A 72,089-nucleotide genomic window follows, 5' to 3' on the forward strand; every position below is an offset into this window, starting at 1 on the left:
CAAACACCAGGAAGCCCCCCAAACAGGCCCCCAAAAACATGATAGTGACCAAAAAGGCAAAAACTTTTTCAAGTCTGATTTTGTCCAAACCACTTTTATCCGGTATTAGACCTTCCCAGCAATGCCCCAAGACCCGCAAACCCACTTGCAAAAAAGCACAACACCCCCAAAGAGCCAAAAAGCAAAAATGGAAAATCTCATACTTACAATATTTTTCGGCCTTCTGTCCAAACGCGCTGTGCAGCTAGGTCATGACTCCACTTTTCCTCCATGGATGTCCTGGAAAACAAATGCAATCAAAATTAGACTGTGCCAGCAGTGCTCCCAGACCCCAAAACCCACCCACAAATACCCGGAACCCCCCCAAAGAGTACCTCAAAGACAAGCAAGTCAGCAAAAACACACAAAAAATTCACCTCCGATTTTGTCCAAACCACTTTTATCCGGTATAAGACCTTCCCAGCAATAGCCCCAGAGCCATCAACTGAGGCGAAAACAAGTAGAAGACCCCCAAACAGCCAAAAAGCAAAAGTACAAAAATGGGGACATTCATTTTCAGGCCAATTTCCAAAATCACTCCGCGCGCGCTCTGCAGCTAGGCCCTAACTCCCCTTTGTCACCATGGATTTTCTTCAAACCTCTTGCAATCAAAAGTATCCATACCCAGCAGTGCTCCCAGACCCCGAAACCCACCCACAAACACCAGGAAGCCCCCCAAACAGGCCCCCAAAAACATGATAGTGACCAAAAAGGCAAAAACGTTTTCAAGTCTGATTTTGTCCAAACCACTTTTATCCGGTATTAGACCTTCCCAGCAATGCCCCAAGACCCGCAAACCCACTCGCAAAAAAGCACAACACCCCCAAACAGCCAAAAAGCAAAAATGGAAAATCTCATACTTACAATATTTTTCGGCCTTCTGTCCAAACGCGCTGTGCATCTAGGTCATGACTCCACTTTTCCTCCATGGATGTCCTGGAAAACAAATGCAATCAACATTAGACTGTGCCAGCAGTGCTCCCAGACCCCGAAACCCACCCACAAATATCAGGAAGCCCCCCAAACAGGCCCCCAAAAACATGATAGTGAGCAAAAAGGCAAAAACTTTTTCAAGTCTGATATTTGCCAAACCACTTTTATCCGGTATTAGACCTTCCCAGCAATGGCCCCAGAGCCGCCAACTCACCCGCAAAGAAGTAGAACACCCCCACAAGTGCAGAGTCTTTCTTCATTGGGCTTAATACAGCCCTCTGCTTTGAGGGAAATAGGAGTCTGGAGGAGGAGGATAGAGGAGCATGTTCTTGTGAATGCAGACTGTGGCACCTTCAAATCAATAAGCAAATAAGTGAAGACAGTTCTGCTGATGGGCTTGTTTTTGTGATTAGGTAATTAAAGTTTTTATTTATATTGACTTCGCAAAACAAAGAAAGACATACACACAGGAATAAAAGTTAATAAGGACGAAAAAGAAAGTTATTGATTCATTGGCTCATTTTCAGGGCTCGGTGTCAGGGAAGAAGAGTTCGTCCTCATACTCTGCGAATCCAGGCGGGAGTAGGTCACCGAACAGAGAAGAAATTCCCTCATCTAAGTTGGTGTCTTCCTCGTCTTCTTCCAGCGTGTATTCTCGTACTTTGTAATCTGGTGGTATGAGGTGCTGATTCAGCTAGATCATTGTTAACCTCTCCACATTTTTGGGCGAGAGGTGGGTCCTTTTTACAAGTTACAATGCCACCAACAGCACTGAAAACTCATTCAGAAGACACGCTTGCGAGTGGGCAAGACAAGTAGTTTATAGCTAGGTTGGAGATCTCTGGCCACAATTCTTTTTTCCCATGCCAATACGCCAATGGGTCATCATGAACATAGACCTCTGTTGAGTCATTCAAATAGTCCTGCACCATCGACTCAAGGTTCTCCACGGTTCCTCCACTTTGCTTACTTTTTGCTGGGACCTTTTGAGAAGCAAACCCAAGTTCAGTTAGCCAAAGCTCTTCTTCACACAATGTCACTGTTGTGTCTGGTGCAGATGATCCGGTTGCTGGTGTCTTTAATGGCTGAGTGGTCACTTCTGCCACAGCCACAGGTGCAGAAGTGGATTCTTTTGACTCGGGATGGCCTGCTGATGCTGATGTACTGCCTTTTCCTTCAATTTCCTGCCGTTCTCTTTCAAACCGAGTGGCTGACACAGCTAGCCAATGTTTGTACTTTGTAACTTCTGCGTCATCAAAAGGAAAGAATATTCTGCCTGCCAGTGCCTTTTTGTACCATGGATCCAGAATAGTAGCACAAATGTAATGCTGTTCTAAGTGGATCATTTGAAGACGTTCATCGCCAAGTAGGCGCTGTAATATATTCTCCGCCAAATGAAAAGCTTCTTGCTTTTCTTCATGTTTTTGAAACATAGAAGACACCACCTTCAGTTAGTGCTCTAGCATGCGCAACAATGGGATAGCTTTTCCCAAATTACAGTCCTCCCTGCTGACTGCACGCGTGAAGACCTCAAAAGGACGAAGCATGTCTGTCAGGCTTTTAACTAGCTCCCATTGCTCCGCATCTAGCCTCAGGTCCTTCATAGCTGTACCCAGTGTTAAGAAATACTGATCGACTACCGTAAACTGCTCATACAGACGCTCAAGCATGTAGAAAGTTGAGTTCCAACGTGTTGCCACCTCCTGGATGAGTGCTTTCACTGGCATTCGACGTTCATGTAGCAGGCCCCTCGGATGCTTCCGGGCCTTAAAAGAATGGCTGAAATGTGTGCACATTCTTCGGCAGGTGGTCAGTAACTCGCACACTGGACTTTCTTCACTCAAGAATTTTTTAACAACCAGGTTTATACAGTGTGCCAAACACGGCACTCTGAAATATTTACCCAGTTCCATGGCCTTGACTACATTGGCGCCATTATCCGTGGACACATAACCAATCTTGCGTTTTTTTTGGGACAGCCATTGAAAGACCTTTGTGTTAAACTCCTTCAAAATGTTTTCTCCTGTATGACTTGTCTCCATGCCAAACATGGCTAGTGTTGCATGTTTCCGAGCAGCTTTAAAAACGTTGTCCGGGTCAACACCTACCCTTAGCTTTGCTGTAACTCCTGAAAAAGAGACCCAGTGTGCAGTAATGCACATGTAATCAGTGCCTGCGCCACTGGTTCACATGTCTGTTGTCAGATGTATAGTGTGAACAGCACTCTTCTGCAAAGCTGCCCCAATCACCTCCAGCACATCTGCATGTAGTGCTGGAACTGCAACTCTGGCAAAATAGAACCGGCTAGGAACCTTCCATTTAGGGCTGAGCGTTGCCACTAATTCAAGAAAACCTACCCCTTACACAAAAGAAAAAGGGAGAAGGTCCAGAGCTAGCATTTTAGCCAGCTTAGTGTTATACAGACGCGTCAGTGGGTGGTTGCGTTCAAATGGCGCTTCTGAAAACAACATGCTTCTAATGGTGGGCTGGACCATGATTTTACGGGATGATGATGATGACTTCTTCGACCCAGTTACGCTCTGTGATGATGAACTTTTTTGCATTGGTGTCTCACTCTCTCCCACACTCTTAGTGTGGCTCACAGGGGGTGTGCTGCTGACAGGGGTACTGGGTGTAAGTGAAGAAATGTTTGACGCTTCTTCCTCCTCGTCATCATCATATGAAACATCAACGTATACAGTTTGTTGACTTCCAATTCGGGCTTGCTTGATCTCCTTTAGGTGCGTATGCCATTGGACAGTGTGCTGTCTCTCAAGATGACCTCTCTGGCCTCCGGTACCATAGTTGGTACCAAGCTTACCACGACTAACTGCAAGCTTACAAATGCTACAAATGGCTATGTTTTCCCTTGTTGTGCAAACACTAAAGAAGTCCCAAACTGCGGACTTCAAATGTCTGTGGGGGGCGGAGGAGGCGATACTGGTGGTCATGCTGCTAATGCCAGATGAAGTGGAGGATGTGTGTGATGTAAATAATTAATTTACTCTCTTAATTTCTATGCAGGTAAGTACTTAATCAATAATAACTCAATCGGAATGAAGGAAAACAGAGTCCGTGGTGTAAGAGTTTCTAAGGGTTTTATTCCTCATAAAGGAATCAGGATATCATGTTCTGACCACCACACAGGGTGTCAGAAGGGATAGATGAGCGCGCCAACGTTTATTGACAATACATAGCTTATATACTTGATTTACATCATAACGTTCAATGTAAGAGGCGTAACAGCTGAGAGAAGACAAGATAACAGTATACACGTGGTGCTAGTACATCATCAAGAGGCGTAGACTAGGCGTAACTAGGCGTGTGTGCTAGAAACGTCACTGATAGGTGACGCAAGTGGGTGGCACCAAGGGGTGGTGCTAACAGAATGTTGCAATGTCAGCAGAAATCGGAAGCTTGGATGCGCGCGCAGCTGCATGACGTGTGATAGACGGGGTGCAGGGGACTTGACATTTACACTGACGGAAAGAGACAGAAGTCTGACATGTCAGATCAACTTGTACTTCTATCATATCTGATATCTGGTGTTTAGGAACTAAGCTATCTGGGCAGAAAGGTCTCTAGAGCAAAAGCTATTCTATACTTGCTAGGAGTGCGTGTATAAGCGCCTGAGTGTCTGTATGAGAAGCGTGGGGGCATGGGGCCTTCCATGGAAGCATGGCAACAGAGGCTATGAATTACTTGCATAAAGACAGGTCGGCCCTTTAGCCCTGTAGCTGAGGAAGGATGTTTACTGAAGCTAGCAGGCTGGAATGTATCTTCGGGAAGGAAAACAGATAACTCGAAGGTTATAGTCAATCTTGGCAGGCAGCAGGCTGAGCTGAGCACGGAGGGCCGCGCTAGAAGTAAGTCAGAGTTCACGGGTACGGGGGCTGCTTGAGCAGGGGCCCTCGCAGTCAGAAGCCAGAAAAGAGGCTCGGTGGCAGAGATTCAGGGCCTACTTTCAGCCAGGCTGAGAAACGTAGGAGTATACTTAAAAAAGACGTTGGCATAGCATACTTAGGAACGGACCATCAAACCCATTCATGGTGGGTCTGAAAGAGGACAAGTTAACGTTGGACGCAAATGTATTTGCGTCTTCATAGCTGGTACAGGAGGGAAGTTACATGCACTTTTAACTCGTACATGGAGTCGGTGGGGTACTCGCTAGGGAACACAACATGACCATAAAATTTATATTACCTCATTCCCTCCTTGTTCCCTACGGACCCTTCATGATATATCGATCCTCATAAATCGATCGGTTTGTTCTTGTAACATTATATGTTCATCTTTCTTTCTCTGACTGTTTGAAAGGCAACTGGAATGCTCAATGCAGGATGTGGCACACAGTCCACATATCGCTGGCCCACACTGCAGGCATAGGCAACAACTGAATACTATAACAAGACCAATGCCTAGGAAGGATAAGATCTTCCATCCCCAAGCCGTTAACGTAGTCCAGAACCAACCGGACCAAGTCCAGGTGCCTGGATTCTGATGTATCTGATTTGCAATTTTATGTAAACGGGTGATAGCTTGATAGACAGATGGTGCATTTTGTGGAATGAAAACACAGCAACTTGACCCGATGACCTTACAGGCTCCACCTCTATCTGCCAAGATGACGTCAATCACAAGACGATTTTGAAGGACAACAGTCCGTATAGCAGACTGCTCCTCTGTTAAGTTACCTAGAGCGGAGGCAGTTTCGTTCACTACTGCTTCAAGTGTTCTCGTTAATCTGCGTATTAATTTACTGTTTTGGACAGGTCCTAGGAAGAAAAAGAATCCTTTATTGAAATCAGTGTACTGTTCCCATGCCGTTTCTGTGTAGTCGACAAGGGGAATATCTCTTTTGGGTCTATTCGGTGCTAGATTGGTATTTCTATGGTAATCAGGGGGAGCTAGGAAAACAGGTGGCAGAAGGAATGCAATGTAACAGGTACCATCCCAGTCTGGAGGCAAACGTATGTATGCGGTATGACCACAAACGAAGTAGGAATGACTGGTAGCTTTAAAGGACGATTTACCATGGTCACTGAACTCGACCACAGTAGTGCATTTACTATGACCTACGTGTACTGAACCTTTCTTGCTAACACATAATTCACCTGTGACTGGTAATACTAACATATGGGGCAAAACTGGAGCAGTTTCAGATTCAACAGTGAGGATCATAAGGCTAATTGTGTAATTACCTAATCCATATACTTCATTTTCTAGATCAGTTCCTATTCGAGTGGGAAGTCCCTCTTTATCAGGATAACAGACGTTGAGCAGGACTAAGTTCAAGTTTCCCCAAACCCAGCCCCCTTCGGAAACAGCGATATCAGGATCTAAGGAATTAATTATTTTAATCCATGCTCCACAGGAGCCATTGTGAGTGAATGGGTACGGAAAGAGGGGCAGAGCTCCCTTATAATTCTGGTAGGGAGGGAGTCGACCACATATCCAGCAGTCTGTAGCATTACTTGTCTGATGGGAATGGTGTAACATACTAATGAATGTATTGTTGCGCAGCGCAAGTCTGTAAGAGAGTTCATGTGCAGGAAGTTCACTAAAAGTGTGTTCAGCAGAGACATTGTAAGCAGATTGTTCACGCCTGAAAATAGGCCAGTATATAGGTAACAGAATGCTGGCAATAATGAGTAGTATACTGAGAATAAACATGATTATTAGTGTCACTATGCAGTGACTACGAAGCGATTTGCAATATGTTCTTTTCTTTTCCTCTCTCTCTCTAACTCGATCTAGGGGATACATGTCAGAAACTATTTAACCGATTCACCTAGGGGAGGACTTAAACAATTAAACTGTCTGACTTGCTAGATCGAAGCTTCATACGGTAAAGTTCTTGAGGAGTCTTTTCTCTTTTAGGCACAGTAACGTCTTGTGCTTCAACACAGTCTTTGGTGGGGGTGGACGAGTCAGAGTCCTGTTTCAGTCCGTTTTTTAGTTCATTGCATAGTTTGATGTGACTCGTGTGGACCCACCCCTTTCTCCCCTCGATTTTCACGGCGGTCCTGGTGGTAAGCAGAACGGTCTTTGGAGACTTCCAGCGGGGCTCCAGCGGACTTTTCCGGTCGAAATTCCGGACGAGTACCAGGTCCCCTGGACGGACCTCATGCGCCTTCACATCGGTGTTGTCAGGGAAGGCTGCGGCAACCTGTGAACGACATGATTGGAGTGCAGACATCAAGGAGGCAAGGTAATCTGTCAACATGTTACAATCAACATCAGTGATCTTTTTCGGAACGGGCGTCCCCCACATATTCGGTGGTCTGCCAAAGACCACTTCGTACGGGGATAGCCCTGATCTTGAGTGGGCGACCATTCTCATGTAGAATAGTGCCACGGGCAGGGCGACTATCCAGTCGACCCCTTTTTCCTGACAGATCTTGGCAAGACGGATTTTTAGTGTCTGATTATGCCTTTCTACAAGGCCAGCTGCTTCGGGATGTCGGACACAGTGGAACCTCCACTGATATCCTAGCAAGAGGGAAACTTGTTTCATCAACTCGGACGAGAACGGCTGTCCGTTATCTGAGTACACGACACGGGGCAAACCGTACCGTGGGAAGAATTCACGAACCAACTGTCTGGCAGTGGTCGGAGCAGTGTAGTCTGGGACTGGGTATGCTTCGGTCCAGCGGGACAGAGCACAAACAATTACAAGGACATACTTAAATCCTCTACAGCTATTCATCTGGATATAATCCATCTGGAGGACTTCAAAAGGGTGATCGGGAGGATGGAATCCACCTTGCTCAACAGGGACGCTTTTACCTGGATTGAACTGACAACAGATCATGCAAGTACGCACTTTCTGTTTTGCTGCTGCTCGTAAGTGTTTGTTGTACCAGAGATTCTGTAAGCTGTCTAACATGGCTTTCTCTCCAAGATGGGCAGGACTATGTGCTGTATTTATCATGACTTGAACCATTGAGTCGGGGAGAAACCATATAGATTTTCCCTTCGTCACCCAACCTTGATCTGTCTGAATCCCTCCTAGTTCAGTCCATTTCTTTATCTCCTCTGGAGTAGCATGTGTCTGGATGTCAATTACGTCTAGGGCGGGATCTCTAACTGTCATACACTGTGTCTGTACTATTGTCTTTGTCACATTAGTAGTCTGGGTGTGAGTCAGTGCTGTATGTTTTGCTGTCTGGTCTGCCAGGTCGTTACCCTGGGAAACGGAATCTGTGACTTTAGTATGTGCCTTACATTTCATGACTGATATGCCCGAGGGCAAATGTATTGCTTCTAACAGTGCTTGAATGAGGGGGCCATGTTGTATCTTGGCCCCATGGGAAGTCAGAAAACCTCGTTCTTGCCAGAGGACTCCGAAGTCGTGTACAACTCCGAAGGCATAGCGGGAATCTGTGTATATGTTAACATTTCTGTTCTTGGCTAGAATACAGGCTCGGGTCAGAGCGATGAGTTCTGCTGCTTGAGCAGACAGTGTGTCAATACGATGTGTTTCTTTAATTTCAGTTTCAGTGGTCACGGCGTACGCGGCCACTAATTCTCCTGTACTTGTTCTCATGCATGAACCATCCACATAAAGTGTCAGGTCTGGATTTGTCAATGGGACATCTGTTAAGTCTCGTCTAGGCTTAATTATTTCTATACAATCATGCGGAGCTGGATCTGTCATAACTGTAGGTAACAGTGTTGCTGGGTTCAGGATGCTGCAACGTCTGATTTCTATGTGTGGCTGGAATAGTGTTAATTCATAACCTGTCAGTCGTGCTATAGTTAAGTGTTGAGTCTGGGTTCTGTTTAACAAAACCTCTACAGAATGTGGTACTTGAACTGTTAACTGATGACCTAAAACAATTGAGTCACTTTGTCTTATTGCTAACGCTGTTGCTGCTACTGACTTTAAACACGCAGGGAGTGCTTGAGCTACTGAATCCAATGTACTAGAAAAATAAGCACAAGGCTTATGTGAACCTGCTTGGTCTTGAGTGAGGACAGACAACGCTGTGCCATCACGTTCTGTAACAAAAAGCGTAAACGGTTTGCTGTAACATGGTGTCGCTAAAACTGGTGCTTGGCATAAAACTTTCTTTAATTCTTCAAAAGCTTGTGTGTGTTCCTGAGTCCAAGGGAGGACAGTCGAAGTTGCTGCCTCCTGTGTCGTTAACTGGATGAGTGGTTTAGCTAGAAATGCATACTGGGGAATCCATTGTCTGCAGTACGAGGTGAGGCCTATGAAGGCCCGCACTTCCTTTTGTGTCTTGGGTTGCGGCATGTTCACAATTAACTGAATGCGATCGGGAGTGAGCTGTCTCCCCACTTTGGACAGTAAGTGACCCAAGTACACAACTTGCTGAACACAGAATTGTAGCTTCGAAGGAGACACCTTGTGTCCCTTGTCAGCCAGGAAATGTAAAACTGTCAGTGATGCTTTTTCACATTCGGGCTCACTTCGTGCGGTGATCAGCAGATCATCGACGTATTGTAGTAAAGCGGTGTTAACTGGCATTTGAATACAATCTAGTTGTCTTTTCAGTGCTTGACTATAGATGCTGGGGCTTTCTGTGAATCCTTGAGGTGCGCGCGAAAATTTGAAACTGCGTCCATTTAAACAGAATCCGAAGAGATATTGGCTCTCTGGATCAATAGGCACGCTGAAGAAGGCGTTCTTGAGATCAATTACAGTAAAGAACGTTGCTTCTGAATCAATAGCAGTCAAGAGAGATGATATATCGGGGACCACAGGATACTGTGGGATAATGCATTTATTCAATTCTCGAAGATCAATCACCAACCGATATACTGGCGGTGCATTGGGATCAGTACGTTTAAGAATCGGAATGATGGGTGAATTACAGATATTGGAGTCGGTTTCGACGACCACTCCTTGGGCAATGAGCTCTTCAATGATTTTCAGTAAAGCCGCTACAGCATCGGGTGGTAACTTGTATTGTCTGATTCTGGGTAATACAACACCTGCCTTGAGGGTAACGCGGTATGGTGTAATGTGCATACATCCTACATCAGTTGGGCCTTTTGCCCACAAGTAATCAGGTACATTTTTCAATCTGACGTCAAACTCACGAAGAACGTAATGACCCTTGAAATCCCGCAGAAAGAGTCTAACTCCCTCCGGGGAGCAGCATATTATAGCTCCTAGAGCCTTCAATGTTTTAATTCCTAATAGATTTTCCGGACATGATTTTGTTAGTAACAGGTCTGTAACGCGTGATAATGGACCCACAGCCAGGGGAACTGGTTCCGATACTTCATTTACAATAGGCTGTCCTGAAAACCCAAGGGAAACATTTTGTGAGCCTGAGAGGGGTGCCCCTGGAACTTCGTCATGACTTATTGTAGTGCGACTTGCCCCTGTGTCAATTAAAAACTTTCTATCTTTCCCCAATACTTGACTGTGTACATAAGGACCTTCTTGATCTACAGGAATCTCGATAAGAGGCAAGCCACCTTCCCTCTCTAGGCTGTTTCATGTATATCGGGAATATTCGGGGTAAGCAGACTGGGCATACTGGTACATCTGTTGTGAGACTTGCTGAGTTGCAGCAATGGGCTGTGGCTGTGGTACTGCTACGGTCTGTGCTGTCTGTGCAGATGCATGCATGGGCTGTGTATTCTGTGTAGACTGATGCTGGTTATGGTCTTGTCTAGGCGGATGCGGTCTCTCTTTAGTTTTACCTGTCGCTATGTTATGTTTCAGAACTGCACATTCGTGTACGTAGTGACCTGGCTGCTTGCAATAATTGCATGTCCCTTTAACAGGAGCTGCAGCGTGACTTGTCTGGGTCGTACCTTTCCTGTGACTGTCGGATGGAACCGTCTGGGCTACTAACATTTTCATTTTCGTGTCTTTCATACGTTTCTGTTCCTGATCTTGTTCTTCCCTAATTCTATTCTGGTGATATTGTAACATTTGTAACATCTGGGATGGCGTATTTGCTTGCCATGTACTCTCGACCTTATACACTCTATTTTTAACTAACGGTAGGGAATTCTCGACTAACTTTGATACAAAAAGATGTGGGTACGACTCGCTACTTGGCTGGAGGCCACTATTGATAATAAAACATTTCTCGAATCTTGAATAAAAGTCGCTAGTATCTTCATCATGTTTCTGTTTACAGGACGAGATTGCATCCCAATCCTCCTTTCTAGTTGTCAATAATCTGGGCAGGACCTGTACTATTAAACCTGGTAATGCTTTCGTTTTGTCCCCAAGGCCTAACCCTGGAATCCGTTTTTTCTCTTCGTCTTCTATTTCTGCCCAGGCAATCTTTGTGTCTCCCACCTCCCATTCCTTTTCCTTTAATTTCTCGAATATCCCCGTAGGCAATAATACTTTCAACATTTTCATGATATCATCATATGTGTAGTCCCCCATCAGTAACATATCTTTGAGCTCTCTGTGAAAACCTGCGGGGTCTTTATCATGGCACGGGACTAATTTCTTCATTTCTAACAGTTCTAACTTAGTCAGAGGCGTGTGTACATACACGCGTTTCAAAACCTTGTCCTCACCCATAACAGGGTGTACTTCTCGTAAGGGGTTCTGACTTTCAATACCACCCCTGCACTGCATATGGTACATTTTCCTTTCTGGGGGTGGGGCGGGGACATATTCGGGGCTTACAAAGGTATCATATCTGCGTCGCTGTTCTAGAATTATTTGAACTAATTTTGTACTTAAGCCTCTCCATCTATCCATCAGTAGTGCTTCCAGTGTCTCGTGTAAGGGACCTGGATCGGAATAATGTTTTCTGTATTTAATGAGAAGGTGCTGAATCATGTATACACCTGCTAATTTCTGTTCGTCGGGGGAGAGGTTCAGAAATGTCTGTGCTACGGTGTCATCATTATATATGTCTGCATTTTCGGCCCATGATACCGCTGATCGGGCTAATTCTTGTTCATCCATAGAATTGAGTACATGGTACCCAACCCGATCTCGAAGCCGTTTGTCAGTTTCCTGGAACTGATGCTCAGCAGAATTCGGATTCGTTAAGGCAGAGAAGAAAACTCTCTTGCTTTCTGGACGGATACCCTTCCTAAGATAAGTTCCCTTACCTACATATGCTATAGTGCTTGTAGTCGGTTCTGGTTCTTCAGATTCTTCTTCCTCCTCGGAGGGAGCCTTTTCTTTCTCTTTCTCGTGTACTGCTATCACTGCTTTCTTAATCTTTTTATACATGGCCTCTATGCAATTTTGTCTGTCATGTTTTCCGTCGGCTATATTTTGACCCCACTTATTCAATGCATCTAATTCACTCTGATCTGTTCCGGGCCTGTCTCGTTCTCTTATTAGACAATTTATGAAAAATCGTAGTATCAGTGCTTGCATGTTAACTTTCTGTTTCTCCAGGGCATCCTTAATACTGTCGGGGTCCTTTCCCGTTTGAACGAACTCATATATTCTATCTAGGCGCTCCTTCATTCCTGCATAACATAACAAACTATCAGTAGCAGATCTTAACCGTAATGACGCTAATATCATTAAGTCGTCCTGTCCAGGTTCTGGATCATATCTACAAACTGACATATTTTCCTTTAATGCGTCAAGGCGGGATGAATTAGAAGAACGGGGGGATCTGTTCGTAAGAGGACTCTGCATACCTCTGAGATTTAATCTGTGAGTCGGTGGCGGGGTCTGGAGACCCGCGGTCGCACCTCCTGAAGCGGAAGCTTGGGCATTATCTCTGTGTGTAGTCAGTATCTGAATTTGTCTTTTAGTAGGATCTGATTGAAGTGGTTTCGGCAAATCAGTTTTAGGTGAGGGAAGTGGCGGGGCTGGCGGAACGGAACTAGCCTTTTTCGGTGTCGGCTGAGCGTGATCTTGGGGAGCAGTACCACCCCCGGCCCTGTCAGTAGGCAGGGCACGAACAGGCAGATTGGTGTAAGCTGGCGCTACATCTTCGAGGTATGAATTTAGGAATATGTCTTTAGTAGTCTTATGCATTACTTTAGTTGGAACTAATGGTGACGGCAAATTTTTCGGTATTTCTGAAAGGGCGTCAGGGGTACCATCGGCCAAGAGATACATGTTGTTCACTTTGCCACTTTGGATACGATCTATTTGTTCTACCTTTACTCGAATTCCCTCAGTAACTAATTCGTTTTCTTGGGCCTTTTCTGATTCTTTAAGCCTGTCTTCTCTACGGAGTGCTCTATCAGCACGCTTACGTGATTCCTTACGCCAAAATTCTATGGCGTCTTTCTGAGATTGTCTAGCTTTCTTTTTCCGTAATATTTCTTCTACCTTTATGATGCACTCGGCATCCCATGTTCCGTTAACTGGCCATCGGTATCTTTCCTCTAGGTGCTTGGTATAATCTGTCCATAACTCTAGATACAAGATGGCGTCTATGCCATGCTTATTATACATGAAATTACCTGGAGTGTCCCTAGGGGGGATTGGAATCTCTTCCTCTAACATCCCTTTCCTAGTTCCTATCTGCTTTAATTTGTTGAAAAACGGCATTGTGCCTACTTGATACTGAAATGCTTGATCCTTAATACTTAATTTCGCCTGTAACTATTTAAACAAGAAAACACAATAATGCACAAAAACAATCACATTCATACCACGACATTAATCACATGAAACATTTAAAGACATAGCTAACTTCCCCCTACTCTGAATGTACCGCTCAACGATACGGATACACTGCTGTAACAGTGCAGAAATTCGGAATACTTTATATACTGCTAAACAGTACAGATACACTGCCTAAAAACAGTGCAGACCGGACTTGCGTACCCAAACCCGTCTAGATACGACCCAGCAATGGTACTCACCGGGAAGCACGGAAAACAGAAGGCCTCGGAAACCTCGACTGGACTCGGCTCGGAACTTCGGAAAATTTCGGAGAACTTCGGAAAACTTCGGAAAACTTCGGAAACCTGGTGGGCCTCTTCACACCTCGGACCTTGCTTCTTTCGGCTGGGCTCTGGTCGGGATCCTCCGCACTCCTCACCGCCTCGTCTGGGCACTGATTGCAGTCTTCGTCACCTCCATGTGTCAGAGGGGAATGCAGGAAATCCTGCCAGTACACGTGTAGTCCGTCTAACTGATGGCAGGGGACACGGATTGCAACGCACCTTCCGGCGCGTGAGGTGGGGGAGGGGTCCCTATTCGGGCGCCAAAATGATGTAAATAATTAATTTACTCTCTTAATTTCTATGCAGGTAAGTACTTAATCAATAATAACTCAATCGGAATGAAGGAAAACAGAGTCCGTGGTGTAAGAGTTTCTAAGGGTTTTATTCCTCATAAAGGAATCAGGATATCATGTTCTGACCACCACACAGGGTGTCAGAAGGGATAGATGAGCGCGCCAACGTTTATTGACAATACATAGCTTATATACTTGATTTACATCATAACGTTCAATGTAAGAGGCGTAACAGCTGAGAGAAGACAAGATAACAGTATACACGTGGTGCTAGTACATCATCAAGAGGCGTAGACTAGGCGTAACTAGGCGTGTGTGCTAGAAACGTCACTGATAGGTGACGCAAGTGGGTGGCACCAAGGGGTGGTGCTAACAGAATGTTGCAATGTCAGCAGAAATCGGAAGCTTGGATGCGCGCGCAGCTGCATGACGTGTGATAGACGGGGTGCAGGGGACTTGACATTTACACTGACGGAAAGAGACAGAAGTCTGACATGTCAGATCAACTTGTACTTCTATCATATCTGATATCTGGTGTTTAGGAACTAAGCTATCTGGGCAGAAAGGTCTCTAGAGCAAAAGCTATTCTATACTTGCTAGGAGTGCGTGTATAAGCGCCTGAGTGTCTGTATGAGAAGCGTGGGGGCATGGGGCCTTCCATGGAAGCATGGCAACAGAGGCTATGAATTACTTGCATAAAGACAGGTCGGCCCTTTAGCCCTGTAGCTGAGGAAGGATGTTTACTGAAGCTAGCAGGCTGGAATGTATCTTCGGGAAGGAAAACAGATAACTCGAAGGTTATAGTCAATCTTGGCAGGCAGCAGGCTGAGCTGAGCACGGAGGGCCGCGCTAGAAGTAAGTCAGAGTTCACGGGTACGGGGGCTGCTTGAGCAGGGGCCCTCGCAGTCAGAAGCCAGAAAAGAGGCTCGGTGGCAGAGATTCAGGGCCTACTTTCAGCCAGGCTGAGAAACGTAGGAGTATACTTAAAAAAGACGTTGGCATAGCATACTTAGGAACGGACCATCAAACCCATTCATGGTGGGTCTGAAAGAGGACAAGTTAACGTTGGACGCAAATGTATTTGCGTCTTCATAGCTGGTACAGGAGGGAAGTTACATGCACTTTTAACTCGTACATGGAGTCGGTGGGGTACTCGCTAGGGAACACAACATGACCATAAAATTTATATTACCTCATGTGTTGCCGAACTTTACTATGTTGTGTACTTGCACCACCACTAATAGAAGTCGAGGAGGATGGAGGTCCCTTCTGGCGAGAAAAAAATATGGAAGCGGTAGGTGGTGGTGTACTAGTTAACTCCAATGATGGTGTTCCCATTGCCTCCTCGTCGACAACATCACGCTCAGTAGCTTTTCGGGCTAGGGTCAAAATGTGTGTTTGCTGCATGCCCGCTGAGGCTGGAGTGGCGTGTATGATGACTGCGTCGTCATCGTGAGAGTCTTCATCAGCAGGAGTAGTATACGCCACTTCTTCTTCAGCACCACACTCCATAAGTACGAGAGTTTCGGGGACCTTCCTTTTATGCTTAGCTACCTTTGTCAGATCATGGTGTGCCTCACTCTCAGACGGCAGTGGTGGTTCCCAAGTTAGATCCATATCATCAGAAGGAAGGGGGCTTGAAGAAGATGTAGACACCATCTTTGATCTTTTCCTTGCTAGGGATGTGGAAGGCAATGAATGATCAGGAGGAGTGGCTTCCTCAAATGATAGCTCGGCTTGAATGTGGATTTCCTGATGTGCCCCTACTTCACGAGGAACAACTATTGTGGGCACTTGTGCCCCTCCATGCACCTCTGCTTGCGCATCTCCTTGCGCTGCCTCTCCTTCCACATGTACTTGGGCTTGTACTTGCACACGTGGCTGTTGTTGCGGCTGTGGTTGTTGAACACTCGTCAGATGAGTTACAACAACCTGTGTTGATTGAGGGACATTGCTGCTACTTTCTTGCGATGAGCCAACATCACTGGTTGATGGTGATTGAACAACAAGACTAAGTGCCTCTGCAGCACTCAAGGGACCCAATAGAGCGGGGGTGCTGCTCCCAGCTTGGTCCTCAGCGGATCCCGCTGCTGCTGCAGGCGTACTTTTTTTTTTATTCCCAAAAATGTGGCGGGCGGCACACCAGTCTCCTTGGTAACTTGCTTCTTCTGCTCCTTACTGGCAACTTTCTTGCTAGAGGAGCTACGGGGAACTTTTTTTGGGGCCCTCTTCTTCAGATGTCAGAACAGCAGGCAGCAGTTGCACGAGTTGCAGAGTTGTCTTGTCTGTGGCCACACGTGACGTCGCGTGACGTTATGCTGCACACACACCGCTGCAGGACTTCTTCCTGGCACTGGTGGTTCTCTTGTGCACCTAAAAGCAATGGAAGACAGAGGAACATCAGTTATACACTCCAAAAAGTCGAAAAACACATAAAAATCCGCACAATCCCATGCCATCCATGCCCTCAATGATGTTTAAATTCAAGACACCCCACAGAAAGTCTAGGCCCATGCACCACTGAGTACCCCTGGGCATAATGGATGAAAGCTAGGCAAAATGGGTGCAGGCCTGAGAACACTGCCTGCCTTCAAAATGGCCCCTTGCCCCCCTGCACATGGCCAGGGCCTGCCTGTACCAGGACTCAAAATGGCCCCCACCCACATGGCCAGTCCCAACAACACCCCCAAAAAGTCAAAAAACACATAACAAACAGCACAATCCCATGCCATCCATGCCCTCAATGATGTTTGCATTAAAGATACCCCACAGAAAGACTCAGCCCATGCACCACTCACTACCCCTGGGCAAAAGGCCCCATCAGCAGCCAAAAAAATCAAAAAACACAGAAAAATCAGCACAATCCCATCCATCCATGCCCTCAATGATGTTTACATTCAAGACACCCCACAGAAACACTAGGCCCATGCACCACTCACTACTCCTGGGCATAATGAATGAAAGCTAGGCAAAATGGGTGCAGGCCTGAGAACACTGCCTGTATTAAAATTGGCCCTTTGCCCCCCAGCACATGGCCAGGGCCTGCCTGTACCAGCACTCAAAATGGCCCCCACCCACATGGCCAGTCCCCATCAACACCCCCAAAAAATCAAAAAACACACAACAATTACCACAATCCAATGCCATCCATGCCCTCCATGATGTTTACATTAAAGAGACCCCACAGAAAGACTCAGTCCATGCACCACTCACTAGCCCTGGGCAAAAGGCCCCAAAGGCAGCCCAAAAAATCGAAAAACACACAAAAATCAGCACAATCCCATGCCATCCATGCCCTCAATGATGTTTAAATTCAAGATACCCCACAGAAAGACTAGGCCCATGCACCACTCACTACCCCTGGGCAAAAGGCCCCAACAGCAGCCAAAAAAATCGAAAAACACAGAAAAATCAGCACAATCCCATGCCATCGATGCCCTCAATGATGTTTAAATTCAAGACACCCCACAGAAAGACTAGGCCTATGCACCACTCACTACCCCTGGCATAATGGATGAAAGCTAAGCAAAATGGGTACAGGCCTGAGAACACTGCCTGCATTCAAAATGGCCCCTTGCCCCCCAGCACATGGCCAGGGCCTGCCTGTACCAGCACTCAAAATGGCCCCCACCCACATGGCCAGTCCCCATCAACACCCCAACAAATCGAAAAACACACAAAAATCACCACAATCCAATGCCATCCATGCCCTCCATGATGTTTACATTAAAGAGACCCCACAGAAAGACTCAGTCCATGCACCACTAACTAGCCCTGGGCAAAAGGCTCCAACAGCAGCCAAAAAAATCAAAAAACACAGAAAAATCAGCACAATCCCATGCCGTCCATGCCCTCAATGATGTTTAAATTCAAGACACCCCACAGAAAGACTAGGCCCATGCACCACTCAATACCCCTGGGCATAATGGATGAAAGCTAGGCAAAATGGCTGCAGGCCTGAGAACACTGCCTGCATTCAAAATGGCCCCTTGCCCCCCAGCACATGGCCAGGGCCTGCTTGTACCAGCACTCAAAATGGCCCCCACCCACATGGCCAGTCCCCATCAACACCCCAAAAAGATTGAAAAACACACAAAAATCACCACAATCCAATGCCATCCATGCCCTCCATGATGTTTACATTAAAGAGACCCCACAGAAAGACTCAGTCCATGCACCACTCACTACCCCTGGGCAAAAGGCCCCAACAGCAGCCCAAAAAATCGAAAAACACACAAAAATCAGCACAATCCCATGCCATCCATGCCCTCAATGATGTTTAAATTCAAGACACCCCACAGAAAGACTGGGCCCATGCACCACTCACTACCCCTGGGCAAAAGGCCCCAACAGCAGCCATAAAAATCGAAAAACACACAAAAATCAGCACAATGCAATGCCATCCATGCCCTCCATGATGTTTACATTAAAGAGACCCCACAGAAAGACTCAGTCCATGCACCACTCACTACCCCTGGGCAAAAGGCCCCAACAACAGCCCAAAAATCGAAAATTCCAAAGTTGTAGTTGCAGCAACTGTAATGCCCCAAACAAACTTACTTGTGAAATTTCTAATCCAAAAGTGATCCAAAGAAAGTCAAAAAGGCCTCAAATCCAAAAATCCAGCAGCATCCACAAAAAGTAATCCTTCCAGGTCAAGATCTGAATGAAAGTGACCAGCACATGAAGAAAGCACTGGGAGGAGCCTGCTGTACAGGAACAGGAAGTTGGAGACTGTGGGGCACTTCCTTCCTCCCACACCCCCCACCCAAAATGGACTCCTTGCAAAAAAAAGTGCAGGCAAATGTCAACCTGAGGGGTTATTCTGATAAAAATCATCATTTTCAGAAGGTTTATGATGCTTGCTGGTGGATTTCTTGTGCAGAATTGTTGCTGCCCGCCGCATCTACGCGTTCACAATTGCGAACTCCCGCGACACGTGATCACGGCGTACTCGCGTTGACAAACTCGAGCAGTGCAAGGTGGTAAGCCGCGATGACATAATCGCGGTCGCCAAACTCTCGTGGGATCCGGCAGCAAGATCCAAAATGCGCAGCACACGCAAAATATCAAGAAAAACAACTCGGCAAACGCTGAATGACGGTAAGTGAATGCCGCGTGCCGCAATATTGTATCACCAAGCAAAAAAATACGCTGTGTGCGAATTTGCGGATTTTCGGCAAATTCACGAGAGTTCGCCGATAGCGAATTTACCGAAAATCCGCAAAATCCGCGAGCGGAACGGATTTTGCGCCCATGCTTAATTTAAAGACATCTATGCGAGATTGATTATAAGAGAAATTGCTCTCCAGACTGTAGCTTAAGCCCAAAGCTAAAAGTTGTGACTCTGCTGAGGTTAATTCCACATCAGTAAGATTGATTACAGCATTGTTAGCTGTTGACACTAATGTCTCTATTTTTTGGCCGCATTCACTCTGTTTGTACTGTTGCCGATGTTTACGGCTCCTCTCCCTCCTGCATTGGTTGTTCCTTCGCCTTGCTGTGTTGGCGGATTGCGGGGGCGCAAGGTTTGCCTCCGGTCCTGATGGAGAAAATTCAGTTACTCCGCTGGTGTCAAATTCATAGTGCATGTAGGCTGTGCTCCAGATGTACTTGGGCCGCCATCATCTGATTCGCTAGTAGCAGTGAGTGAACTCGCAACAGAGTCTATAGTTGGAATGGTGTTCACACTAGATGTAGTTATTGAGGGTTTTGATAGTTTGTTTGCCAACGCCTGTTGTTTGTAGTTGTAAAATTTTCTTGGGAGTGTAAATATTCTCCCAGTGAGGTAGTTGTTTTGGTCACGAGCACACTTAAATATTTTGTGCGCCTTAATCGTATCTTCATGCTTTTGGAATCTTATATCGATATCAGCACGACATCTTGCGGCCATGTTTGGTTGCCCTGATGCCTCCAATAAACCGTTCACTCAGTCAATTTCCATGAGAATCCCATCTCGATCGATTTCTGCATACTTGATGAGAATATTTACCATATTCATGGACGCCTGCAAATTGTTCTCCTCCCACTCCTTTAGCATGGCAGGATTTGGGTTCTTAAACTGTGCTCTCAGCACTCGAGATACCGTGGTACTCGATTAACATTTTCAAGGGACTTCTTTTCCCACTACTTTGTGAGTTCATTTTTTTGTAATTTATCCAATGTCCTTAACAATGATCTTACGTCATTGCTTACTGTTGTTTTAGCTTGTCCTCTTTGCTCTTTATTGTTATCTGGCAGGTTTTGAAAGAGTGCTTCTGCCATTGCCTCTCGGTCACGTAGCGTGTCACTGGATGACACATTTATGAGTTTTGTGAATCTTTCGTAGTTACTGATAAATGGTTAGCCTATAACAGTGCCAAATGCAACTGGCATAATTGTTCTCCAGCACTTTATCCCTCTACCCGCTTATTGCTTCATGAAGTATTGCGACTGGTTTTCTTACCGGTATGGGGCTCCCGGTCCTTTGGCAGTATTTTGCTAGGAAAATCACCCAGACGTCAGGGTTTGAGGTTAAATCAATTCCCAAATAGTAATCTCGTGTTAAGGGGTTCACAGCCTAGACATGGTAGCCAACAAAAAGTGATCACTTTTCGACCTGAAACCCTGATGTGATTATCCTGGCGAAATACTGCAACTGCAATCCCTATCCTTGTGAACAAACTATTTGACATACAAATACCTGATGAAGGGGCATATGTTGGTAAATCAATTTTTGGGATTCTGAAAATGCGATTTTCTGCGAATCACACTTTTGGAATCGCAAAACAGGATGTAGATAAAAAATCGCTATTAAATAGCGATTACCAAAAAATTGCAGATTCATTGTGCGATCACTCAAATAGCGATTCTTTATTAGCAAATTTCCTAATAAAGAATCGCAAAAACGGGAAAAAGCAATTCAGGTGCAGAATGATGACATCACAACCAGGAAGTGTGACTGCCCATGCTGCACCTGATTGCCTGCACCTGTACCTGAGTAAGTTGCTGTCTGAGAGACAGTAGTGAGGAGGAGTGTGTTTGTGTCTCTGCAACTAATAGTAGCTGAAATGGAATCCCAGGGTGGAGACAAGCAGGCTGAGGAACACAGCAGGAAGAGAAAGCAAAAGTTCTCAGAGAGGAAGCTTGAGGTATTGACTGAGAAGGTAGTGAGGCAACATGACCTCCTGTTTGGGAAAGCCTCACTCCGTGTTCCTGAGGCCAGGAAGAGAAAAATAAGGACTGACATCCAAGAGAAGGTAAATGCCATAGGCGTAACCCAACGTGCCACCGAGAACTTAAGGAAGAGGTGGTACGACATGAGGCAGAGATCAAAGGAGAGCGTGGCCACCAGATTGGCAGAGGCAAAGGCAACTGGAGGTGGGACCTCCACTGCACCAGATCCGACACCCCTGGAGGAGTTGGTGGAGGGCACACTCATTCCTGAGGCAATGACGGGTGTGGCTGACCTTGACAGCTCCAACAACAGAGACACCAGAGAAGGAACGATGCATGCCAATATCCCCAAAACATACCCATCCCACTCATACCCCAAAATACCCATTCATGAATAATTATCCGGTACATGTTTTGATGGTCACCAAGTATTGCATTATGGGAAATGTAGTCCCATGCATTGTAACTTGGTCCTGTGACACACACAAAGGGTACATAGGGAACAGTCATACTAGCAATGTGCAAAATAGACAAGTAGTCATGTCATTTGTAGTAACAAGAGCTTTATTGTCATGAAAAAAAAAGACACACAACTCATGTGTGCTATTTTTTTCAGCTGGTCCTACAACACAGGACACAGTGGTTGCAGTGGGGGAGACAGCAAAAGATGAGGACCGGGCAGGGCAGGAGAGGCAGGGTGCCACATGGGACACACCATCAGCAGCAACCAAACGGCGCAGAATTGTTCCTGCACTAATACCAATGGCATCCGAGTCTACGGATGCTGAAGAGGACACAGAATGCAGAAACACTAAACCCAAGGCAGGGCACAACACAATCCTGTGCACCAAACACAACTAGCAGTGGTGCAAGACAGAGGGCACGGGACAACACCAGCAATGCCTCTTCAGGTACAGACTCGGTCTTCGCAGGGATGGAGGGTAACATGTTGCGTGTGCAGCTCCTGCAAAGTAAAAGAATTATGTCAATCCAGCGCCAGCTAGCACAACACAACCGCCACATGTCGGAGCTAAGAATGGGGGTGACAGCAATTGCACAAGCTTCGGGTGCAAATCTGGGGGAAACAGAAGGGATAGGCAGGCCCAGCGCAGGGAACAACATCGGCTACACACCCGCCTGGACCAGTTCACTACGGCTGTCAGCCGGCAATCCACAGCAATATCCATGCTAGCACAGAGAAGCATAAGCATGCAACATGAGATGGCACACTGCTGCCAGGATGGTGCCTGGGGCCTAGTGCAGATGACACATGCACTAGACCAACTGCGGTCTGTTGTCACAGGGGGAATAGGGACACCAGGGAGCCTGGACACAGATGGGCAATCCAGCAGGAGCACACTGATTCCTGCTGAAAGGTGTAGGAGTGGGTGTCAGGGCAAAGCTGTGGATGATAACAGCGAGGCAAGGGCACAGGCTGAAGGAGGGGCATCAGGGCGTGCACGCCGGAGGTGAAGGGGTGACATGCATCAATGGCATGTTGCGAGGCAACACATGCAATGAGGACTACCTAACTCACTATCATGATAACATGTGCTATCAACAAAGTTACAGTCACACTGTGTGACTTTTCACATCCCGCAGTCAAGGGAATAAACTTAGTTTCTTTTCATCAACATTGGTCATTGTGGTCTATTTTCTCACCTAGAAGTAGTTCTGTGTGATCTCATCACGTCTCAGGCGCCCGGCAGCTGCCCCGTCTCCACCTGCATGTCTGCATTGTGGAGCTAGATCCTCCTCATCTGATGTGTCTGAATCTGTCAGATCCACTGGGGTACCCTTCTTGGTAGCGATGTTGTGTAGCATTGCGCAAGCCACCACAATCTTGCAACACGTCTCCGGGCTGTACTGTAGGGGACCTCCACTATTATGGAGGCATCGGAAACGGCTTTTGAGGATTCCAAAGGTCCTCTCAATGGTGGCTCTTGTGGCTCTGTGGGCAGTGTTGTACCTCCGCTCAGCAGCTGTGGATGGATTGAGGTAGGGTGTGAGGATGTAGTCCTGCACAGCAAATGCACTGTCTCCTGCAGGGACAAAGTATGTTGATGTTTAGTTAGATACTGGAAGTTCAGACATTTCATACTACTGTTTGTGTGTGCCATACAATTACCTAGAAGGTATTCCTCTCCAAACTCGCCATTTGTGAGTCTGTGATGTAAACCACAGTGTCGAAAAATGAAGGAATCATGAGTGCTTCTTGGGAATTTTACTACTATGTCTGTGATTACATGTCTAGCATTGCAGACTACCTGGATGTTTAGAGAATGGTATGATTTTCTGTTTCCAAAAACATACTTATTGTGTGATGGAGGGGACAGTGCGACATGTGTTCCGTCTACGAAGCCAATCACGTGGGGGAATTGAGCACTTTGGTAAAAATCTTGTTTTGTTTGGTCCAGTTCCTGCTGTGACTCTGGGAATTTGATGTGGTGATGCATCCTCTGCATCGTAGCATTGAGGAAAGCGTGGAAAAAGCATGAACGTGCACTCTGGGATACCCCTCCTACTGCTGCTTTTATCCCCTGAAAACTCCCTGACCCTAGGAGGTTCAGTGAGCACAACACCTGTATGTGTGTGGGAATGGTGTGGGCCCTGCATGTGGGGTGCTCCAGCATGGGTGTCAGCTCCTCTATCAGCTCCATGATACTTTCTGGATGCAGCCTGTAGTGCGCATGGATGTCCTCCGCAATGCATTGAAAGAGGGTGATGCGTGTCCTGTAGATCCTCTCCTGGCGGCTCCATCTCTCTTCAGCCTCTCGGATACGCAGCCTCCTGACTATTACATAAAGCCCAGCCATTGTGGGAAGCCACTGTTGCATTATGGGCCAGTTTAAATAGGTTGCACCTGATTACCACCTGGTCTGAGTTGGTGGTATTACAGAAGTGCAAAAATGTGAATTTCGTAAAAATTTGCTATTTGCGGATTTTACCTACATAGCAAATTGCATGTTTGCGTGACGGTGTTTGTGATTATCGCAATTATTGGGACACAGCTTGTGAACTCGCAATTTTATTAGCAGAATCCATTACACGCTAAGTTGGTAATCGCAAATTTTGCGATTAGCTATTTTGCATTGACATTACTTACCTACATCGCATCACACACTTTTGCGATCGCAAACACCCAGGATTCTGCGAATTTCAGGGTTTGCGATCGCAAAACACTTACAAACATACCCCCGACCCCCATGGGTGCCTAACCCCCTGCTTTGCACAGCCAAAAGCAAAAGGTTATTCATGGAGCACTCAACCCCCTTCCACGGCCAGGCCCTACACCCATCCAACCCTGGGCACAAAACACCCTTGTCAATAAATATCTAAAATATAAAATATAAAAGGCAGGCCTGTTGTCTTTATCAGGACGTGAGCACATCAACATATATAACATATATGAAGCAGACCTATTGACTTTGTCATCGATAATTATAATAACATGTATATGTTATAAATACACACATTGCAATGTTTAATACTTATTGTCTCAAAATATTTTAAATAAAGCATTTTTTGAAACATACCTAAACATGTCACGTTTTAAAAACATTATTCCAGCCACAAAATGCAGCCATAACGTAAACCAGAATGGGTCCCTGCATGTTAGCTGAAGATCATACAGGTTCCAGCTCAAAGTGTTTTACAAAATAATAGTAAGCTCTCCTGCGGTAAAGGATTCAATGACGCAGGAGATTTATTGTGAATTGTTTTTATTTCTGGGGGTGTTGCTGAGCTTTATGTAGTCCTACACAACATTGATACATGTTTGATGGTGCCCATACTCCAGCAGGATAAAAAAAAAATAATGAAAAAGCCTTTGCACAGCATTATGTTGCACTCCTCTTCTTGTGCAGTCAATGTTAAATGTGGGGCTCCTACCACTCATTTAATATTCCTTTTTTTTTGTTTTTCAGGTTCCCCTGTGTCAACCGGGGTATACAATACTTTTTGAATTGTTAGTAGCCTTGGGGGAACCATAAGTCCCCCACATCACTGCCATCTCCCCAGCCAGCAACCATCCTGGGTACTGGCCCTTATTTTACCATGGGTGCCCCAGTGCCACCGATGGCACCAACAACATGCACATTGTGGGGGACCGTGAAGGGAGGTCCATGGCCCCACAGCCCCTGTCAGCTCTCCAACCAGCACCCATCTTAGGTGGTAGCTGTAGCCGGCTATTTTACTTTGATCCAGCCCAGGCAGCCCGGCAGAAGCAGCTTTCCTCACTGCTCCTACTGGGCAGGAGCAAAGCTGCGTTCCCAGCCCGGGAGAGTGCAGGAAGGGAATTAGATTTACATTCCCTGTATGCACTGTCCTGGGCAGGGAACAAGTCAGTGACACTGGTTCTTTGGGCCTCAAGGATGTATTCCATAGGGCCATTTTGTGGCTCAGGAAGAGATGTCACATACCCCCTCTACATAAAGAAAGATTTTGTCCCAGAGGGATGTAGTCCATGGGGCCTTCTAAAGGTTCAGGGACGGCCAGCGCACATCCCCTCCCCTCAATATGATATCGATCCAGGGGGATAGGGTCCCCGTGACCTTCTAATGATTTGAGGATGGGGGCAGCATGCCCTATCCTCATAAATAAACATATCAGACCTGGGGTCTAAGGTTCCTGGGGCAATACAAAATTGGCTTGGGGAGTAGGGCCACATGCCCTCTATTCAAACTAAATGTTTGCTCCGACCCCCCCCTCCACCTCAACTGCCTTGGGAGTGGGTGTGTCCCTACAGTGCCCCCTATATGTTTTTTAAATTCTTTTTTGCAGGACAAAGGGCTGAGTCCTTGATTCCTAAAATAGCTGATGCAAAATCTTTCTTGGTGTTGTGGCAGCCAATTAGTTGTTATCTTTTGAATCTGTTGGACCCGTAGATCTTCCGGTGTGTGATATATGCATTTTGAAACTTAATTTCTCAAATAATATTGAATTAATTTACACCAAAATTCTGCTAACTCACCCTACCTTTTGCATTGATAAAGAGATGCTGGGAGAGAAAGTTTGCCTGCACGTGCTCTATGGGGGACTCTTAGAATTGAGGCTCCAACTGCCACCAAATTGACTGTGATGTTGTGACATGAGCTTCGTAGACCGATCGGATGCAACGGAAGACTTACCCAGGAGACCCCATTATGGATGGGTACAAGACTGAAAAAAGTCCCTAGCCTTGAAAGCTTCCAGCATTGGGATCTAATTGGGATTAGTTGTTTGGCAGACATTTGGGGGGCTAATGGGGGGGGCACCATTCTCACACTTTAAAGCTGAGTATTAGATGCCCTCCTCCCAGATATTTAGATACTTACAGTTATGACATGGTGTGTTTGAAGCACAACTATCAAGGCATGAAGAAACCATGGAATCTTCCCCTCTATTTTATATATTATTGGATGGTCCCCTACACACGAAAATGATATCTCTTATATACTGGACCTTGATAAGAAACACCCAGAAAGATCTGGTACTTTTGAGAAATATATGGCAGGTTGATATTGGAGCAGTAGATGATGCTGATTGGGTAGACATTTTACAATCCCCAGAAATGTAGCAATTAAGGCATGCTACCGATTGATTCAACTCAAAATTTGAGTTAGTGATTTCTGCTCCCTTGGCCTTACTGGGAATATAGAATGAGTCCAATGCAACTTCCTGCCAATGAATGTTGATTAATTTGGGGTTTCTTCTGGTCAAACAGGAAATAGCATGTTGATCATCAATCAATTAATCAGGACATTTATAGAGCGCGCTACTCACCCGCAAGGGTCTCAAGGCGCTGGGGTGGGTGGGGAGAAGGGCGGTGCTGCTACTGCTACTGCTACTGCTCGAAGAACCAGCTCTTGAGTTGCTTCCTGAAGGAGAGATGGTCTTGGGTCAGTCGTAGGTGGGTGGGGAGGGAGTTCCACAGCTTGGCAGCCAGGTAGGAGAAGGATCTTCCTCCGGTGGTGGTTCTGCAAATCCGTGGGATAGTGGCAAGGGCGAGGCTGGCGGAGCGGAGTTGACGGGTGGGTGTGTAGAACGTGAGGCGGTTGTTGAGGTATTCGGGGCCAGTGTTGTGGAGAGCTTTGTGAGCGTGGTTGAGGAGCCTGAACGTGATCCTTTTGCTGACGGGGAGCCAGTGCAGGTCTCTCAGGTGGGCAGAGATGTGGCTGTTACGGGGTATGTCCAGGATGAGTCGTGCAGAAGCGTTCTGTATGCGTTGGAGTCTTTTCTGTAGTTGGGCTGTGGTTCCGGCATAGAGGGCGTTCCTGTAGTCCAGTCAGCTGGTGATGAGGGCCTGGGTGACCGTCTTTCTGGTGTTGGTGGGGATCCACCGGAAGATCTTTCGGAGCATGCGGAGGGTGTTGAAACATGATGATGAGACGGCGTTGACTTGCTTGGTCATCGTGAGGCAGGAGTTCAGGATGAAGCCTAGGTTGCGTGCATGGTCAGTGGGCGTGGGGCGGTGCCCAGTGCAGGGGGCCACCAGGAGTCATCCCAGGCAGAGGGGGATGGTTCCAGGATGAGGACTTCCGTCTTGTCTGAGTTAAGTTTCAGCCAGCTGAGCTTCATCCATTCCGCAACGTCTTTCATTCCTTCCTGGAGGCTGGCTCTGGCGGTGGCGGGATCGTTGGTGAGGGAGAGGATCAGCTGGGTGTTGTCGGCGTAGGAGATTATGTTTAGGTTGTGTTGGTGTGCGATGGCTGCGAGGGGGGTCATGTAGATGTTGAAGAGGGTGGGGCTGAGCGAGGAGCCTTGAGGTACGCCGCAGATGATCTTGGTGGCCGCAGAATGGTAAGGAGGGAGGCGGACTCCCTGAGTTCTGTCGGAGAGGAAGGAGGTGATCCATTCCAGGGCAATTCCTTGGATTCCGGCCTGGTGGAGGCGGCTTGTTAGGGTGCGGTGGCAGACTGTGTTGAATGCGGCTGATAGGTTGAGGATGATGAGGGCAGCAGTTTCCCCGTTATGGAGCAGGGCCCTGATGCCATCGGTGGCTGCGATGAGGGCGGTCTCTGTGCTGTTGTTTGCTCGGAATCCAGAATGCGAAGGGTCAAGGGATCCGTTAGTCTCGAGGAAGGAGGTTAGCTGTTTGTTGACGGTGACTCGATGACTTTAGCGAGGAACGGGAGGAGCAAGATGGGGCGGATGTTCTTGAGGTCCGTGGGGTCTACGGTGGGTTTCTTCAGGAGGGCGCTGATCTCTGCATGTTTTCAGCTCTCCGGAAAGGTGGCGGATGCGAAGGAGTTGTTAACGATGTTCCGGAGTTGGGGTGCGATGATGGTGTCGGCTTTGTTGAAGATATGGTGAGGACAGGGGTCGGCAGGGGAGCCGGAGTGAATAGTGTTCATCAGGAGGGTGGTGTCTTCAGTGCTGACAGGGGTCCAGGCGTAGAGGATGGTGGTGGGGGGCGTTGGTTCGGTGGTAGGGTGCGTGGTCTGGGCGCTGAAGCTGTTGTGTATGTTGGCGATCTTGTGGTGGAAGAACGAGGCGAGTGCGTCGCAGAGGTCTTGCGAGAGCTTGATGTCGTTGTTGCTGGCGCTGGGGTTGAATTGAATATGTCAGATATGTGAATGTATCAAAATAATTTGTTTTGTAAAGTATCTGGTTTCCCTGATCCTTTTTTCCCCTTCTTGATTCATTCTTCAGTAAATAATTGTACTTACACTCTGGCTCTTGGGTATGAAAAATGGGTGAATGTTGAAAATATGGTTATGAAGGATGAGAAATTCATATGTCAAATTGCACCATGTTAGCGTGTGACGGAAGGCAACATAGAGGCTGTGACTGATCTTTAGAAGCTTAGACTACCCTGCACCTGATCTCAAAGGGTGACAAAACGCGACATATCGGCTTGCCCTGTGTTATGTTTGAGTTCTTAAGCTGTATTGTGCACTGTTTCTCACTCTTCGTGATTATGCTTCAAGATTGCACTGATAGCTCCGAATGAGCCTAAGGAGAATGCACATGTTGTGCCCTTGTACTGAATCACAAATGAGATCTTCTCAGTGCGAAATTGCTGTTCTTCACATTGCTGTATCTCATATGCTACGATGTTTCGGGTGCTAAAGTGCAGACTACATTATGCACCTATGATGATCATCGAACTGTTGTAATTTTTATGATTTTAAAGAAAAGGTGAATAGTTTTTTGTTTTGTTTTTACAAAAAAATTGTTACACGTTCTAACCGAATTTATCTTTAGTAATTTGAAAATGCAAATCGAACTGTGAATTGGCAGTGACATTGCTTATGCATTTTAGAATCCTTCATAGCTTTTAAAGTTACCTGATTTAACTAGAAATAAAGCATAGGGGGCTGCAGCAAGATCAGTGTTGTAAACATATGAACCAATAGCAACTGTTGGTAGGGTTTTTCCTTATAAGAAGATATCTCTGACAGCCAGAGAAGATAGCCATGGAAGTCCTGTGTGAAGTTTGAAATGGTTGTTGAATGCATTCCACCTTGGATACAGGGAGTCCCGCAGGCGAGTCTTGGTGACTGGGACCCAGGATACAAGGAGACAAGGGAAAAATGTGGCTTGGGTGCTGACTGACCTCTAGAGGGCAGAACCATTTGCAGGAAGGATTAATTGATACAAGGGACTCCTGCACACTTGGGGGCGTATTTACAAGCCCCTTGCACCACCATTGTGTCACTCTTTTTTACTGAAAGGTGTCGCTGGATATGCTCCATATATACATGGATGCAGATGCGTCAATTTTTCATAGGCTTCGTTGGTTTTCACTAAACCCATACCTTGAAACTGACGCAGTGGTCTTTACCACTTTTTTACGTACCATGCTGCTGCACTAACAATGCATCACAATCCCTACGCCTGCAAAACCCATGTGTAGGGATGACTCATCGGATGTGCCCAAGGGACTACACCACCTGTAGTGACTTGATTACAATATGCTATCAAGTCACAAGGCCACAAATGGTAAGTATGTGCATGCAATGTCAAAGTTTGTGACATTACATGTTAATGTCACACATACAAGTGGGCACAATGCCCACTTGTGTGCATCACATCCAGGACCAATATGTTTGAGCGCAAGGTGACTTTGTTACCTTTTTCGTGCTCAAACACACTGGTTCCAATTCAGTAGGTGATGCGTCTGTTAAAACTGTATTTTGATGCATTGCTCGAGTTGTGTCGGTTTTCTCGCCCACTTCGCAATGCGCCAAGAAACCCTATGCTATAGTGCGCTGTATTGTAAATACCAACAACCAAAACTGCCAATACTGATAAACACTAGACCAGCTTTCAATGGCACACAAGTCACTAGTCAAAAATGTGCCAAGTTTAATTAATAAACTTTTAATTTTTTCAAAGTCGAATTCTTTTATCTTTTTATACACTTTTTTTGAAACATCGCCACATGTTAATATAAAAATACAAAAAACAATATTCAAAATAGATATATATACACATCACTCACACAAAATGTATTCCAACCAATCAAACACTTTCCATGCACTCAACCCACAATACTTCACTCATACTACACAATCAAACTCATACTCAAAACAGTTCCTGTAAGTTCCATTATTCAAGGATCCTTCTGTATAGAATGGAAAAAGGGACCCAATACCACAAATAATGCAATAGATGTTAACCAGGCTTGGTTGTGTTAACCCAAAAGTTGAACTACACAAAATACACACCCACTTATTTTACACTACATAACCAGCCTTAACTGTCTTAAACGAAGCATTTGTTTGTTTACAACAACAAAAAAGGTCTACGCGTTTCGAACCCTATTAATCATTGGGTTCTCCTCAGGACCACTAACAACTAGAAAAAAGAGAGAAGAAAACAAAATGATTTTGACCCCCAAACTCAAAAGCATACCCCCTCAAAGCTCCAAAGAAGATCTAAATCTTACCTGTCTTCTAGATCCAACAGTGATTAATAAAGTTTCAGACATAAACAGTGAGACATGACAAACAAAAAACCAAATAAATGAAACGCGCTGTCAGCGGTATTGAGACTCGAATTGTCTCAACCAAAGGAAAAAGGTCTTACCGATTGCGAAAAAGTAATATCAAGGAACGCGGCGATGTAAATTCATATATCACGGACTTGAAGTGTCTGCGGAAAGAAAATTGCCATAATTTGAAAAATTGTACCTGGAGTTGTTAATGTGTCCAGTGCGTGACTGAGCGCGGTTGATTGTCATGCATACCTGATATCATGGGGTGGATCTTAATCCAATAAGTCCAACCGAAAATTCAAGCGGAATCGTGCTAGAAGTGCACACAGTCCTGGAATAGAACAACAGTATATGTCACAAAATCCAAAACAATGGCGCAGAGTTTGCAATGGCGAGGTTTAGTGAAACTACTCCCAAGGGTATACCTTTAAGAAACCGGAACTGAGCTTTTCAAGACGTCATGCGTCCAGGTCGGAGTCTTCAAACTTTCAGGTCACGGTCTAATTTCTAAAGATGACAAGGTTCGAATTACCAAAACCATTGAGATTAGATTTAAGCACTGTTTGCTCACACTTACCTCACTATCAAAGAGACACCAGGAGCAATTATCCGGGCATTTCTTGTGCAGCATTTAATCGCTGCAGCTGCGTGCACACAGCATTTCCTTTGTGCGTGGAATTTCTGAAATAAGAGCATAGCGCAATTGTAGTTAACCTGGATCACCACGGGGATGCAAATCCCAAGAAAGGTCTCAGGTGCCTTACTTCAATAGTATAACTCCTCGTGGCAGAAAAAAAATCGTCTTTTCCCTTCACAGTGGCTCGCATCGTGCTGAGCCTCACCCGGAAGTGATAAAGGTATTGCAAAGGATTGTGGAAAACCCCACGGCCTAATGAAGAATTCTGGTTACTGTAATTCAGTGCTAACATGGTGCATTTCAATGGTGAAATCATTTTTGCTAAAATGGTTCAATATTTACAAATTAAGGATTTCCGAGAGTTCATTGAGTCCTGTACATGCTGTGTCAAATTTAATGATTAACATCGCCTCACGTTGAGTTAATCGTAGCTCGGGGTTTCCTCTCTTTGGTTCGTCGCAATCTTGGAAATTACTGTCCAATGGAGATCTTGATCCGAATGCGCTTTCTTGATCCAATGGTTAACCATTGGAGCAGTTATCATCTTTTTCCTGATTCGTGACTTGTGTTGGATGATGCGTTGACGCACCTCCTGATTGGTTTTTCCTATGTACAGCAAAGAACAAGGACACAGGACACCATACACTACATTTTTCGTTCTACAATTCGTAAAAGAATCATGTTTCCAATGAATTCCATTGTGGCTGAATAGTGGGCCTTCAATTGTCTGGACGCAGCATGCACAGGTACCACATTTGTGATGACCTGTAACTGGAGGTAGACCTACTATTTGTCTCAATGATGGTGGTTGCGAAGTTTTGAAGGCTGCTCTCACAATATGGTTGGCTACACTTTTTTCTTTCTTGAACGCGAAGAGTGGAACATTAGAGAAAGACGGGTCAAGATTTTGAATCAAATGCCAGTTTTGTTTAACAGTTATTTTGAGGAGATTTGAATTGGGGCAAAAGGTTGTTACAAAAACTTGGCGTTCCATTGGCTTTTTAATGGTTCTCTGTAACAATGTCTCTCTTGGTGTCCACCTTGCTCTCTTCATTGTGGACTTGAGCAGTTTCTTAGGATAACCTCGTTCAGTCAAATTCTCACTCAAATTTCTTGCATGTACATCGTTTCCATCTGGAAATGTACAATTACGGCAAATCCGCAACAGTTGTCCATGTGGTAAATTCTCTTTAAGAGATCTTTGGTGATTGCTCATGAACAGAAGTGCCTTATTTCTGTCCGTTGTTTTTTTATACAGAGTTGTTACAAGCCCCTGTTCAGATGGGTACACTTCTACATCCAAGAAAGCCATCCTGTGTGACGATTTATCCATACTGAATTTTATATCCGGAGATCTTTGGTTGAGCCAATCATAAAACTGTTGTAATTCAACGACATCGCCTGACCACACCATGAAAATATCATCAATATAGCGCATCCATGATTTAATACACTGTCTGAAAGGATTGTTGTTATAAACAAATCTTTCCTCGTACAATGACATAAAAAGATCTGCCAGCTCTGGGGCAAAGGGACACCCCATTGCAACTCCTTTTGTTTGATAGAAAAATTCCTTATCAAACATGAAGTAATTCCTTTTTAGTGCAAAAGTGGCAATTTCAAACTGAATTCAGTGGGGACCCTTAATGGTTTAGATCTTTTCTCCAAATGGAATTCCAAAACAGCCAAACCCTCATGCGAGATCTGGGTGTATAAAGAAGTCACATCTAGTGCTACCATTATATCTTTGTTTTTTTTTTAAATCCACGTTATCCAGCTTGTTTATAAAATCCGTAGTGTCCTGGAGATAAGATTGCACACTCTCCATGAAAGGTTTAAGGAAGAAATCTATATACTTCGATATTGGTTCTATCAATGAATCGCAACCAGACACAATTGGTCTGCGTGGCGGACAAGTCACACTTTTGTCTACTTTAGGAAGCACATAAAAGACAGGAATTCTTGAAAATCTATTCTGTAGCAAGTTGTATTCATTTTTGCCTAGGAAACCTTCATCAAATCCTGATTTTAAAATCGCAAAGAGTTTGGCCTGGAGTTCTTTTGTTGGATCATTCAGAATGCGTCTATAACAGGTTTGGTCATTAAGTTGTTTAAATACCTTATTTGAGTATTCAGAAGAGCCCCACACCACAATAGAGCCACCTTTAGCTGCCTGTTTTATGACCACTGCAGGGTAAGCTTCTCGTTCAGCCTTAGTGATATTATGCTTGACATATTTGGATTTGCAGTCCATGTTTGAAATTGCATCCAGGATAGTTTTCTCAATAGTTTTAATTTCCTGCGGGATTCTGTTCTCTGGCGGACAAATATTAGATTTTTTGCGCAGTCCAGTAACTTCCAAAGCTGTTGAACTTTCAGTTTCAGCGAAGAACATTTTTAAACGGATTTTGCGACAGAATTCAATTCTTCTGTCTTCATTTTAATGAAATCTGTACGTCTTGTAGGGACAGCTTGCTTCAGCAGCTGTAAGTACCCGTCCAGATAGATTGAAAATTGATGATTTATTCAATTTTTGTAGTGTTGTCGGCGGGTTGTCATTTCCCACGGTTGGTTATTTAACCTGGTTCGCCCCCTGGGTTTGGGTTGGCCTCTCCCTGAAAAAGACGGCTGGCCAGGTTGTTGTTTGGCATTCCATCTTCTATTTGAATTAGAATTAGAAAGTCCTTCGTTGCTGTCAGTTTAACCTCCAGATGATGAAGAAAATTCCAAAAAAGATATAAATTGATTTTTGGACCTTCCTTGGAAGTCGGATAAATATCTGCGAGAGTCTGCTCTGGTATAAAAGTCTGCTTGTAGATACCGATAAACCATATCCAATGAGAAATTCCTTTTGTCTTTTTCAAACTTATTTTCTTTTTGATTAATAGTAGTAAATACAGTGCATCCATTGTGGTGCAAGGGTTGCTCTCGCAGGAGCAAGAAAAGTGGTGCATTGCTGCTTTAATGCAGCGATGCGCCAGTTTCTTGTATCTTATTGTAATGACATTTATATAGTGCTTATGTCCACTGCTGAGGCGTGGAAGCACTTTTTCAGTGAGTAGCAGTCTACTCCAGAACTCATAAAGGATTAGTGGTGAATTAGTATAGTGAAATATGAAAGTAATTTGAGTGGTGGATACGTTATTCAGTATTTGTATATAGACAGGTAGCGGAGAGATAGTAGAGGGAAAAAGGTTTGCATTTATATTGTGCTTGCTACTCCTGATGTGGTGTTGAAGCACTTTCTTTTTGCGAGTAGCATGCTACTCAGGAACCCATAAAGGATTAGCGGTGAATTAGTATAGTGAAATATGAAATTTGAGAAGTGGACATGTTCGTCTGTTACTTTGATTGAAAAGGATAGTGGAGGGATAGAAAAGTGAAGGATTTAGACTTTTTTTGTTTGAATTTGCGGTCATAGCAGTAGGAGGCCGTTTAGGGTAAATAAAAAGGGATGTGGAGGGGAAGAGTCAGAGGGAAGAGTTTAGAAAGGCTTGTTTTTAGGGATCGGCATAGTAAAAGAGGTGTCAGATGGTGCAAGGAGGTGTGGAGTGGGGAGAGTCTAGAAAGGGGCTATTTTGGGGTCATAAAAGTGGCATGGGGTTTGGGATGAATGACAGAGTGGATGTAGAGGACATATTGATAGAGGTATAGGGTGAGAAATAGGGTAGTGCATTGGAAAGAGTAGTAGAAAGAGGTTTGAGATGAGTCAGAGAGTTGAGGTAGATGATATATTGAGAGAGGTATAGGGTGAGAAAAAGGGTAGTGCATTGGATATGCTGAATTGGAAGAAAGTAATAAATATATAGATTCATAAGTACATGGAAAGTATATAGATACATATAGGAAGTAAGCATATGTAAATTAAAGATATTGATAGAGGTATAGGGTGAGAAATAGGGTAGTGCATTGAATATGCTTTTTTGGGAGGAAATTAATAAATATATAGATCCAAGTAGATGGAAGGTATATAGATGCATAAAGAAAGTAAGTATATGTAGATTAAAGATGCATTAGATAAACTCTGGTTTTCAAGTGTTGTACTTGAATTTTTATTTTTTAAACAATTATCCTACATGTTTATACAAAGCAATACACATGTATAGGTTCATATCTATAGTACAAATAAATGCTCATATGCAGAGGGATATGCTGTTTGCGTTTTAGTGCTTATGTGGGGAAGAGCCACTTATTGAGTAATTTTCTGAAAATAAGATGGTTGTAAGTGGATCCTATGTTGGGGGATAAAGAGTTCCATAGATTGGCTACTTGAACAGAGAAGGATGGGTCCCCCATGTTTTTTTTTCTTGTATCTTGGGATTTTTAGGCGTGGTGCCACTCTAGAGTGGAAGTTCTTTTGTTGAATGTGTTTGGTGATTTTATTCCTGATAAAGAGTGGTCCCATTCAATTTAATGCTTTGTGGGTGATACAAAGCAACTTGAACGTGGAATTTTGACAACCAGTAACCAATGCAGGGCTTTCAAGGCAGGGGAGATTTAGTCTCGCGGTTTGATATGCAAGAGTATTCTGGCAGCCGAGTTCTGAATCTGTTGTAGGCTTTTAATGGTCGTTAAAGGTGATCAATGGTAGAGTCTATTGGCGTAATCTAGTTTGGACAAAACAAGGGAGATGGTAGCTTGGACCTTGTGTGGAAATCCCAAATGGGGGAAGATTTGTTGCAGAGTTTTATAGTAACAAAGCTTGACCTTGCTAGTTTGTCCACTTGGGCATTCATCAATAGCTTGGAGTCCATGGTCATTCCGAGGTTTCTTACTTCCTTCGATACTTTAGGCGGTGATCCCAGTTCATCAGGCCAGGTGACAAGTGGGTCATAATGTTTCCAATCACCATACATGAGTATTTCCATTTTTGAAGCATTCAATTTGAGATGGCTCCAAGTCATCCATTGAGCCACGGATCTGAGACAACTGATAATTGGCGAGTTTCCAATGTATTTGAGTCATTCCAGTTGAAGGAGTATTTGTGTGTCATCTGCATAGTTATAACACGTGTGGTGAAATTGATTAATGACTTCATATAGATGTTGAAACGCATGGGTGAGATGATACAGCCTTGAGGGACCCCTGCTTTAGTGGAGTATGGTTTGGATGAGAAATGTGGGGTATGGATGACATTAGTTCTGTTCCGAAGGTAGGACGAGATCCAGTCTAGGTTAGTCCCCTCTATGCCAGCTTGGTAAAGTCTTTGTATCAGAGTGTCATGGTAAACCGTGTCAAAGGCAGCTGGAAGGTCCAAGAGGAGTAGCACATCAACCCTGTTGCGGTTAACTGTGTTCTTCAGGTCATCCTAGATGGGAAGGGGGCAGATTCTATGCCTCTTCCGGGATGTAATCCTGTTTGGAAGTCTGAAAGTATGGCATTCACTTCAATTAATTGTGACATCTGGGCGAACGCTGCTCTTTCTATCAGTTTGCCCAGGAAAGGTCCATTTGTAATGGGTCTGTAGTTGTGAGGGTTCAGCGGGTCCAAGTTTGTTTTCTTCAGTAAAGGGCATATGTATGACTTTTTAAGTTCTCTTGGAAATATTCTGGCTGTTAAGGAATGGATGATGACTCTTCTTACTGGAGTGGCAGCAGAGGTTGTTAGAAGAATTGTCTTGAAAGTTTGGGATGGACACGGGTCAGAAGGGCTGCCGGCAGGCATGCTTGCTTAGACCAGGTCCATAAATTCATTGTGTGAAATTTGTTGGAAGGAAATGGAGAGGCTGAGTTAGAGTAGTTTTGGATTGTTGTTTTGTAAAAGGGTTAGTGCTGGTACTTTGTATCTGTTTTAAGTAAAAGTCCAACTTGTCTGCTGTGTCCGTGTAATGATTTACCAGTTTGTCTGTGAAATCTTGATTAATAGGATGAATTCCTTCTAGGCAAAATTGGTTTACAAAATTCAGTTAGTATTTTATAGAATTCTTTATCTGCACATTTAGCATTTTTAATTCTGTATGAATAGTACCTTTTCTTAGCTTTTTTGATGGCGGACTTGTATAATCTGTTAATTTTCTGTAGGCGAAGTTTGTCCTGTTTGGTCTTTGCTTGGAGCCAGGCATGTTACAGCTTTCTAATTTGTAGTTTTATATCTTTTATCTCTATATTTCTCCAAGGTGCTTGTTTTCTTTTGTTCTGTTGTGTGGTTTTGAGTAGTATCACGATATCAAAAGCTTCCTGTAGCCAGTCATATAGTTTCTGAGCAGAATTTATTGTTTCCCGATCTGTAACATCACCAAATGGCATGTCCGGGGTGCCCTAATCCCACTGAAATGCTTGGGCACTTCCTGTTTGCCTGTAGGGCATACAAGGGGGCAAGGAAAAGATGGCTAAGCCCAGTATGCAGAGAACTGGGGACACGGCAGTGCTCAGTGGCCCTTCGCATTTTGACAACGGACACTTCCTCCATGTTGATAATTGCCGGGGTTGCAAAATTTCTGGGGAGTGCATGGCAAATACGATCCAAGCTGGTGCGATTGAGTACTGGGTAGACGTTTAAACTCTGTTAAATTGTTTGAATTAGCACTTTACCTCCTAGTACCTTTTTTTTGCTGTGACGTACTCATTTGGGCTCCTGTCCTTTTTTACTAACCTGGAATTTTTAGAAAAAAACCCTTTTTTAAACAAAATTTACATCTGGACACTTTTTTAGCAACTTTTATTCTTTTTATGATGTAATAGTATTTTAATTCAATTTATGATGTATTTACTTTTATGATACTTTGCTATCGAATAAAGTACTACAACAATGTAACGGATGTTAGTTGTGTTTCTAAGTGATCCAATTTGAGTTTGTTCCATGGTCGATAGGTGGATGCACGTAAGGTGGTTTAGGTGAGTTGCTTAGTGTTGTTTTATGTTGGAAAGCAAGCAAATGGTGGTCTGACCATGTGACTGAAGTTAAGGTTTGAAAGCTAACTAGTTTGGTATTAGCAAAAATAACATCAAGGATGTGTCCAGTGATGTGTGTGGGTTTGTGGACGATCTGATACAGGTTCAGTGCATCTGGGCCAGTGATAATTGTTTTCGGATGGGTCATAATGGGTTTGTCAAATCAAATGATGAGGTCACCCAGAATGCATAGGTTGGAGTGTATTTTTATCAGGTTTGAAACTGTGTCTAGAAGTGTGTCTTGGAATGTTGCATTTCTAGGTGGAGGTCTGTAAAGAAGCAGGAAGTTACAGGAGGAAGACAGTGTAGGATTGCATCTGGTGAGAAGAGCCTCACAATTCTTTATGGAGATGTCAACAACTTTACCGATATGTAATGTTTGGCTGAATGCAATCAGACTTTAGGTGATCGTTTGATAGCCTAGAGGATCGACTTCATGCAGGACTGGAGCCATGTCATCTCCTAACCATGAGTCAGTTAAGAAAAGTATGTCTGTTTTTGCATCAGTGAGAAGGTTGTACATGTGATGTTTGCTTTTAGAGAACGATCAAGCATTTATTAGTAGACAGTTTAGAGAATGTGCTTTGGTGACAGTGAGACCTTGTTTTGTAGAAGAGTGATCAGTATTGTGAGGGTTTGTAGCAGGTGTGTTTTTAATGCTTGTATTAGCCGGATTAGGATAGCAATTGTGTAGCTTTTCTGTAACTTGGTACTCGTCCAGCAGGCTAAGAATGCATTTTGATGGGTTAGTGTGCGTAGGTGGTGGAGACAGTGTTTGAGAATGAGTTGGTGTGCTTGCTGTGTTCTTTTTGTGGTGTAAACTTGTTGTACAGGTGACATGGAGAAGCAAAGTTGTGATGCGTAGCAAGTTGCCTACATTGTTTGCGTATTTAGGGTAGAAGTTTTATGAGTTATGGGTGGTGGTGCAGCATGTAGGCCATGTAGTAATGTTCTCAATTGTCCAATGGATGAGAGGAGGTTAGAAGAGAGTTGCTGTGTTGCTGTATGTGTGTTAGGTATGGTGGAAGAGAGAAAGGTTGGCTTTTTAGTTTGTTGATTTGTGTAGGTTGAAAGGTGGGTGTATGATTGTAATTTGTGACTGTAAGCATTATGCGGTGTTGCGCTTGAGAGATTTTGTCATGCTGGTGTGTGTGATATGTTTTGTTTTATGTAGGAGGAGATGAAATCACGTTAGGACTGTTTGTCTTAGACCTGTTTGCTGAGAGAGTTAAAATGTGTGGTGCTGTGGTGTGTAAGTGCTGTGTTGTTGTGTTATTGTGGTAGAAAGAAGAGGAGGGTGTTGGTTGGACAAATGATGGAAGGCTGAGTATGGGTTTGTGAATGATAAAAGGGGGTCTGTTAGGAGTAATTAGAGAGGTGAGTGTGTGTCTGGATGGGTTGTAGTTAAGTATGGTATGGATTTTGGTTCTGTTAGTGATGAGTGGATTGGTTAGTGGTATAGGATAGAGTTGTGTACTGTTTGTAGGTGATGGTGGAAATGTGTGATAGCAGGGATAGAAGGGTATATAGGTGTGGTTTGTGAGCTTTTGTAGTGTGTGCTGGTACATTGATTTGTGCATAGGCTTGGTTTGTAGTAAATGTGTGGAGTACATTTGGTGTGTGTGCTACTCTGTTTGTGGATGTGGATGGTGTAGGGTAAGTATTACCGAAAGAGAAAATGGGCCGGATTTCTGGCCCTGGTCCCGACCAGTCACCAAAAGCTCAAACAGGCACTCACTCTCGTCCTCTCCACCCTTAGCCTTGACGCCTGGGCTGAGACGACCTAACCCCTAGCCTTTTACAGCCCTAGTAATCAGGTGACCCGTTCAGCCAATGGAATACCTACCCCTAACCAATCACAACACTAGCCTTAAACTCTAGAACCAATAGGAGACAAAGACTTTACAGTAAATCATAGCCCTATTCCAAGCACTCATCAGGAACAAAACCGTAATACCTACGTCCAAATGAAGCCCTAGACCTCCTGGAGAATTAAGGACAGATTCGTTTTAAAGTCTAGAAGACAAGAAAATATAACACTGGCTCTAATAAAATCTAGTTATGAAAATGTAATAAAACAAAAATTAAACTATATATATATATATATATATATATATATATATATATATATATATATATATATATATATATATATATATATATATATATATATATATATATATATATATATATATATATATATATTGTTTACCAATCCGATTCCCATATGATAAAAGGAAGGCACTGACTCCATGAATTTAACTCAAGGAAAGTGTTTAATCTGACATGCTGCAAAGACGCGTTTCGGCGGAAGCCTCCGCCTTGCTCACTTACTCTGCTGTGAGTGACATTAGCATATATAGCATTTAACATGATGACACATCAAAAACAGACCCTCTGTCATGATTGGCTATTCATTCCCATAGTTACCATGAGTCATGGTCCAAGCACATATAGACATAGACATAGAAGATTTGGTAGTTTCTGTGACATGTTAAATTTACCGTGTTTAACCATACAGTAAAACATTGCAATAGATATACCAATTCAAACGGCTGAGAATAACAAGCGACCGTGAAGCTTTGAAAGTATTACTGCGTATTTCATACCGGTTGCAAAGAGAAATTTCAAAATAGTTAAATATATCGTAAATATATACGCACATCACATTTCTCTACCACTTTGCTATACAATTAATGTCATTGTATAGTTGGTAACATTCTCAGTCCTGATATGCTTAGCGCTTTTGCATGTCTTTATATCATACTCAGTCACAGCTTTCACAAAAACCACTATTATCGTGTTGAAACTACGAGAGCAAAGTTACAACGTAGCCCACAGAATATAAATTTATGTGAAGTGTTAAGGGTAAATTGCCTATTGTTTGTAATTCTGTTTCACTACACATCGTCTCCAAGTGGAGTAGATTGCTCATACACACGTAATAAACGCTGCTAATGTTAATTTCATCTACTTCTATGACCTTGGACCGGCAAAAATTGTTAACCATTTTTACATATACACAAGGCATACTGTTGATGATTATGTGTCATACTCAATATAAAACATAAAATTTAAACCAAACAATAAAGTTTCACAAACGATTTTTTTTTGAGTGCAGAGTTGTATCATGGAATGGGTTTAAAAAAACGGGAAACGCTTTACACTAGGAGATTATCGTTGGAAGCACTCAGCCGACGTCCACGCCACCTTTCATGGGTCAAGGGACCCGGAAGGAGTTCTGTTGTGAAGCTAATATATATATATATATATATGTATATATCAGAATTATGATTATTGCAGGAACTTAACTTCACATGCCTGACATTTCATCTGCTGAATTCAGGAGAAATGTGTGTAGGGGGAAGAAGGTGGGATATTAGACAAAAATGGCGAAAACCTGCCGAAAACACTGATTTCTAAATGTTATTCCTCATTTCTCAGTGGCTTACACCTACTAACCTGGTAGTCACCCAACCTGGATATATTGATACCTGCGGTGCCTGTTCTTTAGGGTGTTATATTATCGTTGTAGAAATCCCACATGGCCTTAGTCGGACTAATAGCTGTGCTACATCAAAAGTGCATCGGTATTCTCTTAAAATACATCATACTAAATCCAGATATATTTATACTTCACCTTGCACCAACAGAACAACAATCCCTGTAACAACAGAACGCATTAGAAACATTAACACCACGATGTACACTGCAAGGCACCAAAGCAACATGGTTGGCTAAATGCTGTCTCTGCAGCACACCATATTAGAGTTCTGTTCATATTCATTCTACAGCAACAAAACGCAAAGGGCACATGACTTGGAACCGCCATACACACAACAGACCCTTATAGTTGGCTTAATATCGACATCCAAATAGTATACCCATTTGGTGGTGTATTTATTTTTTAACTTATGCCAAGAAAACCACAAGGAACACACCCCAGCATCCCCCTGCGGAAGACACAACCTGAATGCCAAATAGTTGGGTAAGCACACCACCTTAAATGTATACAATTATGGTTTAATTAGCATACATTCTAGACCTTAATATGAATATAAACATATAACTCCCAAATATGCTTCCTAAATACCTCCCTCTTTTCTATCTAATTCATCCCACTGACAGTCACACACTCAAAGACATCTTATATTTTCCTAAATCTACTTTAATTAATCTATCTCCTTGCACAACACAAGAGTGGGCGCCTGAGATCTCACGAGCACAATCTTGGCGAAATTAATTCTACTTGGAGAAGGAAGCACATATTACTATCCTGCTACCGAAATACCTCTAACATTGGGGTACGAAGTAGCATGTTACTTGAGGCAAAGCGCTTCGACGCCTCTTTAGTGCTAGTAAGCACTATATAAATGCAATTTACAACTACAAAAATTGGAAACTAATATCTCACAGCGGAAAATACTCACCTCGCAGTATAGATAAGTTCCAGGCAGTACTACCTCCTGGTATGAACCTTCGCCTTGCGATGAGACAGAGCTTAAGTTCTGAAAGCCCGCCTTTTCTTTGCACCACAGAATGTTGATTAGAAATTGCGAGTGGATCTACAGGATTTCTCACTTTATTATACATCAGTAAGCTCATGTCCAGTTGTAAGGTTTTTTTTATATACCGTTCTGTAAAACAGGCATGATGATTCAATCACAGGCAACCGCGTGATTGTATCGGGGGAGAGTTGCCCTCACCACTAATGAAGTGGTTTACCATGTATATGTCTGAAAATTCATATGTTTGCTTTCTTTAAACAAGAAAATCGAAGTGCAAATAAATACAACTGTGGGACATCTGGTCCACATTAGACACAGTATTAAAGTGATTCAAGTCAGACTTAAAATCATAGCTGTGACACTTATCACTTTAATAGTGTTCTTTTTTTAAAAACATCTATCTGTAATGGGAGCTGTGCTAGACATTCTTACATTTTTTAATCATTTAAATTTCACTGTTTTCTCATAATGCTTTGTTGTGTTACTATCATCTTAGAAAATGTTGAAATTACTTTCCCGAAAATATTTATGAAAACGTCAAACTTCTAGAAAACATGCTCTCAGGTGGATGTTAGCTCATAGGGCCCGATTCACAGAACTAACTTAAGACAACATCCTAAACTTACTCCTTTTGGTATTCACAGAAGTTAGGATGTTGTCTTAAGTCTGTCTTAAGACAGACTTAAGACAACATCCTAAAAGTAAGTTTAGGATTTTGTCTTAAGTTAGTTCTGTGAATCGGGCCCATAGTCACAATCATTGCAAGAGATACTTTTCACCTACCACGCTAAGTACTTATTATGTGTAAATAAATGCAAAGCCCAGGTTCAGAGCCGAGAGCCGAGGGCAGTAGCTGGACTCTATTAATAAGATAATTAGTGATAGCATCAGTGGCAATAGGCGGTATCCACCAGAAAACATCAATCATTCTTCTGGAAACAAGGATCCATTCCACAGACACTTTCATCGTACACCTCTAGAAGAGGAAGGGTTATCGCCAGGTATAAAACAGTCACCATGGAATCTTGCTGCTCTAAACAGCGAGAAAAGCTCTTGCATGAGTTCTGCTGCACCATCTGATCACTCACCTGGAGCAGGACTTACTGCCAGAAGCGCAGGTGCGGCTTCTGCATGGGATGTGGACTCATTAACATGATCTTCATTGCACGTCAACTACAGGAGAAGTGTCAAGAGCAGAATCCAGAATCGTCAGCTCTACACAACTTTTGAGGACCTACCAAAAGTGTTTGACTCTGTCAGTTGCCAGGACTGTGGAGGATCATGTCAAAATTCGGCTCTCCTGACAGCTTCATGCTAATAGTGCAGCATCTTCATGACGTTATAAAGGCGCATGTCCTGAATGTCAGTAAAACATCTGAGGCCTTCCCAGTCACCAAGGGCATCAAGCAAGGGAGTGTTCAAGCACCCGCACTGTTCAGCATGACATTTTCTTCCTGTCTGTCCAAAGCCTTCCAGCCTGCACCGGAGTAGGCCTGAAGTAAAGAACTGAGGGGGGACTATTCAATTTGACACAAGTGCGTACCATCACCAAAGTGAAGCATAGTGTGCTGCAAGACTTTCTCTTTGCCAACAATTGTGCTCTGAATGCTAGTACAGAGACAGAAATACAAGTGAGTCGATACTGCTTCCCTCTAGGTGTGATATTTTACATGGCAGCAGAATAATAGCAAGGGCCCAACTCACCACCAGCTTGCTCCCATGCCATTTCTGCACATTTCAAAGAACCCTACTTCCTGACAACTGAACCATTCAGAGTACCAGCAGGGCCACAGCTGGCATCTCTCAGTCACTCCAGTTGTGGTTTTTGCACAATTTAGATGCATCACCAGGTGAGTGTAGTAGCACATCACCATCCCATATTCACTGCAGGATAGGCAAACATGGCGAAGAGCATTTTCATGATGCAACCTATTCTGGTTAAATATTAACCCTTTATACTCTCTTTGCGATGCAATAAACTGTTCTAAAACGTGTTATTTCTGGAAAGCCTTGCAGATTTTTCCCATTTTCAGACTCATTTTATTAAGTGCCTATAATCGTCATCAAACCACAGGTTTTTATCACACTTTCAATGTTGTTCCTATTTTCCTTTTGGTTAATTACCTTTAGGCTAACTTTTAACCTTGATACCATCCATTTATTCAGTTTCTCATACCAGGCAATAAATTGTACTGGTACCTGCCCTCACCACGTCTTCAACAAGGCCGACGCCGTCATCGCACCCCACCTGCGGGACATCATCAACACCTCCTTCACCACCGCCACCTTCCCTGAGAGCTGGAAGCATGCCGAACTCAGCGCTCTACTCAAGAAACCAACAGCGGACCCCACCGAACTCAAGAATTACCGCCCCATCTCGCTGCTCCCGTTCCCAGCCAAAGTCATCGAGAAGACCGTCAACAAGCAGCTGGACGCCTTCCTCGAGACGAACGGATCCCTCGACCCCTCACAGTCTGGCTTCCGAGCCAACCACAGCACCGAGACCGCCCTCATCGCTGCCACCGATGACATCCGAACCCTGATGGACAACGGAGAAACAGCGGCCCTCATCCTACTAGACCTCTACGCGGCCTTCAACACCGTCTGCCACCGCACCCTAGTGCAGCGCCTCAGCAACGTCGGAATCCAGGAGAAGGCGCTGGAATGGATCATCTCCTACCTCGACGGAAGAACACAGAGAGTCCGTCTACCACCGTACAAGTCAGAGGCCACCAAAGTCATCTGCGGCGTCCCTCAAGGATCCTCGCTGAGCCTAACCCTCTTCAACGTCTACATGAGCCCCCTCGCGGCCATCGCACACCAACACAACCTCAACATAATCTCCTACGCCGACGACACCCAGCTGATCCTCTCCCTGACCAACGACCCTGCCGCCGCCAGAGCCAACCTGCACGAAGGGATGAAAGAGGTAGCCGAGTGGATGTCGACCAGCCGCCTGAAGCTGAACTCGGACAAGATGGAAGTCCTCATCCTGGGATCCTCGCCCTCCGCCTGGGACGACTCCTGGTGGCCCCCCGCCCTGGGCACCGCACCCAAACCGACAGACCACGCACGAAACCTGGGCTTCATCCTGGACTCTTCCCTCTCCATGACCAAGCAAGTCAACGCCGTCTCCTCGTCATGCTTCAACACCCTGCGCATGCTACGGAAGATCTTCCGGTGGATCCCCCCCGAGACCAGGAAGACGGTCACCCAGGCACTCGTCACCAGCCGTCTGGACTACGGCAACGCCCTCTACGCCGGAACCACCGCCAAGCTCCAGAAGAGACTCCAACGGATCCAGAACGCCTCAGCCAGACTCATCCTCGACATCCCACGACACAGCCACATCTCCGGACACCTAAAAGACCTGCACTGGCTCCCGGTCAACAAGAGAATCACCTTCCGTCTCCTTACCCACGCACACAAAGCTCTTCACGACCAAGGCCCGAGCTACCTCAACAACCGCATCAACTTCTACGCTCCCAAACGACACCTCCGATCAGCCAGTCACACCCTCGCCGCCGTCCCCCGCATCCGAAGAACGACAACAGGAGGAAGGTCCTTCTCCTACCTGGCTGCCAAGACCTGGAACTCCCTCCCTCCCGACCTGCGCCTGACCCAAGACCACCTCGCCTTCAGGAAGAAGCTCAAGACCTGGCTGTTCGGGTAGCAGCAGAACACCCCCCCCCCCCCCTTGCGCCTTGAGACCCTCCGGGTATGTAGAGCGCTCTATAAATGCCTGTGATTGATTGATTGATTGATTGATTGATTGTCATGTATTGCTGTTGGTAGTTTTTGAACAACATTGAATGTTTTTCCATTAACTTCGTTCTAAGACACCCAGGGTAATTTATTTTTAATCTTTTTTTTGCCTTTACCCATTACTTATTGCTATGTGAATAGGGTAATGCAACTTCCAATTGCACTGCATATTTTATATCCCAAGCATGCATAAAAAGCATAATCAATCAGACAATTCTGAATTCCATATTTAAAGGTTTTCTTAGCTTAAATGGATCATTCCCATCTGACACCCCATCTAACTAGCCCATTTAATGCTATCAAGCTCACCAATGATGCGTCCTTTATTGTAGTCAAGCTTTCTGGATAGGTTGCGGATTGACGATTGAATATTATATGCCATTATTAGATCTTTATGCAATAAATCAATCTTACAATGGGCCAATATGTGATTAAAAACTCCCACCAACATAATCAGTTGTTTGGAATGTAGAAAGAATTCTAGTAAGATCCATAAAAATGTCAATTTCCTCGTCATATCCAAAAGGAACCACCACTTGTAAATAAACAGTTATAACAATTAAACAAGTAATTGGCATACTCTCAACATTCAACTGTGCACCACAGGTGAAATCCAACTGCTTCTTGTTCTAATCTCCCTTAGCCTTGTTGCAACCCTGGTAGATATAAGCTTATCTATACTTCCAGGGGAGCGACCTGATGAGCTTTGCGTTGCCCTCAAATATACCTGTTAAAAAACATGTATCAAGGGAGGGCTGTCTATATGCAGTCCGGTCTCCCGAAAATACAGATTCTCATAGGAGAAAGGTAAATATTTAAAAACGTCTTGTATACTTAAATTATTAACCCCATTTATATTCCAGGAGAGCATATCGGGCCGTCCATGGTAACTCATCCCTAATCTACATCCATTAGGTCATCATGACATTCTGCAATTTCCTGGACTTCCTGCTCAAAAACAATCTCCCCACCACACAGGCATCCTTGCACCATGGTGCAAGCGTGCCTGCCCCTGCTCATGGCATCACTTTGTGCGTCAGCGCAGGGGGGAAGCGCCTGCCCCTGCTCATGGCATCACTTTGTGCGTCAGCGCAGGGGGGAAGCACGGAGATGAAACATATTGTTGTAAATATATTACATCGCTGTGCTTTGAAAGTAACTCAGTGTGTTGCAGCCAAATAGCTTGCGGAATGCACTGAATCACTTTCATTGTAAATCTGCCCCTCAGTGTCCGGATGGCAAACAAACAAACAAGTGAAATGTGGGTAGGGCTGGCGCACAACAGTTTATGAGTAGAGGTTTTCTGTTAGTTTTAGGTGCTTTACGAGTGATGTCAGGCGTCCCTCGACATCCGGCGTAACAGTTTGAAGTTGTGGGGTCAGTGAGCCACTAATCCCATCCTCGTATGCACACTATAATCGCTCTGTGGGTCACAGAGGTTTCAAAGACTTTTGGTGATGTTTTCAATTCTCTATTTATTCATGGGTTTCTTTAGTTTAAATCATTAACATTCTTCATTTTCACCATGCGATACAATCCTTATGTACATCCAATGCATTTCGGGGTTATCATGCACCCCTTCATCAGGGAAAGGACACTGTAATCAGAAACATGAACTTCATAAATAATATCTCAAAGCAAAGTACATGTGCGACATTAATAAACACATGTTTGAGAACTCAACCCCTGATCAGGGTAAGTGTTGGCGCTAGAAAAAGTGATGGTATTTATAGGGTTCACCTTAGAGTAACCTGGATGATCCCGTGCACAAGGTATAACAATTAGAATTGGCAGAGCCTAGCTTACGTGTATCGCGTTAATCAGGTACGCATGGTTCTGTAGATCGAAATATCGGGAGAAGTGTGTTAGTCAATGGTTAAGTGGTTGTCAAGAGTATAACTGCGAGAACGTGATTGCCGATATTTATTTACGGGGTCGGACTAACCTGTGTGTTGTTAGTTGATTCCTCCGTTCGTGAATGCCGGTCCCAGCGAAAACACCGGAGACCGGTTTACGTATCTTAAAAGGGCGCGGTCACGTGTGCAAATGGGAGTGTGCTATGTTGTTAAAGAGACGGTGTAGTATTAACGTGAGCTAGGGTTAACTCTAAAACCCGGTGCGGGTCGGTGGTGTGCTATGTTGTTAAAGAGACGGAATAGTATTAACGTGAACTAGGGTGAACTCTAAAACCCGGTGCGGGTCGGTAGTTAGTACGGGGGTGGTGAGATGAAAATAGTCAATAGCGCGCCAAATGTGTAGGGGAATGGTGTAATCTGTTGAACCAGCATGGATTCAAAAAGGTTTAACAATGTGAAAATAACAGGTAAACGATAGGATCAAAAAAAAAAAATTAAGAGTAAGTGGTCCTTAAATCTAGCAGGAATTACTAGCTCAGTCCGTAGGCAACATTTAAAGATAACAAGAGAGTTCAATTCTTTCATTAAGCCCAAATGGCTTCTGTGAGGACAGTCTTTGGATCCATGTATTCTCTCTTTGAAGGAGGAATTTGGTGTTGTCGCTACCCTCCTGTTTATCAATTGTTTCCAGTATGACGAATTTTAGTTGAGAAATGTTATGTTTCTCTTCATGGAAATGAACTGCCAATGCAGATTTAGTGTTCTTCAAACGAATATTAGATTTGTGTTCTGTAAGTCTAGTTTTGATTTTTCTTTCTGTCTTGCCGATATATAGTTTTCCGCATGGGCATTTTAAAGCATAGATAACATTGCTAGTGTCACATGTGGCGTTGACCTGAAGTTTTATTTTGTGGCCCTTCATTGGGTGGTTAATTGAGTTACCACGGATGATGCTGTTGCAATTTCCGCAATTGAAACATGGTTTGGTACCTGAGTAGTTGACAATTATGTTTGGCTTGTGTTGTACCAGTTCACCCAGATTGCGTGATCTTGTGAACGCGAATAATGGAGGTTCCTGGAAAATTTCATTGAAGTCGGGCTCCAGGTTCAATAGCGACCAGTGTTGATAAATGATCCTTTTGAACTTTTTGGTGGCAGTTGAGAATTTGGAAACGACCACTATACGTGTCTGTTCTTTTTTAGCGCTTGGTTGTAGAAGTTTGTGTCTCTCTAGGTTATTGATCCTCTGTATGGAGTCTTTGATGATAGTTTCCGGGTAACCTCTGTTTCGAAATTTGGTTGCAATTTCTTTGATGCGTTCAGTGGCATTGTCTGGGTTTGATGTGATCCGTTTTGCTCTTGCCATTTGTGAAAATGGTAGGTGAGTTTTTAGGTTGGATTCGTGAAAACTACTGTAATGTAACATGTTGTTCTTGTCAGTAGGTTTGGTGTATAGGTCGGTTTCGAACACTTGACCCTTGATAGATACTCTAATATCCAAGAAGTTAACACAGTCTTTAGAGATTTCCCACGTCAGTTGTATTCTGTCATCTATTTGGTTAAATTCTATCAATCGGTGTTGTAGTTCTTCTTGTGTGCTTTTCCAGACGATGAAAATGTCGTCTATGTATCTTGTGAAAAGTAATAGGTGATCCGTCCACTGTTTGTTATTGAGTATGTGGTTTTCTTCAACTTGTTGCATAAAAATATTCGCATACGCGGGAGCCGCTGAATTGCCCATCGCCATTCCCACGAGTTGTTGGTACCATGTATCATGATGTTTAAAATAGCTTTGGTACAACGTAAATAACATGAGTTCCATCAAGAACATCTGGAAGGTTGTTTCCATATCCGATTTAAGTAAAGACTGTTCGATCGCTTCAATCCCTAGGGAGTGGGGTATAGACGTGTACAATGAACGTACATCAGCTGTACATAGGATCAGTTCATCATTTGTGTCTAGCTTCAAATTCATCAGTTTCGAAATGAAGTGTGTAGTATCCTTAGTATATGTTCTCATTGTTTGCACCATTGGTTGGAAATATTTATCCAATAGTTGCCCTACGGGTTCGTGGAGGCTCCCACAAGTAGAGACTATGGGTCTCATGGGGGGGTCCCTTAAGTTTTTGTGGATCTTGGGGACCATTCGTAGAGTAGGGCTCTTAGGGTTGGATTTGGTAAGAAAATTCTTGGTTCTTTCATTGATTATTCCCATGCCATGTGCTTTGTCCAGTATGTTCTTTAGAGTTTTCATGTATTCCATAGTAGGATTATTATCCAGTTTCATATATGTTGTCGTGTCACTTATGTGTTCCATCACTTTGGATTCATACATGTTCGAATTCATGATTATGAGGGCGCCGCCCTTGTCTGCTTTTACACATGTAATCATTTCATTGGTAGATATTTTTCTCAATGTGCTTAAATCCTTCTGTGTGATGTTCTTGGTTTTTTTATCCATACATTTGATTTTCTGTAGGTCTTGTTTAACTCTGTTTTCGAATAGATCCAATGTTTTGTGACTGACTGGTGATTGAAATGTACTGTGTGGTCTCAGTCCCTGTAGTTGGTCCGGTTCTGTTTTCGGATTGGGTGGTAGCACATTATCAAAAAAGTGGCGTAGTCGAAGTTTACGCATGAGTTTAAAGAAACTGACTTCCAGTTCCAAGGTGTTAGAGTTGGTCGTGGGTACAAATGATGTTCCCTTTTGTAAAAGCTGAGTTTCATGTTCGGTGAGCGTGTAGTCACTGATGTTAATGACTAGTTGTTCTGCGTTTTCTTGGTCTGCTTGTCCTTGATGGTTCCCGTGGTGCTTCTCGTGGTAGGTGGGAACTGTCCAAAATGTTATCTGAAGACGAACTTAAAAACATACTTGATGACATCCAAACACAAATGGATAAATATACCAACGACATCAACGAACGTAAGATCCGCAAGTACAAGAGGGATACTCTTGATTATAAACTTGGAGAGGTTTATACATGGGCCGAAGTCTACGCTCAAAAAAGACGCAACAAACCATACACCTCACAGACAGAAACCTCCTCCTCGGACAGCGATAACAGCCAAAGAACAAGGAGAACCAGACCAACAACCACAGAGTCTGATACAATCATGGCACAACAGCCAACAACCAGTCAACAGACAGACCCAAGTCCTTTTTTAGAACAGGGCCAGGCACAAAAAGGAGACCCCGGAGAGGACAAAACAAAAGAAAAAGAAACAAGGAAGGACCCACCTACCACGAGAAGCACCACGGGAACCATCAAGGACAAGCAGACCAAGAAAACGCAGAACAACTAGTCATTAACATCAGTGACTACACGCTCACCGAACATGAAACTCAGCTTTTACAAAAGGGAACATCATTTGTACCCACGACCAACTCTAACACCTTGGAACTGGAAGTCAGTTTCTTTAAACTCATGCGTAAACTTCGACTACGCCACTTTTTTGATAATGTGCTACCACCCAATCCGAAAACAGAACCGGACCAACTACAGGGACTGAGACCACACAGTACATTTCAATCACCAGTCAGTCACAAAACATTGGATCTATTCGAAAACAGAGTTAAACAAGACCTACAGAAAATCAAATGTATGGATAAAAAAACCAAGAACATCACACAGAAGGATTTAAGCACATTGAGAAAAATATCTACCAATGAAATGATTACATGTGTAAAAGCAGACAAGGGCGGCGCCCTCATAATCATGAATTCGAACATGTATGAATCCAAAGTGATGGAACACATAAGTGACACAACAACATATATGAAACTGGATAATAATCCTACTATGGAATACATGAAAACTCTAAAGAACATACTGGACAAAGCACATGGCATGGGAATAATCAATGAAAGAACCAAGAATTTTCTTACCAAATCCAACCCTACTCTACGAATGGTCCCCAAGATCCACAAAAACTTAAGGGACCCCCCCATGAGACCCATAGTCTCTACTTGTGGGAGCCTCCACGAACCCGTAGGGCAACTATTGGATAAATATTTCCAACCAATGGTGCAAACAATGAGAACATATACTAAGGATACTACACACTTCATTTTGAAACTGATGAATTTGAAGCTAGACACAAATGATGAACTGATCCTATGTACAGCTGATGTACGTTCATTGTACACGTCTATACCCCACTCCCTAGGGATTGAAGCGATCGAACAGTCTTTACTTAAATCGGATATGGAAACAACCTTCCAGATGTTCTTGATGGAACTCATGTTATTTACGTTGTACCAAAGCTATTTTAAACATCATGATACATGGTACCAACAACTCGTGGGAATGGCGATGGGCAATTCAGCGGCTCCCGCGTATGCAAATATTTTTATGCAACAAGTTGAAGAAAACCACATACTCAATAACAAACAGTGGACGGATCACCTATTACTTTTCACAAGATACATAGACGACATTTTCATCGTCTGGAAAAGCACACAAGAAGAACTACAACACCGATTGATAGAATTTAACCAAATAGATGACAGAATACAACTGACGTGGGAAATCTATAAAGACTGTGTTAACTTCTTGGATGTTAGAGTATCTATCAAGGGTCAAGTGTTCGAAACCGACCTATACACCAAACCTACTGACAAGAACAACATGTTACATTACAGTAGTTTTCACGAATCCAACCTAAAAACTCACCTACCATTTTCACAAATGGCAAGAGCAAAACGGATCACATCAAACCCAGACAATGCCACTGAACGCATCAAAGAAATTGCAACCAAATTTCGAAACAGAGGTTACCCGGAAACTATCATCAAAGACTCCATACAGAGGATCAATAACCTAGAGAGACACAAACTTCTACAACCAAGCGCTAAAAAAGAACAGACACGTATAGTGGTCGTTTCCAAATTCTCAACTGCCACCAAAAAGTTCAAAAGGATCATTTATCAACACTGGTCGCTATTGAACCTGGAGCCTGACTTCAATGAAATTTTCCAGGAACCTCCATTATTCGCGTTCACAAGATCACGCAATCTGGGTGAACTGGTACAACACAAGCCAAACATAATTGTCAACTACTCAGGTACCAAACCATGTTTCAATTGCGGAAATTGCAACAGCATCATCCGTGGTAACTCAATTAACCACCCAATGAAGGGCCACAAAATAAAACTTCAGGTCAACGCCACATGTGACACTAGCAATGTTATCTATGCTTTAAAATGCCCATGCGGAAAACTATATATCGGCAAGACAGAAAGAAAAATCAAAACTAGACTTACAGAACACAAATCTAACATTCGTTTGAAGAACACTAAATCTGCATTGGCAGTTCATTTCCATGAAGAGAAACATAACATTTCTCAACTAAAATTCGTCATACTGGAAACAATTGATAAACAGGAGGGTAGAGACAACACCAAATTCCTCCTTCAAAGAGAGAATACATGGATCCAAAGACTGTCCTCACAGAAGCCATTTGGGCTTAATGAAAGAATTGAACTCTCTTGTTATCTTTAAATGTTGCCTACGGACTGAGCTAGTAATTCCTGCTAGATTTAAGGACCACTTACTCTTAATTTTTTTTTTTTTTTGATCCTATCGTTTACCTGTTATTTTCACATTGTTAAACCTTTTTGAATCCATGCTGGTTCAACAGATTACACCATTCCCCTACACATTTGGCGCGCTATTGACTATTTTCATCTCACCACCCCCGTACTAACTACCGACCCGCACCGGGTTTTAGAGTTCACCCTAGTTCACGTTAATACTATTCCGTCTCTTTAACAACATAGCACACCACCGACCCGCACCGGGTTTTAGAGTTAACCCTAGCTCACGTTAATACTACACCGTCTCTTTAACAACATAGCACACTCCCATTTGCACACGTGACCGCGCCCTTTTAAGATACGTAAACCGGTCTCCGGTGTTTTCGCTGGGACCGGCATTCACGAACGGAGGAATCAACTAACAACACACAGGTTAGTCCGACCCCGTAAATAAATATCGGCAATCATGTTCTCGCAGTTATACTCTTGACAACCACTTAACCATTGACTAACACACTTCTCCCGATGTTTCGATCTACAGAACCATGCGTACCTGATTAACGCGATACACATAAGCTAGGCTCTGCCAATTCTAATTGTTATACCTTGTGCACGGGATCATCCAGGTTACTCTAAGGTGAACCCTATAAATACCATCACTTTTTCTAGCGCCAACACTTACCCTGATCAGGGGTTGAGTTCTCAAACATGTGTTTATTAATGTCGCACATGTACTTTGCTTTGAGATATTATTTATGAAGTTCATGTTTCTGATTACAGTGTCCTTTCCCTGATGAAGGGGTGCATGATAACCCCGAAATGCATTGGATGTACATAAGGATTGTATCGCATGGTGAAAATGAAGAATGTTAATGATTTAAACTAAAGAAACCCATGAATAAATAGAGAATTGAAAACATCACCAAAAGTCTTTGAAACCTCTGTGACCCACAGAGCGATTATAGTGTGCATACGAGGATGGGATTAGTGGCTCACTGACCCCACAACTTCAAACAAACAAACAAGTACAGGCGGGTGTGAGTACTGAGGTCTGATGCGTCGTTACTTAGCACACGTAACACGTTGGGCTGTAGCGTCGACGGGATCTGTGGGCAGACCCGAGCACAGTCAATCAGTTGAATCTCCTGAACCTCACTGAGCTTAACTGCATGGGACAGCTATGGCGCTGTAGCAGAGGTGTACAAACTCTGGAGCGGGCCCACTTCAAGGGCCTTCCTTGATCTGAGTAGGGGCGCTGGCTCTGCCTAAGAGGAGCATTTGATTACGTCCCTCACTTTGTCAACGTTCCGCGCAATGGCTCATGGTCGCAGTACTTGCAGAGGCCGCCGCACCCCCCCCGAAGGGGGGGGGAGGCTCAAGGGCCGGCGCCTTAATCCACGCCGAGCTCCAGTGGAAGAACCGGTTCTGGGCGCCCAGAAGCGGCAGGAAGGCTCAACACCTCGCAGGGGAACATCCTGTTGGCACCAAGGAACCCCCAGCCAATAGGGGGGATAGCATGGTACAAACCCCCCAATGGGGGGCCAGCTGCAGGGAACGGACGAGCAGAAGGGGGGGATATAAGCCACCGCTCCCCCCAGATAGCTCCCAATTTTCGTGGAGCGGGGGGAAGCGGCGCACCTGAATTTTTGGAGGTGCCTTTTTCTTACTACGAGGCGAAGCTTCGCAAATGGAGACGGAATGAAAGCCCGAATCTGTTGCCAGAGAAGAATGAAGAGGCGAAACCTCTGCATGGCTTGTAAGGGTTTGTGAACATGAAGAAAGCGAGGGAGGTGCGCCCGCTAATACCCCCCACAAATTTCCGCGGCTGGAACCCTCAAGATGCTGACTACCTTTGTTGAGACCCGGCAGTCTGCCGTATGGAAGATGGTAGGAGATCTCCCCAAGCTCCACGATGGCGGCAGAAGAGGAGTGCCGCAGCGAGGCCCAGCCGGTGGCAGAAATGGCGAGCTACGCGTTTCAGGGGAGCGCCCGAAGACCGTCGACGAAGGAGGTATGGAGTGACCCCTGACCAGAGAGCCTAGTCCGGGGATCGAAGGATAAGGCCGAGGGGACCGGCGCGGCCAATAGGCGCGCAGCATAAGAGAAGCAAGAGGCGCGCAGTGCCATCAACGATCCGGCAATGGAGTCGACGACGAAGTGCACCCTCACCCCCCGCCCCCCCCCCCCCTCCCGACAGCGATGAAAGAGGCTCCCAGCTTCGGTAAAGATCCAGGCGGAGCGGAGTAGCGGTGGTGGCGAGGTAAAGTGGTGAGGGGGGGTTAGGCACCAGCAGCAGGCCCGGTGGCCTGTCCAGGCGGGCACCAAGGGTGAACGAAAAGCAGATGCCTAGCCGCGCAACAGTCCGGCATGAGCAGGGATCCCTCAAGAATCTTCCGTAGCCCGGAAAAATCTGGGCGGGAAGTTGGGGGGCAGTAGAACGTCGCAGGAGTCCTACACGGAGGCGGAGCAGAGGCGTCAAGATGGCTCAAGGTGCGGAATGCGCAAGGCTGAAACATGCCGCACCCTGCAAAGCACAGTTGCACCCTGCAAACCGGCGACCAGACGAGGTAACCAGCTACAAGAAACAAAGCCGCCGGCTGAGGGAACAGAGGACGCCTCGCCTACCGCCGGGGGAAAAAGATGGTGACGAGGAAGGAGAAATCTAGGAGAGGAAGGCCACGGCTTAAAGAACGGCTACCAGCCCCCAGGCGTCGGGGGAAGAGGGAGACCCCGGGACAAGACAACAGGCCGGACAAGGTAAGGGACCAGACAAAAGGAGGGTGCGAAGGCTATTAAAATACATTACACCCTATTTCTTTCAGTGGTATAAGGGTGCCTGCTCACGGCGGTCGGCGCACAAAGGAAGGTACGAGAAGTCACGACAACGAGGGGGGAATATAGCCGGAAATGAACGCCCCGCGGGCTGGCTAGGCATTCCCCCCTCCCCCCCCAAAGCAAAGGGCGTAAGGGCTTAGATCAGATGTGGCACAAGGCGGAGTGGAAGGGCATAATGGCCAGAGCTCCCAACTTTGGAATCCACCCAGAATAAACGAGATAGAAAAGGACCCATCACGTAAGGAGAGATTAGGAGATCTTCGCCGCGAAAGGGGGGTTTTTAAGCAGCAGGCGAGCAGCGCAGGAAGAATTTAAAATGAGGAAAGTGCCCCGGGCAGCTTTGTGCTAATTAATACTGGTCGTACACATCTAAGGAAAAAGCCTAACTGCTGATGCGCATGCACGGCAGGCTGGGAATTCCGTCAGGTAGCATGAATGACCGAGGGAGCGGGGTCTCAAATAAAGCTGAAAGATGTGTAGCTAATGGTCCAGATAGAGCATTCTGTTTACAAACAGCCAGTATGAGGCGGCGGATGCGAGGACCGCATTGTACTAGAAGGATCTCAATGCCTATGAAGAGCTAGATCGTATAGACCGTCATGACGATAAAGAAGTGAAAGGATGCACTAATTAAACGTTAAGAGAACAGAAGTGAACTGGGGCAGTAAAACAACACGCCGACCTGTTACCTGCAAACGGAAGAGGGAAGTTGAAAGAGCAGTGTCGATCGCATAGAGCACCACGACACAAATAAAGCAAGGCAGGGGTTGCATCTAAAAGCATTGAAGGTGAATATAGACGAGGCGCTGCACCCCCCGAAGGAGGGTGAGCATCATGGGATGGCACCATACAAAGGCGCCATTACCCTCCCCCCCCTCCTTCCTCTCCCTCCCACCCTCAGATTGGGATACTGGTTTGGGGCGCTTTGAAGCGGCCAGAAACCAAGGGGAGATTCGCGCCTCCTCGCCAAAGGAAGGAGAATGCACAGTGGCGCCAAATGGGCGTCCAATGGACAGGGAGTGCCGTGGTGGAAAAACCATTCAGTCACTGTCGCCACTACAGACCAACGGCGACCTAGTGCCAGGGCAAAGGACACCAGAATGAGAGCACATTTGCGTACGACACCACAGGCACTTCAGGGGTTTATTTCCAGAATGCCGGCAATGTTAAATGGTTTAAAACAGTCAATGCGCCCCTCATCCCCAAATACGTTATTTAAATACGCAAGAGAATGACGTATCAAAAAGCAAGCATGGCCAAGATTGAATAGCTGAGTTTGGGGTACTTCAGCATGAAAGGCCTTGGTAACTACGATATTCCGTCAGTTGAAGGCCCCCGTAGTTTGATGCCCTATTTGCTCAGGTGCGCATGCGCAGAATATGCTTACGCAAAAAAAAAAAAAAAAGGACATGCTCGGGAGACCTAGATCTCCCAGCTCCCACTCGCATGCCACTCAGCAAACGAGAGTCTGGAGAATAAGCGAAGGTATAGAAATAAACAAAATGATCACGTGTGAGTTGGCACAGAAATGAAAGGCTGTGGGGAGCGACAATGACGAAGACGAAACAGTAATACAACAGCGAGATGATAAGATGCACAGTGCAAGCTCTGTGGCATGTTGCGGTCACAGGCACACTGAGCAATACCTACATCTGTATACTTAGGGAAATGTGGAAACGCAAGCACCGACGGTGCCAAGCAGCACCTTGCACGGCATTCTCTGGCGCCTGCCTAAGCAGCAAGCTGATGTCACATAGGAAAGCGGGGACCAGAGGGGCGGTGCCAGCAAACAGCTGACAACAGACCCAGGGCAGGCCCGCAAAAAAGGTGGCAGTGATACAATGGCATTACAGCAGAAGGAGTAAGTATTACGCGGTGCGCTGCTTGTCAGATGCATGGGGGTACCCCCAGCGGGCGAAGGGCCAATTTTGCAAAGATCCAGATAGGAGCAACCGAAGCTGACTCCAAGGTGCAGCTACTGTAGACCACACTGCCTGCAGTCAGGACCGCTCACCTTGGGATGCCGCACGGCAGAGTGAGTGGCAAGCCGGGTCACCTTGGGATGCCGCACGGCAGGGTGGCATGAGCAGGGCGCGGCCTAATAAGGCCACAGGAAGGAGCCCAGGCAGTGGGCAAGTTTGAGCATACCATAAACCACAATCCAGCTTCGACAAGGAGGCTCAAAACATCCTGTGATGTTGGGCAAATCACGTAGTCTCCCGGGCCAAAAAGGAAGGACTGTTGCGCGGGGTGCGAGTGACTCCGAGCGCAGATCCTGGGCCCACCCCAGTGTGGGTATGGGGGCCGGCCTCACAAATAAAGGGAAAGAGGCACAAGGCTGTCTCTGAATATGGTTGGCGGTGTTCACCTTGGGTTTCCCCTGGTCGCCTAGAACCATTCGGCCACGTCCGAGCCTAGCCAGCGGACGAAAGAAGGGGAGGCAGTGAAGAGCCGTCCGGTGACGCAATGCGCATGTGAGCCACAATAATCATGGAAGCAGGGGGGAGCCGCAGGAAGACGTGCGCCTCCCTGCGGCGTGGCGGGAATTGTTACAACGGATGGCTAAGGAGACACACCAACAGGGCGGTGTGTAGAAGTAGGCCACTCATTCTGGGATGCCACACGGCAGGGTGAGGTGGCCGGGCCAACGAGGGGAGTAGCGAAAGGAGACGGCGCTCGCGGCCCAGACCCGGCCGGACGGCAGGGCACATAAAGGTAGCGAGTTGGGGGCCTAACTCCTTGGAGAAGCTACCCCTCCCTACACGCAAAGGGCGTGGGTGACCAGCCAAATGGCGGTCCCTGAGGTAACACGACAATGAGGAATACCAACGGAACAACTAAAGAACTGGTTTGGTAGGCGTGCCATCTACGAACTGAACGTACCACGATATGATCTGCACAAGATGATGATTGACATGTTTATGACCCAGATATGATTTATGACAATGATGATGACATGTATGATTTATGACCCAGATATGATTTATGACAATGTTGATGACATGTATGATTTATGACCCGGATATGATTTATGACAATGTTGATGACATGTATGATTTATGACCCGGATATGAATTATGTAAATGATGATGACATGTATGATTTACGACCCAGATATGATTTATGATCGCGGCGATGGCATGTATGATTTATGACCCCAGATAGGTTGTATGACATGTTTATGACCCAGACATAATTTATGGGATATTGTGTTGACATGTATATGACCCAGATATGATTTATGATCCCAATAAAACTGCGGCCAACAACCACCACAACAACTACAAACTTGTTGGCTAAGTGTATTGGGATAACAGGGGTATTGGTCTTGGGGTAGATACTTCCACGGTATGGGGGAGTGCGGGGGTTATTGCAGAGGCCGCCGTACCCCCCCGAAGGGGGGGGGGGCTCAAGGGCCGGCGCCTTAATCCACGCCGAGCCCCAGTGGAAGAACCGGTTCTGGGCGCCCAGAAGCGGCAGGAAGGCTCAACACCTCGCAGGGGAACATCCTGTTGGCACCAAGGAACCCCCAGCCAATAGGGGGGACAGCATGGTACAAACCCCCCAATGGGGGGCCAGCTGCAGGGAACGGACGAGCAGAAGGGGGGGATATAAGCCACCGCTCCCCCCAGATAGCTCCCAATTTTCGTGGAGCGGGGGGAAGCGGCGCACCTGAATTTTTGGACCCACACCTAGGAACCAGCAGTTGTCGCAGTGCTGGTCAGCAACACAAGCATCGGCGGGAATTGTTACAACGGATGGCTAAGGAGACACACCAACAGGGCGGTGTGTAGAAGTAGGCCACTCATTCTGGGATGCCGCACGGCAGGGTGAGGTGGCCGGGCCAACGAGGGGAGTAGCGAACGGAGACGGCGCTCGCGGCCCAGACCCGGCCGGACGGCAGGGCACATAAAGGTAGCGAGTTGGGGGCCTAACTCCTTGGAGAAGCTACCCCTCCCTACACGCAAAGGGCGTGGGTGACCAGCCAAATGGCGGTCCCTGAGGTAACACGACAATGAGGAATACCAACGGAACAACAAAAGAACTGGTTTGGTAGGCGTGCCATCCACAAACTGAATGTACCACGATATGATCTGCACAAGATGATGATTGACATGTTTATGACCCAGATATGATTTATGACAATGATGATGACATGTATGATTTATGACCCAGATATGATTTATGACAATGTTGATGACATGTATGATTTATGACCCGGATATGAATTATGTAAATGATGATGACATGTATGATTTACGACCCAGATATGATTTATGACCACGGCGATGGCATGTATGATTTATGACCCCAGATAGGTTGTATGACATGTTTATGACCCAGACATAATTTATGGCATATATATGACCCAGATATGATTTATGATCCCAATAAAACTGCGGCCAACAACCACCACAACAACTACAACCTTGTTGGCTAAGTGTATTGGGATAACAAGGGTATTGGTCTTGGGGTAGATACTTCCACGGTATGGGGGAGTGCGGGGGTTATTACATTCCCATCTTCATCCCTGATCGTCTCTGCGAGGGTGATGGGGCTTCATTCTAAGGCTTAACTCCAATGTTTAATGCATTTGCCTTAAAGGGCCAACATTTGGAAACAGGAATGAGGAAGAGTTAAAGAAAAAAAAGAAAAACCCTGGAGAATGTATTTTCCCTATTCGTTTCCACAGCAGCGGGGGCTGTTACATACCATGGGCAGCTAAAATAAAGCGTTTCTGGCTCCAGACAGTTGGAGTCTCAGCGCTGGCAAACTCAAGAAGTCTGTGTTTAATGTCTTTAATCATACAGCGTAAGCACATAAGAAGAGCCAGGCAAAGGAGTGACAGGCTCACTTGATGGAACGGTACGTTGCCTTCGATACAGTTCTGCTTTTGTTTTTTTGTTAGAAGAAGGCCTTCCTTACAGTTCTTTTTACTTTTTCTGACATAGAATGACAGGAAGTAGGACCATAGTGTTAATTTCGGGTTTTTAGTGAACCAGTCATGAAGTTGCATATAAGCCAATGGGCTTTGCTTTAGGGCTTGCCTCAGCCACCAATAGCCAGCTCGGACTTCAACCTGCAGCATATTCCAGTTGACGTGCTCTCTATACATCATAAAATGGTTAACATAACAATCTCCCTACGACCCCCTGTGACTGAGTCCTGGTCTCTGAGTAATACAGGAATCTCTATTAAGCATAAGGGAGGGAGATGTTTCTGGGATTCTAGCACTGTAAGGAATGTTCAAAGTATTCTTGCCCAAACCATATTGGAATTAGATGAAGGGCAAGGATCAGAACTCCTTAAGTTTGAAATACTATTGCAGAAACTAAGAAAGATGGCAAAGAAAAACAGAAATCCTAAGAATCTCCCACGCCCTCCGCCTATATTACTATCCTTAAATAAGGAAGTAAATAAACTTGTTAGGCAACAGTATCTTAATAGATCCAGAGAAAATGAACGTAATCTAGCCTTACTCAAAAGAAGAAGACATAGATTAAAAAATAAATTAAAGAAAGAAAAAGAAGACACACTATGGATACGGTTAAGAGAGGCATCGGTCAATAATAATTCTAGAGACTTCTGGTCCGTAATAGGAAAAGGATGTGGAGTGAGAACTCTTCCCACTCCGGTTTCAATTGCAGAGGAAGTATGGATGACATTTATTTCAAATCTTTACGCTCCCAATGGAGTGGAGGATAGAGATTTGGAGCTAATCCGGAATGAAGACAATAACATAGACCTTCCTACTGAGGAATCCATAGCAGCTGTAATAAAAAGTATGCGCTCTTCCGGAGCCATGGGCCCGGATGAATTGCCCATGACTATAATAAAGCAGGATGTCACTTTATGGAGTAAGATATTACTCCCACTGTTTCATACATGTTTCATTACTAAATTAGTCCCCAAATCTTGGAGGGGTAGTATTCTGATTCCCATATTTAAAAAGGGAGAACGGGATAACCCTAAGAATTATCGCTTAATAGCGCTTTTAGATTCAATAGGGAAAATTTTCGCAAAATGTGTTTTACTATTAATTATGAAATGGATAGAAGCAAATGATATCTTACCTATGCAGCAAACTGGGTTTCGTAAAGAGCATGGAACTCTTGATAATTTGACTGCCTTACAGGTGCTTGTAGACAAATACGTCCGTGTTCGAGGAGGTGGATTATATGTGGCATTCATTGATTTTTCAACTGCGTTTGATAAGGTAGATCGGTCAACGCTTTGGAAAAAACTTGCTACAATGGGTATGCCAGTATATTTACTAGAATTGGTAAAATCTCTTCACTCCAACACATGGTGCAAGATGTTACTAGGTGGGGAAAGGGGACTTTCTCAATCGATCCCTTCCCCGAATGGATTAAAACAAGGGTGTATATTGGCCCCTATATTGTTCTCCCTATATACAGCAGACCTACCCTCCCATATAACATCTAGTGGAGGATTAGCCCCAAAAATTGGTGGATTACCGATATCTGTTTTAATGTATGCAGACGATATACTTGTGCTAGATTTAACCCCGAAGGGCCTGTCAAATCGCCTGGATGCACTAACTCTCTTTTCAGAAGCACATTATATGAAGATTAACGCTACTAAAAGCAAGATTATGTGCATTTTCGGTAAGAAAAAATGCAGGTCTGAAAACTATAACTGGATATTAGGAGGACAGAAATTAGAGGTCGTTAAAACCTACACCTTTTTAGGAAAAATAATTACAGCAAACATAAGTGAGACTGCCCATATAGAGCACAATTCTCGTAAAGCATTATCACATGGGATGGGACTGTGTTCCTTATATAATGCCACAGGGAAGAGACATTTCACATTATTCCTTGATGTATTTAAAGCAAAGATACCCGCTACTCTCCTGTATGGGATTGAACTAGTGGATTTAAAACATTGGGGATTTGTACAAAAAATTGAAGGAAAGATCTTAAGGAAAATATCTTCTCTTAATACGGCCTGCTCTGACATTTCATGCAGGCTGGAATTCGGACTGAGAAGTGGTTGGGTGCAGGGGTTGATTGCCCTTGTAAGATGGGTAGCCTGTCTGGTTAGAGGTAAAATCGGTTCCCTTAGAGAAGCGATTAAAAGAGAGCTTTTGGGGGACCTCAACGAGTTCTCTCTACTAGTAAAAAACTTTAGAAAGGCTGTAAGTCTGCTAGAGTTGGATGCAAACATCTTGTTTTCATTAGACCCTGTTGAACTCAAGATAAAACTAAAAAATGCATCCTGGGAACTATGTTACAAACTGGATAGGCTAGCCCAATCAAGAAAAAAAGAAAGACAATCTCTGTTAAATACATACTTATTTAAACAGCCCCAACAATATCTTATTTGGAATATTCCTCATAGAGTCCGAAGGCTATGGTTCTTATTAAGACAAGATCTGCTTCCTTTAAATACTCTTCTCGCAAAATGGTACGGTGTGTCTCCTGTATGTAATTTTTGTCATAATGCTGTACAGAATCGTAACCATGTATTGTTTGTTTGTAATGTATTGCGCCCTTTTCGCCTTAAATGGTTAAAACCAATTTGTCTGCAACTAGGAATTTTAAATGTAAATACTTTTCTCCATGCACTTTATTGCCCGCCTAATGAAATGTTTTGCTACAGAATCTTTAATTTTTTTAAAAGTTTTTTAGATATTTATTAATAATGCACGGGGAATTGCTGGGGACAGCTTGACTAATGATTGTATGTGTCGCCTCGCTTATGCTCGACTGCATGGTTTTATTTTGTTTTATTTTTCCTTGAGATGTATACTGTGTGTTTTACTTTATGTGGCCCTCATAGAGAGCCAAAAACATAATAAACTTTTTGACTTTTACATCAACAGCAGTAATGCAGCTGCTTAGTTTTCCCTCAACAAATAAAGATTATGCAGCGGTGGTTACACTTTTAATTATGGCGCTATGTTAGCCTCAAATCCCACACGGTGCATTTGCATTGCAGCCTCCATTAATAAGAATAAAAAAAAAAAAGAGTTGAACCTTCCCTCTCTCCTGGGCGCTATCACTGCAGGGATACTTGGCAGCGGTAGCTGCCGTGAAAGCAATAGAATTCTATTACCCTGCCCGCTCCTTGTTTTATTACAGTAAATGGCCATGAGCTAATGCGCCTTTGTTTGCTCGCTCTGCCCTTCAGGCCCGTCTCTCACTGTTTTACACAGTATATCCTGGTGCTTGTAATGTAAGTCGCTGCTGCTTTTCACCGCTCCACCTAGGGTTTATGTGTGGGGGGCAGAGGGGGCTTCAATCCTATTGTCCTAATAAATAGTTTGTACAGTAGTGTTTCCTTTCCAGGCGTGTGTATTGTCCACTGTTTGCTACAACAGGAGCACAAGCAAGCGCTCGTGTGAGCTGGGAGGGGTTTAAGATTCGCTAGTGCAGGGTGGATGGCGTTCTAGATGCTTTCACAGAGGGTTTAAGGCGCCCTAGGAAGAGGTTTAACATGTTATCATTTTACGAAAGCAAGCTAAAAAATCCCAGTATGAATAGTTACAAAATATCCTAAAAAGGATCGAGCATTCACCAATGTACATGCTGAATTTACAGGATATATGTTAAACCTGCTCGTTTAAATCCAGGATGCCTTGTTCCGAGAACTGGCAATCAACATCCGTGGGAAATATTTGTCAGCTGACCCCTGGTTAGTACTTTCCCCAAGAACAGTCAGAGAAATGCGCTCCTCTCTGCGAGCATGCGCTGCCATCTTTCAATGCTGTGATGGGTTTGTTTGTCTTTTCTGTTTCTCAAGTATTGAGTGTCTTTTACCAATCTTCTCCAATGGGAGTCTTAACAATAAATTATCCTCAAATCATGAAATATTCTGTTCCCAGAAGGAGAGTAAAAGCATCGACCTTCACATATTAGGCACATCAACTGCTGTGCGTTTTTCATTCCATTGTCAATTACTTTCTATTTATGTATATCTATAGCACAGTGATTTAATGGGTCATATATATGTACTGCGGACGAGGTCAAAAATAGCTTCAATGCATTTTTAAATTCTTTAGATTATGGAATAATAGGAAACGGTGCAAAGAGATTTTGCTCCTGTTTTGATCACATAAAACTTTTAGCAACAGGGCAAAAATGGAAGCATTATACAAACGGTGCAGCTTGTCACTTTTGAATCACTGATTCAGAATAATTGTGCATATGTTATACAGTTTTGTTTTCGATTTACATGTATTTGCTGCTTAGAATATATAATAATGAAAGAGGTGAACAGATATTACCTCAAATTAGTTATTTTACATATTTAGGGCACTATTTATGAAGGGGATTGCGTCGCTTTTGCACGACGCAACATGGTGCATGCGTGTCACAACCCCCAAATGGGATTTATCAAGCCACACAAGGCCACTGTGTGTGGCTCTGAGTAACTTGATAAATCAGGAGTAACGCAAAGCATCACAAATAATTCTGTTGCATTACTCTATCCCGGGAAGCTGTCCCGTGAGTGTCCCAATGCAACTCCCATGGAATTTAATGCATTTCCAGATTTACCTGTGCTGGTGGGCCTGGGAATGCACCAAAACTGCTACGCCTTCCAGGTGAGGATTAACAAGGAGGAATATCTTTATTTCTGCTCCGTCCTCATCGCAGACACCGACGACATCCGAGCCCTGCTCGACAACGGGGAAACGGCGGCCCTCATCCTCCTGGACCTCTCCGCAGCGTTCAACACGGTCTGCCCCCGCCCCTAGTACAGCACCTGCACAACATCGGAATCCAGGAGAAGGCACTGGAGTGGATCATCTCGTTCCTCGCTGGAAGAACCCAGAGAGTCCGCCTCCCCCCGTTCAGATTTAAGGCCACCGAAGTCATCTGCGGCGTATCACAAGGATCTTCACTCAGCCCCACGCTGTTCAACATCTACATGAGCGCCCTCGCGGCCATCGCGCGCCAACACAACAACAACATCATCTCCTACGCCGACGACACCCAGCTGATCCTCTCCCTCACCAACGACCCCGCCACCGCCAGAACCAACCTACACGAAGGGAGGGATGAAAGGCGTAGCCGAGTGGATGATGAACAGCCGCCTGAAACTGAACTCAGATAAGACGGAAGTCCTCATCCTGGGATCATCACCCTCCGCCTGAGATGACTCCTAGTGGCCCCCTGCCCTCGGCAGCGCACCCAAACCAACGGACCACGCACGAAACCTGGGCTTCATACTGGACTCCATCCTGGACATCCTGGACTCCTCCCTCTCAATCAATCAATCAAAGCATGACCAGACAAGTCAATGCCATCTCCTCATCATGCTTCAACATCCTACGCATGCTCCGGAAGATCTTCCGGTGGATCCCCACCGAAACCAGGAAGACGGTCACCCAGGCCCTCGTCACCAGCCGACTGGACTACGGGAACACCCTTTACGCCGGAACCACAGCCAAACTCCAGAAAAGACTCCAGCGCATTTAGAACGCCTCAGCACGACTCATCATGGACATCCCCCGACACAGCCACATGTCCGGACACCTGAGAGACCTGCACTGGCTCCCGTCAGCAAGAGGATCACGTTCCGACTCCTCACCCACGCACACAAAGCTCTCCACAACCAAGGCCCCAGATACCTCAATGACCGCCTGACCTTCTACACTCCCACTCGCCAACTCCGATCGACCACCCACGCCCTCGCCGCCGTTCCTCGCATCCGAAGAGCCACAACAGGAGGAAGATCCTTCTCCTACCTGGCTGCCAAGACGTGGAACTCCCTTCCCATCCACCTCCGCCTGACCCAAAACCACCTCTCCTTCAGGAAGCAACTCAAGACCTGGCTGTTCGAGCAGTAGAGGACCACCCAAGCGCCTTGAGACCCTCCGGGTTAGTAGCGCGCTATATAAATGCGTTGATTGATTGATTGATTGATTACTTCCTTTTTCTATGTGCCCTGCATTCTGCAGCACACAGATTGAAGCATATGCCTCAGGGATTGTTTTTGTGCAGGAAGGTACCCCTGCCAACACAAAAACAATCCTGCAGGAACTCTTGCACCATGCTTGCATTTGCACTAGGCAGCCCATTGTGCTCCAGCGATGGGAAAAGGAGAGGAATGAGCTGTATTGTAATAAATACGGCACATTCCTGCCCTACCCTGTAAGACAGGGCAGCAAGGTGATGTGCGTCTGCATTGTGTTACTTTTAATAAATGTGGCCCTTATAGTTTTTCAGAAAGCCTAGAGCAAACAGAAGGCCCTTCAGAGCATTGGTTGAGCCAGTGTACGGATGCGGAAAATGATCAACAGGCCAGACATATGCACTACATCCCGTCCTAGTAGGTAGTACATGCAAGATACCCTTTCGATGCTGATGACGAGCTCAGCTCGTCATCACCCACGGGTGTCGTGTGCTGATGACGAGCTGAGCTCGTCATGGTGCCAATAAAATGGCATTTTCCAGCACAGGGGGGGGAAACGCCCAGCAGCCATGTGGTTAAAATGGTACAGCTGTTAGTATTGTTTAATGGGCTGTGGTCAACACAGAATGTTTCAATGGGACTGCTTAATCGTCAGCTGATGATGCAGCAGGACTCTAGCCAAGATTTTATGAGAAAGCCCCTCCAGTGCTAAATTTGTAAAATGATAAGTGCCAGGGCTCACGATTTTCCTTAGAAACCCACTGAAAGCTTGTACTGCTATAAAACAAGGTTGTGTAGTACTAATTACACCTCATGCCTATTTATTCACCACCGTACAATCCCGACCCATTTATCTCACTCATACAGGTTCCTTTTCAACTTTGCTTTCTGCCTCTGGCACTGTTCTTCTGTCTTTCTCTCTGTTGGAAAATAAGGCATAAGTTGTGCGGCCTGCATAAGAAATGTATCTACATTTGTCCTCCACTGGGAAACAAACACCCCATTGTAGCGCTTGACTCTCATACGGTAGCGTTGCAGAGCAGTCCAAAGCCTACTCAAGGAAGGTGGTGTCGGCTAGTAATCACCATTCCCAGATACACAATAACAACTACCAATAAATGACTGCCCAGTCTGTGCTTTTCTTTAGAATAAGGACAACTGCATTTATTACACAGACTACTCAGTACTATGCAACAATTTACAAATATGCATAAGCTGATGGAAATACTTCTTGATGACATTGCATAATCAATCCCACCCCTCCCACATAAGGGGGGTCTAGTACCACCACTCACATATGTGAACATTATCATGCTCCTAACTGCCAAGGGTTGACCATAACTGGGTGTGAGGGCCCTTACCACAGGAACTAGCGAGTGGCTGCCACTGCATTATTTCAACACGCATTTCAAAATGGGAACACATGCAATAGTTACATATAATCATGACCAGGAGCACCGAACGCTGACCATAAAGTATACAACCTCTAATCACAGTGGCTGACCAGTCTCGTTCTACTAAAGCATTCACAAGCATAGCATACTTATCATAATTGATAACATGAACAACACACCAAAAAGGATTACAGATGGGTCTCAACTGCAACCACCGGCCTAAATCATGCACTACACTGTATACACCAGGGCCTATTCTCAATGGTATTTAAGTGTATGTTTACACCTGAAAATACAGTATTTACACCAGCCAGGAATTTACAACAGAATTCTTGGGAAGCGTAAAAGCATGCACACCCTCCTCCACAAATGCAGTACGTCCTAAGTAAGGGATGGTTTGTGGGTGTACCAAGGCAATCTAAATCTCAGAAGTTTGTGAATGCCTACAAACATAAATTGTTGGGCATTTTAAAGGTCATCTTTTACTCATTTCTACTATAGAAATGGTCACATATTACTTCAGCCAAGAGTTGCTAAAGTATCTCCCAGTGACATAACAACAGCCCTTTGCAGCCCCAGTGGTTCTGGGGGTGGGGGACTCCCGGGCTCAAAGGGGGCTTCTCTGGCCCTGTGCACTGGCAGTGGGCCCCTGGCCTGAGAGTTCCTAACTGGGTCCGGAGCATGGGGGCCACCCCAATGTACTTTGCAGGGCAGTCCCCTCAAATTTCCAAGACAGAAAACAGGATGAATCACTACCAGATTTGCTTGGGGCTTAGGGGAAGAGCTTCCTCTAAGGCATGGGTACTCACAAACTTTCTCCCGGGGGCCAAATTTACAGTGTGGTTTGTGGCCTAGGGCCTCACCGGTGGGGGCGGGGTCAGTGTGGGAGAGGGGGTGCTAGAGAAAAACTGTGACCATGAGGTTGAACAAAGGTCCCTGCAGTGGACGCCTTCGTCCACTGAGCCACCAGACTCACACACATCTTTCTCTCTCTCTCTCTCTCTGCTCTCTCTTTCTGTCTCCCTCCCTCTCTCTATATCTCCCTTCCTCTCATTGTCTCCCTCCCCCTCTCTCTCTCTGTCTCCCTCCCTCTCTCTCCCTCTGTCTCTCTCTCTCGCTCTGTCACCCTCTGTCTCTCTCTCTTTCTCCCTCCCTCTCTCTCCCTCTGTCTCCCTCCCCCCTCCCTCTGTCTCCCTCTGTCTGTCCACCTCCCTATGTCTCCCTCTATCTTTCTTGCAACCTCTGTCTCCCTCCCTCTGTTGCCCTCCTCCCTCAGTCTCCCTCTGTCTGTCTCCCTCCCTCCCTCTGTCTCCCACTGGCTGTTGCCCTCTGTCTCCCTCTCTCTGTCTCCCTCTGTCTCCATCCCTCTGTCTCCCTCCCACTGTCTCCCTCTGTCTCTCTCCCTCCCTCTCTCTCTCTGTCTCCCCCTCTCTCTCTCCCTCTGTCTCCCTTCCTCTCTCCCTCTGTCTCCCTCCCTCTGTCTCCCTCTGTCTATCTCACTCTGTCTGTCTACCTCCCTCTGTCTCCCTCTATCTGTCTTGCTCCCTCTGTCTCCTTCCATCTGTTGCCATCCTCCCTCTGTCTGTCTCCTTCAGTCTCCCTCTTTCTGTGTCCCCCCCTCTGTCTCCCTCTGTCTGTTACCCTATGTCTCACTCCCTCTGTCTCCCTATGTCTCCGTCCCTCTTTCGCCCTCCCTCTGTCTTTCTCCCTCCTTCTGCATCCCTCTCTGTCTCCCTCTCTCTGTGTCTCCCTCTGTCTTTCTCCCTCTGTCTGTCTCCCTCTCCCTCCCTCTGTCTCCCCCTGACGCCCTCCCTCTGTCTCCCTCTGTCTCCCTCTGTCTCCCTCTCTCTCCCTCTCTCTCTGTCTCCCTCCCTCTCCCACTCTATGTCACCCTCTGTCTCCCTCTCTCTCCCTCTCTCTCTCCCTCTGTCTCCCTCCATCTCCATCTCCCTCTCCGTCTCCCTCTCTGCCTCTCTGTCTCTCTCAGTCTCTGCCTCTATCTGTCCGTCCCTGTCCCTGTCTCTGCCTCTATCTGTCTGTCTGTCCCTGTCTCTATCTGTCCCTGTCTGACCCTGTCTCCCTCCCTCTGTCTCCCTCTCAATCTCTCTGTCTCTGTCTTTCTCTGCCTCTATCTGTCTGCCCCTGTCCCTGTCTCTGCCTCTATCTGTCTCTGTCTGTCCCTCTGTATCTTTGTCTGTCTCTGCCTCTCTCCCTCTCTCTCTGTCTCCCTTCCTCTTTCTATCTCCCTCTGTCTCTCTCTGACTGTCTCCATCTGTCTCCCTCTGTCTTTCTCCCTCCCTATGTCTCCCTCTCCCTCCCTTTGCCCCGCACGGACTCCCTGCCTCTGTCTGTCTCCCTCTGTCTCCCTCTCTCTGTCTCCCTCTATTTCTCTCTCTCTCTCTCTGTCTCCCTCCCTCTCCCTCCCTCTGTCTCCATCTGTCTCCCTCCCTCTGTCTCCCTCCCTCTGTCTCCCTCCCTCTGTCTGTCTGTCGCCCTCTGTCTCCGTCCCTCTGTCTGTCTCCCTCCCTCTCTCTCTCCCTCTCTCTCCTTCTGTCTCTGTCTC

This window comes from Lissotriton vulgaris, unplaced genomic scaffold (assembly GCF_964263255.1).
Source record: "Lissotriton vulgaris unplaced genomic scaffold, aLisVul1.2 SCAFFOLD_1680, whole genome shotgun sequence".
Taxonomy (NCBI): domain Eukaryota; kingdom Metazoa; phylum Chordata; class Amphibia; order Caudata; family Salamandridae; genus Lissotriton; species Lissotriton vulgaris.